Source organism: Lactuca virosa, chromosome 4 (assembly GCF_052849685.1).
Source record: "Lactuca virosa cultivar CGN04683 chromosome 4, Lactuca_virosa_CGN04683_v6, whole genome shotgun sequence".
NCBI classification, from domain to species: Eukaryota; Viridiplantae; Streptophyta; class Magnoliopsida; order Asterales; family Asteraceae; genus Lactuca; species Lactuca virosa.
Genome location: NC_136429.1, coordinates 189,015,862 through 189,087,950, shown reverse-complemented (window position 1 = coordinate 189,087,950; position 72,089 = coordinate 189,015,862). Strand labels below are relative to the sequence as shown.

At 38.7% G+C, this 72,089-nt stretch overlaps 1 protein-coding gene and 1 non-coding gene across 2 annotated transcripts; both read left to right on the top strand.

Moving 5' to 3' along the window:
* Positions 1–23,405: 23,405 nt before the first annotated feature.
* On the top strand, positions 23,406–23,600 carry LOC145110031 (U2 spliceosomal RNA). Its single transcript, XR_013709426.1, has one exon. It is a non-coding gene; the product is annotated as a U2 spliceosomal RNA (small nuclear RNA).
* A 1,465-nt stretch (positions 23,601–25,065) lies between these two features.
* On the top strand, positions 25,066–41,609 carry LOC145105446 (uncharacterized). Its single transcript, XM_079042547.1, has 3 exons — positions 25,066–26,595; positions 37,684–38,238; positions 41,184–41,609. Exons 1-3 carry the CDS (start codon positions 25,066–25,068, stop codon positions 41,607–41,609), a joined length of 2,511 nt encoding a protein of 836 aa, XP_078898673.1.
* Positions 41,610–72,089: the final 30,480 nt, after the last annotated feature.

The window sequence follows — 72,089 nt, the reverse complement described above, 5'->3', positions numbered from 1 at the left end:
TCTGAAACCTTTCAGGTGTTCAGAGCTCTCATAAAGTGAAGTTGAGAATCAATTGGGCAATAGGATGAGACACTCATAGTGAGAATCTCAGTGCAAACTTTATCGATCATCTAAGTAATTGTGAAAGAGTTTCATGATCTGTCTCCTCCCAAAACACTGCCACTAGGAAGTGTTAGTTGGATAGAGAAACAAATCGTTCATTGATTTTGTACTAGATGAGTCGCACTGTATTTGCTAACAAATCGTGGATTGTACCATGAATAGTGTTACAAGAAGTCCTTTGGTCTTGTGCCAACTAAGTGGGTTCCTGAAACACTCTATGATATGTGAAGTGGGATTCTATCCTCACTTCCACATATGTAAGTCTACGATTATGAGGCTTACGCTCGTCGTTGAAGCGCTCGACAATCTGGGACATTGAATAGAGATGTGTTATCTCGTTGGAGAACCTATCAATCATTTTGGATAATTATTTAACAATCCTTATGAGAACAAAATGTATGTTGCTCGAAGGGCAGTCTTCCGAGAGAGGAAGCTGATTTCCAAAAGGGCTAGTGGGAGCCACATTGATCTTGATAAGATTCGAGATCCAACCAACGAAGAGCCTAAAGTTGGACATAACATTCAATTTGGAATTGAAAGAGCTATTAAGGAAACTGACATATTTCCATTTTTCCTTATAGATCTGATAGAAGACGTCATGGACCTAGTTATATAAGAGTTTATATTGCTAAGGTATTTGAGTCACTGGTAGATTGCTAAGGTATTTGAGTCACTGGTAGATAGCAATCAGAGTGTACCAGCTATCGGAAGCTATGGTAGGCCCTAAAGGCAACAATATAGAAAGAGGAATTGGAAAGCGAGATTCAATCCATGTATGTTGTTATTTGGTAGACCTAGCACTTCACCTTAACCCTTAGGTGCAAGCGGATCTTCAAGTAGAGACAATCATGGATAGGAACAAACACATAATTAAACCAAGATAGGTTTTGAAAGATGTGTAAGCTTAACAAGTTCATTTATGGACCCAAATAAGCATCTCGCAAGATGGATCATTATATCAATGAGAAAGTTCAAAGTGTATGAATTTCGAGAAATAAAGATGAGCCATACATATGTCAAAGCTAGTGGGAGTAATTGGAATCTTTGTTTCAATGAGAAAAGTTCAAGGAGTTAGAATTTCGAGAAACATAGATAAGCCAAATATATGTCAGTGCTAGTGGGAGCACTGTAGTCACCCTTGTATTGTACATAGACAATGTACGATTTATAGGAAACTATATTCTAACTTAGCAGGTGTAAAAGCTTGGCTTGGTATGAGAACTGTTTCGCTATGATATACATGGGAGATACAAGACACGTGCATAATAAGGATCTATGGAGATAGATCAAAGTGATTCATTGGATTAAGCCAAAGTACATTGAATGTTGAGGAAACTCGACATGCAGAACTCAAAAAGGAGTTTAGGCTGGCATGACATTGAGCAATGCTAATGTCCTAGCTCTACTATTGAGCTAAAGCAAATGAGTCGTGTCCCACATGCTTCTGCTATGGGATCGATCATATATGCCATGATATGTACCAGATCTAATGACTCGTATGCCTTGAGCATGACAAGCTAGATTAGATCAATTTGGCAAGAATCAATGAATCAAGATCAAGAACATTCTTAAGTGTCCTTGGAGGATAGAAGAGATGATCTTGACAGTATGGAAGAGATCATTGTAAGAGTTACATTGATGCTAAGTTCCGCACTAATAAAGGCAATTCCGTTCGCAGTCGGAATTCATGCTTTTACTGAAAGGTGATATATTAGCTTGAAAGAGTACCAGGTAATACACCATAGTGGATTTAACATACTTAGAGTATATTGTAGTTGGTTAAATTGCAAAGTGGACAATGTGACTGAAAGAGATTCATTAGTGACATCTTTGTTGAAATTCAATCATTGATGGTCCTTATGAAGTTTCTTGTGACTTTGGGTGAACTTACCTCGAGTATGGATCCCAAGTCATACGAGCTCACATGAAACATACTCAGTAAGTACCAACACATTTGATAGTAAGTCAAATGTAAAGACATCATAGTCAATGATTCATATCGAAAGATAATCTTGTCGATCCATTCCATAAGCCGATGTTATTGACCAAGTCTGACAGTCAGACATAGTCGAGAGACATTAAATTTGCAAGTGAATTGGCTTAAAAAACTCTTAGTTTGGTTTGTTTTAAAACCCGAGAACTGTAAGCGGTATAAGTTTTAATTTGATTTGGCGATTATTAAGTGGTGATCTTAATATATGATGGATTTCGGTCATTTCAATTAGCCTATCACTGCGTTCTCACTTTTGCATGTTTGGAACCCACTTCCCGAGTATTAATTTACTCAAACGTCCACAGTCGGTCATACTCTTGGAAGTAAGTAGTGATTCAAGACTGTCATGAGTATTGGTGGATTGTCCATATTGATTAGACATAGCATAGTGATTACGCTAACACTCATGAGTGCTTAATAGAGATTTAAGTATTGGACCAACCCACGCTTAGAGATTACTTCATGGATTCAGTCACAAGTAATTCTAAGACGATAATATCTTCTATTCTCTAAACCTAGATACATGTGGGGTTTTGCTCTATGATTCTGTTATGCATTGGTCTACTCCAATGCTAACCGTAACTGGTAGTTATAAAGGGTATGTCCATGTGTGATATGATGAAATAGACAGAAACTATGTAGTCGAAGTTTATTCATTCCTTCTGCCGTACTAGGAGAAGCGATATCTATGGGCCCCTCGATGATTTGGTGCTGACATCTAAAGTGCTTGGCCGAGCCCTGACTAGAATTGATGTGTTCAATTTAGTAGTCAGATGCAGTCGTCACAAATCTATATCGGGAAGCATAATCTTGAATTCTTGAGATTGACCATAATCCATGTCTCGAATTCATACAGATATCATAGAACGAAGGGATAGTTGATCACTTATCTAAGGGCTGAAACTTGATTAGATCAAGAGTTCGGTAGTTGCATTGGATGGCTAACTCTCTGTTGATTATTGAGAAATATTGGTCCTCGTATAGTTGATGACTTGTCCAAGTGGGAGACTGTTGGAATAGTGTCCAAGGTCATTAACTATTGGTCATATTTCTAATAATAGCAGGGTCCTTTTGGGTTGCCCTCAAGACCCAAATTGAGTAGAATAAATAAAGGACAAATTGGTTTATTAATTATTATAGTTAATAATTAATTAGAAACTAATTGGAAATATATTTTGGAAATATATTTTGGGAATTAATTAACAGTTTAATTAATTAAAGGGTTGAATGTTCATTAATCGATAGTTAGTTAATCAGGAATGTTCCAGAACCTTATGGAATTAGGGTTGGATGAAAATCACTCCATCCCACATGGGAAAGGAGTGAAATTTCGTGGTTAGGCCTCCATCCCACATGGGAAGGAGTACTAAACCCTAGGAGGCATCCAAGGCTATAAATAGGGCCTTAGGGATTTCATTCCTCCTTGCACCTTGGCTTGAAGTTTCGCCATCCCTTCTTCCTCCCCCTCTTAGGGACGATTTCTAACCCCTTTGGGTTTGTGAAATTGACCCTTCTCCTAGTTATTTTTATTCCACTCTTTGGTGTCATTGGGTGTGATACCATTAGAGGGATTCTGGTTTGGATCCTTTCATCCAAGCAACTTCATGGAGGTTCAAGATCTCAAGCATGGAGATCAAGGGCTACATAAGAGGTATGTTTTCTTACTTATGTTTTAGTTTTCTAGGGTTGATGTAATTAGCATGAAGCCATAGATCCATAGGTTGCATGTACACTTAGGTATATCGTTGTTTCGATTTTTCCGCTACCTAGTTTTAGAGTGTATTTGATGCGTAGAAAACCCAACAGCAGCCCGGGTGGGCAAGGTGGCATATTAGCTGGACCTGCCAGCCGAACTCAGTCAGATCCACAGCACTTTCCACGTCTCCCAGCTGCGGAAGTGCATGGTGGACGATTCAGCAGTGGTACCTTTAGAGGACATCCAGGTTGATGACAGCCTGAATTATATCGAGCGGCCTGTGGCTATCCTAGACCGGAAGTCGAAGGAACTGAGGAACAAAAGGGTGGAGCTGGTGAAGGTGCAATGGCAGCATCGGAAGGGCTCGGAATGGACTTGGGAGCCCGCGGATGAGATGATGGAGCATTATCCGGAGCTGTTCCGGAAGGGAGCGGCAGACTTCGAGGACGAAGTCTAAAATAAGTGGGGGAGATTTGTAACACCGGGTTCATGGTATGATTTTATTTAAGTTTCTATCTTAATTTTGCCACAAACTCGGCGAGTCTGCGTCCCGACTCGCCGAGTAGCAGCAAGGTGGACACGGGATTTGAGCGGTGAACTCGGCGAGTCGATGCATGGACTCGGCGAGTCCACCTGTCTGGAAGAAACTCTATTTTCAGACATTGCACCCTATTTTACCCATTCTAAAACACCCATTTCGTCCCATTCTCTTCCAGAAGAACTGGAGAGCGAAACCCTAGCCCATTTTGATCCTTGAGAGTGATTTTGGCTTGGTGAAGGAAGTTTGAAGCTTAAGAGAAGAAGGAGGAAGTTGGGGGGTACAAGGAAGTGTGGTAGATCCAAAATCTACCCTGGATGAAGCTCCTAACCAGGTAAGAAAGCTCCTTCTTAATCTTTAGTATAATAGATTCCCTTTTTGTCCCTTATATGTGGATTTCAAGACCTTAAACCTCCCAAACTCCGTGTGTTTATGCCCTAGGAGCTTAGATTTATGGTTTGGAACCATTGCATGTCTCAGTTTTGGCCAGAATGGGTGAAGAGTCGAAGGGTACTCGGCGAGTGCCAAAGTGCACTCGGCGAGTTCCATGAAGATGGCCTTAGACTCGGCGAGTTGGATAAACAACTCGGTGAGTCCTATGAAGATTGCCTGGTACTCGGCGAGTCGTTCTTCAAACTCGGCGAGTCCCTTGAATATAGCCTTGAACTCGACGAGTTGTTCTTCCAACTCGACGAGTCATATGATCAGTCACTAGGATAAGAAGGGTTTAAGTGTAGGAGGTCCAACCCTCCGTAGTCGCACGTGGAATTAGCAATTTAACGTGTAGCTATAGTCCCAGAATCTCCAAATCTCCAAGGTTGATGTTCTGATGGAAGATTGGAGCAATTTGTGAGATCTGTTCGTCGGACTCGGCGAGTCACCCCCTTGGACTCGGCGAGTCCAGTCGCGGGTTTGTTAGTTGTCCCCGTCTAGCGAGTCAGGCTGACTCAGTGAGTGGGAACAGGGACCCGATGAGTCAGAGTCGGGCTAGACATAGAAGGACTCGGCGAGTCCAGTCAATCAGAAGGTTGACTTTGACCAAGGAGTTGACTTTGACCGGTCATTTGACCTTAGGGGTATTTATGAGTACCTAATCCATGTTTACGGATTTATAGCCGGAGGGATTACCGGTGCGGCAGCCAGGCGTAGTCTGAGCAGGTTTTCGGCAGCTACTCTTGAGGTGAGTTTCCTTCTAGTAGGGACGGGTCTAAGGCACCAAGGCCGGCCCGTATAGACGATATGTTAGTATCGGAGTGTGGGCGGAACCCGTATCTCATAGCTGAGTTTGATTGTGTTATATGCCAGTATGATAGAATTGCTTATACTTGTTGTCTGTGTGATACTTGTATGTTATGGTTTAGTAGTGGAGTGTGGGCGAGGCCTGTATCTCCATGGATAGCGGAGTGTGGGCGAGGCCCGTATCTCCATGGATAGCAGAGCGTGGGCGAGGCCCGTATCTCTCAGAAAGTAGAGTGTGGGCGAGGCCCGTATCTCCTAGCTAGTAGAGTGTGGGCGAGGCCCGTATCTCTATGGGTGTGGGCGAGGCCCGTATCCCTTAGCTGTTCATTATATGATTGCATGGTATGTGGCATTATGGGGGAACTCACTAAGCTTCGTGCTTACGTTTTATAGTTTTGTTTTCAGGTACCTCTTCAGCTAGGGGAAAGGAGCCGGCGCGGTAGCGGCATATCACACACTCTCATGTTTTCCGCACTATGGATTTTCTGGGATGTACTCTGAATATTTTACTATGATGTTACCGGTTCTCAGACATAAATTAATATTATGAATGTTTTGTAACGATGTTTTTATGAATTAACCTAATTTAAAAATGAAATTTTTAGCTGGTATTTTTGGGATGTTACAAACTAGCAGAAAGTGAAAAGGCATTTATCACTACGGTTTCAAGAAATGTTGATGGTATTGGTCATCTGGTGATGAGGATGAAGAAAATCTAAGAGAAACTTGTGTTTAATGGCTAGATAGACAAGTGATTGTGATGAAGGTTACTTGTCGTCCGGTTCGGAAGTAGATGACGAAGATGTTGAGCCAAATTACTACTTGTTTTGGTCAAAAATCAACTAAGTAGAATCTAACCAAATTGTATGAGAGGCTATGATGTTCGTGGTAAATCAAGTAAGAAATGATAATCAAAGTGACAAAAGTGAGTTACAAGGAAAGCCCTTGATCCTTGATAAGATCTCCAACATAAAACCTTGGGAGGTGATAACGATCACCTGCCTTAATGATTTTATTGATATAAAATGTTGAATACATAGATAAACATATGAATGAAAGTATAATTGTCGTATATGAGCTAAGTGTGTACGTAGTGTGCTAGTTACATGTGTTATTTATAGTCTAATGCTAATAACAAGAATTCTGATAATTTTGGGATCCTCCAGAATCAACATATGAATGTTATTTGACTTGGTATTCCGGGTCATTTGTCTGTTTGAGATAATTCTCCATTAAGAATGGGTCTTGTCTTTACTGTTTTTGCACATACGAGAAAAATAATGAAAATATATTCGTTATAAGTGTTAGAAATATTAGTGGTAATACTCAGGATCCCGAGATATGTTTAAGGATCCTGAGGCTTCAAAAGTATTTGAGTATCCTATATATGATTCAAGGATCCTACCCCTAACAATTGCCCCCAAATTATACAAGTGAAATATCGAGGTTAGTTTTTCCGTATTTAAAGGTATAATTTAAAAATAATAAATGAAAGAGATAAAAGATTTGAATTTTAAACCCTAATCGGATAGGGTTTATCTGCCCAAGGTTAATCATCATGCGGTCAAATCGTACCCTCTCTCTTCTGCCAATGGGTTAAATAGGGTAATCCTCTTTACACCTTTTACCTTTCCTAACACGTCTCCGGCTACCTTCGTAGGTAATTTCTTCCTCTTGTTTTTCATTTGTACCCTTCTCCTCCGATCATGGGAAAGAAGATGGTCCGTTCTCGCTCCAGCATTACTGCTCCTCCAAAGAATTGTTAGAAATAGTGTCCAAGGTCATTAACTATTAGTAATATTTCTAATAATAATAGGGTCCTTTTGGGTTTCCCTCAAGACCGAAATTGACTATAATAAATAAAGGAGAAATTGGTTTATTAATTATTATGTTTAATAATTAATTAGAAACTAAATGGAAAGATAAATTGGGAATTAATTAACAGTTTAATAGAAAGAATCTCAGTTCAAACTTTATCGATCATTTAAGGAATTGTGAAAGACTTTCACGATCTATCTTCACCCAGAACACAACCACTAGGAAGTGTTAGTTGGATAGAGATCCAAATAATTGATTGATTTTGTACTAGATGAGTCGCATTATGCATCCTAACAATTCATGGATTGTACCATGGATAGTGTTATGAGAAGTCCTTTGGTCTTGTACCAACTGATAAGGTTCAAGAAACACTCTATGATATGTGAACTGAGATTCACTCTTCTCTACCAGATATGGAAGTCTCTGATTATGAGGATTACGCCCATCGTGAACCTATTGACAATATAGAACTTAGAATAGAAATGTGTTACCTCGTTGGAGAACCCATCAAGCATTTTGGATAATTGTTCAACAATGCTTTTGAGAACAAAGTGTATGTTGCTCGAAGGGAAGTCTTCCAAGAGAGGGAGCTGATTTCCAAAAGGGCTAGTGGGAACCATATTGATCTTGATAAGATTCAAGAGTAAACCAACAAAGAGCAATTGAGGAAACTGACATACCCCCACCTCTTCCTTATAGATGTGATAGAGGATGTCATACTCATAGTTATATAAGCATTTATATTACTGAGGAAAACAAGTCACTCGTAGATAACAATCAATGTGTACCACCTATCGGAAGCTATAGTAGGCCTTAAAGGCTACAACATGGAAGGAGGAAATGGAGAGCGAGAGTCTATGTATGTGAAAACTTGATAGATCAATCACTTGACCTTAACCATTAAGTGTAAGTAGATCTTCAAGAAGAGACAAGCATGGATTGGAACAAACACATAATCATACTGAGATAGGTTGTGAAGGATGTGTAAGCTTGATAAGTTCATTTATGGACCGAAACAAGCATCTTGCAATTGGGATCACTGTTTCAATGGGAAAGTTCAAAGAGTTTGAATTTCGAGAAATAAATATAAGCCATACATATTTAAAATCTAATGGGAGTAAGTGGAATCTTTGTTTCAATGAGAAATTCAAGGATTTTGAATTTCGAGAAACATAGATAAACCATATATATATATATATATATATATATATATATATATATATATATATATATATATATATATATATATATATATGTCAGTGCTAGTGGGAGCATTGTAGTCACCCTTGTATTATACATAGATAATGTACAAATCATAGGAAAATATATTCTAACTTACCAAGTGTAAAAATTTGTCTTGGTATGGTAATTGCTTCGCTATGATATACATGGGAGATACAACGCACGTACATAATAAGGATCTATGGAGATAGATCAAAGCGATTCGTTGGATTAAGCCAAAGTACATGGAATGTTGAGGAAACTCGACATGCAGAACTTGGAAAGGTTCGTGCTTAACATGGCATGGAATTGAGTGATGCTAATTTCCTAGTTCTACTAGAGGTTATGAGTTGTGTCCCACATGCTTTGCTATGGTATTGATCATATATGCTATCACATGTACCAGATCTAATCACTCGTATGCTTTGAGTATGACAAGTTGGATTAGATCAATTTGGTGAGAATCAACAAATCAAGATAAATAACACTCTTATGTCCTATAAGGACAGAGGAAATGATCTTGACAGTATCGAAGAGATCATTGTAAAAGTTACATTGATGCTAAGTTCCACACTCATAAAGACGATTCCATTAGCAGTTAGAATTCGTCCTTTTACTAAATGGTGATGTATTAGCATGGAAGAGTACCAAGTAATACACCATAGTGGATTCAACAAACTTAGAGTATATTGCAGTTGGTTAAGTTGCAAAGAATACAATGTGACTGAAAGAGATTCATTAGTGATATCTTTGTTGAAATTCAGTCATTGATGATCCTTATGAAGTTTCTTGTGACTTTAGGGTGAACTACCTCGAGTATGGATGCCAAGTCATACAAGCTTACAAGAAACATACCCAATAAGTACCAACACATTTGATAGTGAGTCAAATGTAAAGACATCACATATCAAAAGAGAGACTTGTCGATCCATTCCATAACCCAATGTCACTGACCAAGTCTGACAGTTAGACAAAGTCAATAGGCATTAGATTTTCAAATGAATTGGCTTCAACCCTCTTAGTTTAGTTTTTTTTAATACTTGAGAAATTAAAGCAGTATAAGTTTTAATTTGATTTGGCGATTACTAAGTGGAGATCTTAATATATGATGGATTTCAGTCATTTCAATTAGCTTATCACTATGTTCTCCTTTTGCATGTTTGGAACCGACTTCCCGAGTATTAATTTACTTAAACGTGGTCATACTCTTGGAAGTAAGTAGTTATTCAAGACTGTCATGAGTATTAGTGATGTCTATAGTGATTAGACATAGCATAGAGATTGCGCTAACACTCATGAGTACTTAATAGAGATTTATGTATTGGACCAATCCGTACTTAGAGATTACTTCATGGATTCAGTCACGAGTAATTATAAGATGATAATATCTTCTATTCTTCAAACCTAGATATACGTGGGGTTTTGCACTATGATTATGTTATGCATTGGTCTACTCCAACGCTATCCGTAACTGGTAGTTATAAATGGTATGTCCATGTGTGACATGATGAAATAGACAAAAACTATGTAGTCGAAGTTTATTTGTTCCTTCTGACTTAACAGGAGAAGCGATATCTATGGGCCGCTCGATGATTTGGTGCTGACATCTAAAGTGCTTGGTCGAGCCCTGATTGGAATTGATGTGTTCAATTTAGTAGACAGATGAAGTCGTCACAAATCTATATCGGGAAACATAATCTTGAATTCTAAGATTGACCATTATCAATGTCTCGAGTTCATACAGATATCATAGAACGAAGAGATAGTCGATCACTTATCTAAGGGTTGGATCTTGATGAGATCAAGAGTTAGGTAGTTGCATTGGATGGCTAACTCTCTTTTGATTATTGGAGAAGTATTGGTCCTCGTATAGTTGACGACTTGTCCAAGTGGGAAACTGTTCGAAATAGTGTCCAAGGTCATTAACTATTAGTAATATTTCTAATAATAACAAGGTCCTTTTGGGTTGCCCTCAAGACTTAAATTGAGTAGAGTAAATAAAGGAGAAATTGGTTTATTAGTTATTATGTTTAGTAATTATTTAGAAACTAATTAGAAATATATTTTGGGAATTAATTCACAGTTTAACTAATTAAAGGGTTGAATATTCATTAATCGATAGTTGGTTAATCAGGAATGTTCCAGAACCCTTATGGGATTAGTGTTGGACGAATATCACTCCATCCCACGTGGTTAAAGGAGTGAATTTATTTCTAGGTACTCCATCCCACATGGGAAGGAGTACAAAACCTAGGAAGGGATCCAAGGCTATAAATAGGGCCTTAGGGATTTCTTTCTTCCTGGCACCTTGGCTTAAAGTTTCACCAACCCTTCTTCCTCCCCCTCTTAGGGATGATTTCTAACCCTCTTTGGTATTATGAACTTGAACCTTCTCCTAATTATTTTTATTCCACTCTTTTGCGTCATTGGGTGTGATACCATAGAGGGATTCTGGTTTAGGTCCTCTCATCCAAGCAACTTCATGGAGGATCAATATCTTAAGCATGAAGATCAAGGGCTACATAAGAGGTATGCTTTTCTTCCTTATGTTTTATCTTTTCTAGGGTTGATGTAATTAGCATGAAACCATAGATCCATAGGTTTCATGTACACTTAGGTATATCGTAGTTTCGATTTTCCGCTACCTAGTTCAGAGTGTATTTGATGCGTAGAAAAGCCAACAATGGTATCAGAGCCATTGGTTCATGATTACATTCACCCTAGATCCATATTTTCTTTGAATGCTTGTTTGAAATTAAATGAAAGAAGAAAAATTGGAAAATTATTAACTAAAAAAACCCTTGTCGCAGCTCACGGCGTGAGGGGTTTATGCTCACGACGTGAGCAGCCTGGATTAGGGTTTCCCTATTTTTTTATTTTCAAATTTGAAGATTTATTAAATATGGATAAATACCAAATTTAAAATGTTTTAAATCTGGAAAAATGATAAATATTATTTGAATATGATTATTTAAATTTGAATATTTAATTATTATTTAAATAGTGAATTTAAATATTTAATATTATTTATATACAGATTTGTAAATTTGAATACTAACCCCTCATGATTTATTAATTATTACATTGCATCCTCACAATTAATTAGAATTAATAACAGACAACTAAATTTAAAGAGTTTTAAATTCACCCCTTTTGTTTATGTATATTAGAATTCTATCTACTATATGTATAAGAAAGTTACAACATGTGTCCTCGCGTGTTTAAATATTGACATTATCAGTCTTACCATGACTAGGCTCACCCATTCTGATGTAGGGGTTTAAGGAGGTCTCTTTGATTCCTAATAAGGTCGGTTTTTAATATGTTTCGTGCTTACCACCCTCACCGCCTTATTGCATTTTGAGAATGGAGTTATCGAAAGGGTTTAATAGTGATAATGGTCAATATAAGAGTATTCTAAATACAATTATAAAAAAATTTCGTTTTATTAATAGAATGTGAAGTTCATATTATCCACGAAAATTTTACATTTCTTTATTTTCTGTTGGTAGAGCTCGTGTGGTTAACCGGCACATCAATCTAGAGTATAGTTGACATTGATATGGAACTCGAGAATCTCAAGCGCAACTTGAGTCGGGGGACCATGCGATTTTGAATGGTTAATTCACAATCTATTTTATGTGAATCTTATGTTATCCATAAAAGTTTTACATTATCTTTATAACTTGTTGATGGAGCTCGTGTGGTTAATCGGCACGCCAGTTTGAGAGTATAGGTAGAGAAGGATGTGGAACTCGCGAATCTCAAGCGTAACTTGAGTCGGGGACCACACGATTTTGTATGGTTGATTCAACATCTGTTCAGTGATCCGTAACGACCCCGTCATTAAATTTGAGATGAACATAATCTGAGATTAACATGTCATTGATGGTCAATGATTCTCAAAGATCTAGGAATTTTGTAGTGATCGAAATTGGCAAAGGGCTTTGCCTACCTAAATAACTTTATGGTGTGTTTACGGCATCCCTTTACACATCATGAAGCCAAATATGGATCCTAACCTTCTAATATAATTTTATTTAGGGTGATTATTCTCTAAGGATAAGTAAAACAAACTATAATGGGAATTGATATTGAATGATGTCTATAACCTTATCCACTAAAATCTAGTGCTATTAAACCTTTGAAACGATTAGCTATTAGGATGACCAAATTCGTAGTTCGGGAATATTTCTCATAAACGAAAAGAAAGATCATGCCTTTGATAAAGCTCTTCGTAAGGATACTCCAAACATTGCATTCTAATCTATTAGAAAGAGCAGTTATCAATGTACATTGTAAACTGACATATTGGAGTAAAATGGAATTTCCTTGAGTTAGGAGTTGACTAGGGTTAGCCGACTAGCTGACATGTACATATAATCAGTTCATTCTGATTTTGATATGAACAACTTGGAATGCCCATGATGGATTTGTGTAGCATGTTGAGGTTTCTTTTTGAAACTAACATCGCTATTATACAAACTCAAACTTCAAAACACTCCTTAAAATTTACTATCATGAATAGAAGTGTAAGAAGAATTAAGCCAATTGTCCATGGGTTAAAAGGCAATTAGTGTCGGTATACCTAATTTAGGACCAAATGCCAAGTACAAAGGAAGGCTTATTTTGAGACATGTTGTGATATGTCACACCCCGTCAAAGTCGAAACACGAAGGGTGACAGGCTAAGGTCTCATAAAACAAGGTAAATAGGATTACCAAGCATAATCATTGAGCATTATTTTATGTTTACATCATATTAGAAATAATATTACATTTTAGTTCCATACTACACAGTCTAGTACATAAAAAGAGCAATAAACATAAATCATTGTGGCGTCTTAAACTGGTTCATTGACCGTTTCCTGAAAAGCATGCAAAAACGAGGGTCAACTATAAAATAGTTGGTGACTTCACAGGTTTATAAAGGTACATCATTTCAGTAAGACAATATAGATTTGTTCAATAAAAGTTCCAACTCAAAGTGAGTGTTGAATACCAAAGCACTCCGTTCACAACCAAGCCTAACGACCATTCATGCCCCATTCCATCATGTTCATGGTTCCCATGATGTCAGTTCACGGAAATATGCACTCACGGTTCTGGGTGAATGAGGGTTATCTACCCCAAATAGCGCTATCCATAAGACCGTCGACTCGAAATACGAGTTAATAGGTTGTAGTTCGGTTCTCGGGGACTTAACACACAAAGTTCATAACAAGTTCATATCACAAAGTTCATATCAAGAGTTCATAGCATAAAGTTCATAGCACAAGTTCATAACAGAAAGTTCATAAAAGAGTATTGTTCCAAGTTCATCAAGTTCATAAAACAATATCGTTCCAAGTTCATTAAGTTCATAAAACAAGGCTCAGCAAGTTCACAAAATAGAGTTTCCTCGGGTTAGCAGGCTATTATCGATTAATTCTCACTTTTCCAAAGTTCACAAAATAGGCTCAGCAAGTTCACAAAATGCATGTTTCCAGGTTCCGAAGTCTCCATCTGAGATTCGGAGTTTCCTCGGGTTAGCAGGCTATTATCGGAGATTCATACAGGATTTCTCCATGATAGCAGTACCCCTGACCCGGCTGACAAAGAAGGTCGTTGTATTTCGCTGGGGGCCTGAGCAGCAGGCAGCGTTCGAGACTTTGAGGCAGAGGTTGTGCGAGGTGCTGATCTTCGCCATGCCAGAGGCGTTGAGGATTTTTTAGTATACTGCGATGCATCAATCTCAGGTTTGGGCGCAGTGTTGATGCAGAGAGGGAACGTCATCACCTATGCCTCGAGGCAGCTGAGGCCTCACGAGGCGAACTACCCGACACACGACCTGGAGTTGGGGACGGTTGTTTTCGCCCTCAAGATTTGGCGACACTACCTCTATGGGGTCCGTTGTACCATTTACACGGACCATAAGAGCTTGAGGTACCTCATGAATCTTCCAAATTTGAACATGAAACAACGACGGTGGTTGGACGTGGTGAAGGATTACGACTGTGAGACCCTCTACCACCCGGGGAAGGCCAATGTTGTGGCCGATGCACTTAGCCGCAAGGCATTCGCAGCCCTGATTATAGACATCTGTCTGAGGATGACAGTAGTGACTCCACTTCTGGAGCAGATTCGAGAGGCCCAGCAGGAGGCTGTGAAGGAGGAACACCAGAAGAGTGAGTGTATAGTGGGTTAGATTCCCTCCTTCAACTATGATAGCCGCAGGATGTTGACACTTCACCGCAGAGTGTGGGTTCCGTACACAGGCAGTGTGTTCCAGATCCTGATGGAAGAGGCGCACAAGTCCAGATTTTTCATCCTTCCCAGGGCGACGAAGATGTATAGAGATTTTCGCCATGATTACTGGTGGCCCTGCATGAAGCGGGATGTAGCCTGGTATTTTCAGAGGTGCTTGACCTGCCGTTGGATATCCATGTGTGGAAATGGGAGGATATTACTATGGATTTCATCACAAAGCTTCCCAGGACCGCACGGGGAGTGGATTCGATTTGGGTCATCGTGGATCGGTTGACCAAAGAGTGCCCATTTTATTCCGATCCAGGAGAGCATTTCGACCGAGAAGTTGGTCGACATCTACATCAGGGAGGTAGTAGCTCGGCACGGAGTTCCAGTTTCCGTGACTTCCGACCGAGATGTACGGTTCACTTCCAGATTCCCAAAGAGATTTCATGACGAGTTGGGTACTCGTCTGCATTTTAGCATGGCTTTTCACCTGCAGACGGATGGTCAGAGTGAGCGGACCATTCAGACTTTGGAGGATATGTTGCAGGTGTGTGTTAGACTTTGGAGGTAGTTGGGATACCTACCTTCCCTTGGCAAAGTTTTCCTACAATAATAGCTACCATGCGAGTATCGACCGACCTCCCTTCGAGATGCTCTACGGGAGGAAGTGCAGAACCCCGATATGCTGGGGTGAGGTTGGACAGAGGGTCATGAGGAGTACCGAAGTGGTACTCAAGACGACAGAGAGGATCCAGCAAGTCCGAAGTAGTCTCCAGACGGCCCAGAGTCGGCAGAAGAGCTACGCCGACAAACAACGATCAGACCTGGAGTTTCAGGTAGGAGATATGGTCCTCCTGAAGGTGTCACCTTGGAAATGTGTCATCCGGTTCAGGAAGCAGGGCAAGTTGGGCCCCAAATATATTCGTCCATTCAGGGTATTGGCCCGGTTCACCCGGGTTGCGTATAGACTGGATATGCCAGCCGAACTTAACCAGATCCACAGCACCTTTCATGTCTCCCAGCTGCGGAAGTGCTTGGTAGATGACTCAGCAGTGGTGCCTCTAGAGGATATTTAGGTGGATGACAGCCTGAAGTACATCGAGCGACCGATAGCAATTGTCGATAGGAAGACAAAAGATCTGAGGAACAAGAGGGTTGAGTTAGTGAAGGTGCAATGGCAGCACCGCAAGGGCTCGGAATGGACTTGGGAGCCGGTGGACGAGATGAGGGGCACTACCCCGAGCTATTTCCAGACACAGCAGACTTCGAGGACGAAGTCTAAAATAAGTAGGGGATATTTTTAACGCCCGGTTCCTGGTATGTATTTTAAATTAATTTATTCATTTTTGTATAGGAACTCGACGAGTTGGAGGCCCCAAACTCGTCGAGTAGGAATGGAATTTGGACGCGGGATTTAAAGTCTACTCGACGAGTTGAGAGCCTCAACTCGACGAGTAGGGTTACCAAAGTGAAACCTTATTTTTCAGGGTTAGCACCCTATTTAAACACCTTAACCTCTAAAGGCTGGCCTCATTTGCAGCCTCCATCATCCCAAACCCTAGCCACGAAACCCTAATATGTTTTTTAGAGTTTTGAGCCATTTTTTGTGCATTCTTGAGGTTTTGAAGAAGAAGAGACTTGAAGAAGGAGCAAGGAAGTGAAGGAGAAGAGTAGATCCAGAAGTTGAGCTCCATTGCTGGTTCATTGGAGGTATAAAGCTCCTATCTTGTCTATTCAATGTTTAGATCTAGTCTTAGAGTGATTTCTCCATGTCTTGGTCCAAGATTGCTCGCTTTTGAGACTTGGATGTCCCAAGTGATTACTCTTCCAGATCGGTGATCTAGAAGGACTTTCATGGCATAAAGGTGCAAACTTTATGGCCATGGAAGTCCCATGCAAGCTCTAGGATGCCATTTTGGCCTTTTAAGCTCCAAAAGGCCATGCATAGAGAGAAAGTCAGGGACTTTACATATTCATATGGTGTCTAGGGTCTAGATCTTAGTTTTTATGCTTTACTTTGAAGTATTATGGCTTTTGGATCAAGATCTAGGTCCTAAAGAATTAGGGTTTGAGCTATATATCTTAAGGAAGAATATTAACGGGTAAAGGTGGAAACTTTACCCTTAAAAGGACATTTTCACTATGTAGCGGAAGTATGGAGCTTAGATCTAGGGGATAAGAACTTAATCCCTTAAGATGGCTTAATAGACTGAAGAACTCGTCGAGTCAATAGAGGAACTCGACGAGTTGGGTCAAAGTGTCCCGATTCTGTAAAGGGAAAAACTCAACGAGTTCAAGGATGACTCGACGAGTTGACGCGAGAAGTCCCGATTCTATAAATGGAAGGCACTCGACGAGTTGTAAAAGAACTTGACGAGTTGGATCACGATTTCAGGATTATGATTCATGGAACTCTACGAGTTGATGGACCAACTCGACAACTTAAGTCAACTCAGGATGTTGACTTTGACCAGAAGGTTGACTTTGACCAGGGTGTTGACTGTGACTTTGACTTTGACCAAAGTTGACTCGTAAGGGGTTATGAGTATGAAAGGATGATTAAAGGAGATCTTTTATCTGTAGGAGTTTGATTGGAGTTTATTCCGGAGCCAAGGGCAGTTCAGCTACTTCACGACAGTTTAGGTGAGTTACCTTCCAGTAGAAGTGGGTAGAAGGTACCAAGGTTGGCCCACTAGTAGCTGATTATAGTAGAGATGATTGTCTTTGTGATAATTGTCTGGTATGCCACTATCTGTTATGCTTTATGTGCCAGTATGCTATGATATTATGTGATAGTGGTAGGAGGGGTAGGTTAGACCCCGTAGCCGGTTGAGATAAACCGGAGGGTAGGTCGGGCACCCCAGATATGCCTGACAGTATGTTATGTAATGTATTATGTGGTACTGGTAGGGGTGAAATAGTCCCCGTAGCCGGTTGAGATAAGTTGGAGGGTAGGTCGAGCACCCAGATATGCTTGACATGGGTAGGTCGGCCACCCCACATATGCCTGACAGGGTACGTCAAGCACCCAGATATGCTTGACATGGGTAGGTCGGGCACCCAAGATATGCCTGACAGGGTAGGCCAGGCACCCAAATATGCCTAACAGTATGTGTTTATGTGATATGATGGGGGAACTCACTAAGCATTGTGCTTACGGTTTTCAGTTTTGGTTTCAGGTCCTTCTTCTTCGAAGGGAAAGGAGTTGGCATGATAGCAGCGCATCATACACGATTTTTTGTACATGAGATCTATTGGAGATGTACTCTGACATTATTTTTATATAGCATGTTTTGAGATATATGATACATGGTTTTTGAGTATGATATGAGATGACATTATCGATGTTTTCAAATTACCGTTTTATAATTACTTAATTAAAAATGAAATTTTTGGTCATGAAATTTGGGATGTTACATGAAATATAGGAGAAACAGCAAGAACTGTTGTTGGTGTAATAGTTGAAGTTTGTGGTGGTGACAAAGGCGGTGGTGGTGGAATAGTTGAAGTATTCGGAGCAGATGTCGAAGTTTCCTCACCCATAGCAACATTTGATTCATTATTAAATATGTTCTCAGTGATGTTTGAAGACCTACCCTCCTCCACATTGGACTTGGAAATAGGACCTTTGGTTGGAGTGACATTAGTCCTCTCAGGAAGTGAAGTAGTGATTGGTTCACCAGAATTAATGTTTGTATCCACATTAGATGCGTTTACAATGACATCAGGATTGCTTGTTCCTCGATATTCGATTCAACAGTGGCATCCTTTATTGGTGAAACATGGAATGTCTGATCATCAGTTCTAATAATTTCATCTTCTGTCTCTTCGCTATCGTGATCTACTTCAAAAGTATTTGGTTTTGGTGAAGCTTTAGCAAAAGGCTCTTCGATTGTCTAAGCTCTTAACAACTTAAAATGATTCAACACCCCAGCAGCTTTGTGTTTCTTGGTTTGTTGTGCCTCCTCATTTGTAATTTCTTTTCTAACAACACGTGAAGACTTAGACTTCGACTTCAACTTCTTTAATTTCGTAATAACTGTCTTAGGAACCACCTTTTCTAACTCCTTCTTAGAACCATCTTCAATGTTCTTCTCATAAACATCTTTTATAGCCTTCTTAGAACCACCTTTAACAGACTTCTCAAAAACACTCTTTTCAAAAACAACTTTATCAACAACTGATGGGTTATGAGCATAGAAAACAATTCCTATGTATGCATGCAACCCTAATAAATTGGATCTATTTTTCTCTATTAGACATACAAGCATTGAACACAAAACTAGAAACCCTAGAAGGTAACTATGAATTTCAAAATTCACAAGAACTAGGGTTAGAAATCATACCTTTAAAATTGTTATTGTAAACAATCTTGAATCCTTGCTTGAAAGACCTTTGGTAGCAAGCGCCACAAGTGTCGCGCCTCTAACGGTTCGCAAACAAACCCTAGCAACCACGGAAAATTATAGAGAGAGAGGGAAGGAGCCAAAATTTCGTCCAAGGCTCTTAGAAGGAAGGCTTAGACGAAATTCAACCCTACTGAGGGTTTATATAGGTGTTAGGAAGGTATTGGATAAGGTAGGTATATCCAAGATAACACTAATCCATTAACTTCCTCCCTTAGGACACTCTAAATTTCACCCCCCCCCCCCCCTCATTAGGGAGGTTCTAGAATTTCCCAATACTCAACTATTGAGCATTGTCACCTTTAGTCCATGCACTTTTAATTAATTCCTTTAACCCCAAAATTAATTCCAAATTAATTTATGATTAAATATTAATTAAACAATATGATTTCTAATTAATATATTATTTCCATAATACATTAATAAATCATTTATTTTGATTTCTAATTAATTTATTAACCAAGTAATAAATTAATAAATCATTCTTTTCTCTCTAAAAGTTATCATATTCAATTGTCAGGTTTGAAGGCAACCCAAAAGGATCGTGCTACTATCAATTCAAGTTTATACCAATTATAGTTATTGGCTTAGATACCTAATCCAACAGTCTCCCACTTAGAAAAGTCTAATAACTATAACTACTAGTATAACTACCAATATGATCAGCAAATTGTAGCTACCAAAAGCCGTTGTCGAACTCTGACCTAGTCAGTAACGTGTCCTTAGATAAGTGATCAAATATTCCCCCGTTTTACTCATCTGATCTCTACTGATTTGGGGAGTGTTTTGATCGAAAATGAACCCTTAATAGGTTTAAACCTGTTTCCTGATCTACAAAACCGTGTTGCAGTAGTATGCATGCCGCGCCGTGGTGCTCGCGATTAGGTTGTGGTCTCCCTCTGACGGAGTTACGATGTCTTCCTCTTATAGCATTATACTTTTGCCACTACGTTGTGGTACACATACCACGTTGCGGTGCAAATTCCATTGCCCTCAACTTACGACAAAGCTTATGTTCTTTTTTCCCGTTTTAACCACCGCGTCATGGTAAGACCCTTACCACGCTGCGGTGCCTACATTATAGTGGACCCTTAGCTGATTACATTCCAGCTTTGAGGACAACTTTCTTCCAACTTCTAGTACTCATATCTTCTTCATTTCAAACCCATTTTTTATGATCATTATAACCACGCGAAGGTGGGGAGATTTCTACAACTCCATTAAGTCATTTTTTACCTAAAACGTATGGGTCTTAATCTATTAAGTCAAAAACATGGCCTAAAAAGAATAAGATTCTCATTTTACCCTTTTATGGCCATTAAGTCATTTTTTCTCTTGAACTCACTTACCTCATCTTATAAATATGACTTAGACTTATCTATACTTATTTCATGAAGTTACATTTTTAAAATTCATGAAATCGTCTAAATGACCAAATTTCCCTTTTGGTCAATTCTTCAGCAAATGTCAAATCTCTCTAAATTTTGGGTTCTTACAAGTTACCATTAGCCTTTTACTTAGCACTAAGTATGGGCATTGAGAGTTGGGTTATTTACGACATGAAAATAGGAAAGGAGGAGGCGTTTCAGATTGAGTAGGAGGGAAGATTGGAAAAGGGTAATAAGGAGGTCATGGAAAGGGATGTTCGCAAGGTCGATCTAAGCATGTTTTGGGCCTTGGAAAAAGGACCCCTAAAAGCATATAAATATTCAAACACTAATTCCACTAATTTATTTTATTTTAAGAACCAATGTAGTATTTTATAAATTGTTACGATAACATAAATAACTAGTAACAAAAAGAAACACCTTAACATTGGAAGCCTGAAATTGTCCAATAGAAAAAAGATTGATGCAAATATAAATTGTTTGGAGATAGGAGACTTGCAGTAAGTAGTAATTTTTTTTTTCTTGAGCTTATATAAGTACATGTTTAGAAAATAAATCACAAAGACATACCAAAAACCAAATACAAATACAAACCGAGATTTGAGAAATATAATCAATTATGGAATTTTAGATGTAAATGTAACCGTGTAAAACAAAAAAATCGTAAAATAATTTTCGATTTGCCTGATGGAAATTGAGAAGTTTGAACTTCGAGAGTGATGTAACCCTTCTGTAACAAAGAATTGAGACATGGGAACTTGAGCGGTGATTTAGATAACTTATAATTTAAATACATTTAAATAAATCTAGAGATAATCACGTTTTATCTGTAATACCAACTATAATATAGATTATAAATTTATTAAGTTGTGGCCTCGACATTGCACATTGAACCTCGAAGTTCTTTGTATAGTGAGATTACTAACATAACTAGTTATCTAATGTATCGAGGATTTACAAAGCCCAAATAAATTTCTACTACAGTTCGGAATTCTATTTTCGGACCGGTTAGTCAATTTGCAAAAAAACAAAAAATTGTTCAAACGATGAGGCGTTTCAACCAACTCCACCATATGGTTTTTATGTTTAAAATTGTATAAAATTTTATATAAAAAGTCCTTAAGTAGATAAGATAAGTTGGCTAAAATATGGGCCTTATTTTTCTCAGGGCATTATGAGGCCACACACCATACATTCCTTTAGTACGATGGAACAGAAAGTAATGTAATAAATTATAAATGGATCATTACCGATCCACAATAGAAGATGCAACGTACATCAAACATTATTTTTTTCATATTGGTTAATATGTGGACTCTCTATTTTATTGGAATTTAATTTTTCATTATTCAATTTTGTTTGGTACGTAGTAATAGAGGGCATAAGTGGATTGGATTTAATCATCAATGACAAAAGTACCATTACAGAATTAGAGAAACTACATATAATAAAATAATTTAAAAACTATCTAGATAAGAGTTATATTTTACATTATAATTATAAAAAAATAAAAAAAATAAAAAAAAAAAAAAAACTATTTTATAATTTGTAATTCTCACTGAATTATCATTAACATTTATATGTTTCATAATGTCTCAAAAAGTAATTAAGTAATTTCGATGCATATTTTAAAATGTGTATAACGTTCATAAATCATTTATACATGCAAACCCATATTTTTCTTCTATCAAATTCAATGATCCTCTACTTTGTAAATACAACAAAACATAAATATCCATATAAAATAAGGTTAGTATTCAAATTTGAGAAGGTTGTGTGTAAGTTATAGTTATACCTACCATATAAAATAAGGTGAGCATTCAAATTTGCGTTACTGTTCGTTCCATTCCAACTTTGTAATCAAACACGAAAATAGAATGATAACCAATCATTCCATTATAGATCACCATTCCATTAAGGTCTATTTGGTATAATGGAACGGGATAGACTAAGTAATGTAAAGAAATTGATCACCTCTCTTACGGTTGTACCAAACGTAAACTTACTTTTTCCTTTCCATTCCATTTACATGTTTAATTTTTTAAACTAAAATACCTACAAATTACCAACATAAATAAAACATGTATAATCCGTATGCAAACATTAATCTTCATGCAGATGTATTCATATAGATTAAACCTGCATGTGATCCCTGGAAAATATTTTAGTAGGAGTATGTAATTGATCAACAGTTTACATATGGAATTTCAAATTTCGGTCAAAAGGTTAACTTGTAGATTAACGTCATAATTTGTGTTAGCGGGTCCCTACCCATACTCTGCTTTTAAGATTAAATATTTCCACTTTCATTTTGTTTTCATGCTTAAAATTAGTAAAAATATCTAAACTAAGAGGTAAACGTCAAAAAATATGGGCCCATGTACGTGCCAATGTCTAAATTGGAGAAAATTTCTTGGTGGGCAAAACACTTAATTGCATCAGTCAAGTCGCCCAAATCATCGGTTATGCGGAACAAGGCCCAAACTAATAATAACAAATTAATACAAAACGAATTAATTTGATTATTTGAATTTTGAAGGCCATGGCCAGTCCCACAAATTAAGGTAATAGAAAGAAGCACTTCCAGCCGACCGTTAATAACAAGCTAAGGGACTGACGCTGGTTTATTACATGAATCAATTGAATCGGTTGTGCGGCGTAGGTAGAGAAAATATAATTATATAATGCAAAGTTAAGCGTCCGACATTGCCTCAAGGAAAGAAAGGGTGTTGAGTAGCTTTAAAAGGTAAGGCCCAAGAAAGGGAAAGGCAAACCTTTCTAGGCCTTTTGGCTAAGATCAAGTGTAGTATCTTTTCTTATCAGTTTAATATCTGATATGTGGGCCATCGGCCTACTCGATATAAATCTTATTTTTCATGGTGAAAAATACGTTACAAAAGCTTGCTATTGGGGTTCTTTGAGTGTCGCTTGGCGTTGCACTATTGCCTTGGCATGTAGCACCCCTTCAAATTTAAAGTTTAAACTTAATTTGGTTTTCCGATGCGTGTGCTTAGTTAGAAAGAAGCACTTACCATTGACTCTTGTAGTTCACCATTAAAAGGGATGGAGTTATTGTGTGTGTTTCTACATTTCAACTTGATTAATCCAGATACTAGGGTACTTTGTTTTGAATTTACTTCAAGATTTACTTGTGCAAGCCCATGTTGTTGTTCTACAAGAAAATGATTGGTGTGTTTCCAAAGTAAAACATGGTTCATACATATATGGAGAAGGGAATGGCTATGAAAAACAAGCTCCAAGATATTATATACATACTTGTTTGGCTAAGATCCAATTCTAATTCTAATATATTTGTTGGAATATCATGCCCTTAAGTTCCTTCACAAATAAAAGGTCACCATATGTTTAATAGGTGAGAAATATTTAGAGAAAGGCAGAAGTAATCGTGACTCAAAACTGTTGCATTCTATTCAGAAAACTAAAGGCTTTTATAGCCTACAAAACCTAATGGAACTAAACAAAAAATCAAGCCCACGTTTTCCTCTTTTCCAGCACCTAAACTAACGATCTAAACGCTGCCTGAAACTGCAAGATAGAGTTGGGATATCAGTGATTGCACTTGCAACAATGCATATCTTCAAATAATATTTGGGAAATTATATATACAAGTATAAATTCCCACAGGATAGGAAACGGGTCTGTCACCTTCAATGCCAAATTCTTCCATCAGGTTATCGTTTGGTATTCATTGACCACCCTTACAATATCTAAAGTTTAAACTTTGGTTGAAGTTAGAAGCACCTAAAGACCATTTACTCATGTAGTTTACCATTAAAAGGGCCTGAAATAATTTGTGTGTTTATCTACCTTCAACTTGATTAATCCAGATACAAAGGCGCTTGGATCAAACTTGTACAGAAAACTTACTGCCTCAGGACACAAAGTTCATCCCACATAGCCTGCACGAAAGAAAACTAAGAATATTTCGCTTTTAATCAAGCAACGTCGACAATTGACTCCAACCCATCGACATCAAAATCGATTCCTAACCGATGGTTGTCGACATCGAACCAAATACAGAATGACACACGACATCGATACTTAAGGCTTCGATCATTTACTCCAAATCAAAAAGTCTTATGCTAAAAGCGAAACCCGATCATCCCATTTCAACCCTTCGATCTCTTAAGCTTCGAAATTGTTAGGCGACACTTATATTTATTTATATTGTATCTGTTTGAGTGTTTGATAGGGCCCAATGTATTGCAGCCCTTGTTGGTATTCCTAGCCCATTTGTTGTACATGTATCCTTATATATTTTGTTTAATGAAATATTGGTGATTCATGGGAAAATACAGATTATAACATGGTATCAGGCTTTTTCTCTCAACCCTAGCCGATCATGCATCACAGCGTGTTTTCCTCATCATCTTCCTTGTGTTCCCTGCTTCTCATCTTCTTCTTCCTACCATGCCTCCTAAAGAAGACTCCACCTCCACCAATCTTATTCCAACAGATAAGATATATGGCATCACAAACATAAAATCGTATGTGCCTCTCATTCTTGATCTTGACAGGCTCAATTATGATTCATGGAAGGAGCTGTTTAAGACTGATTGCCTTGGTTATAATGTATTCAATCACCTTGAACCTCCTGAAGATCTTGTTAAAGACCCATCTTGGGATACGGTGGACAATGTGGTCAAACAGTGGTTGTATGCCACTCTCTCACAACCCGTGCTTCAATCCATTATCAAACCGGATTCCACTGCTGCAGACATTTGGAGTGCTCTTCGAGAATTATTTCATGGGAATAAGGAATCCCAAACCATTGAACTTGAAGATGAACTTCGAAATATGACTCTCGGTAACTCTACTATTCTCGAGTATTGTACCAAGATTAAAGCAGTTTCTGATCTCCTCTCTAATATTAGATCCCCTGTTCCTCCAAGAGCCCTAGTCTTCTATGCTCTCAATGGCTTGCCTTCTAAATATGCCCACATAATTCCTACAGTCAGGTACTCCAAACCCTTCCCTACGTTTTTGGAGATGCGTTCCATGCTTGCTCTTGAGGAACGCAACCTATTGAAAGAAGAAAAACGTGCTACTCAAGCATCTCATGGCGACACCCCCTCATCTCCTACTATCCTTGCTGTCGAGCACCAATCTCGTTCCCCCAACAACTCCAGCAACAATTCTCTTGGAAACAGTGGCTCTCGAGGTGGTGGTCGCCAAAGTTATGGGGGTGGACGCGGGAACCGCGGCGGCAGAGGTGGACGAGGTCGTTCCTTCACCTATGAAAACGGCGTTGGTAATTTTTTTGGTGGAAATCCTGTTCCTTGGACTATTTACTTCCAAGTGCAATGTGGACTTCTTCCCACTCCAAGTTCTTTGGCTTATTGGCCAACAGCCCAGCGGCCCAATTTGACCAGTCCATGTCCATCTACTCTTCAGCAATCTTGGGCTCAGCCTTTACAAGCCCAACAACAAGCTATGTTTTGCGCTAGTCAGCCTTTTCCCAGCAACTCTGCTTGGCCCAGTTACCCATATGGTTCATCGGATCAGGCCACTCTTTTACCACAAGTTTTTTCAACAATGAGTCTTCACGATCCGGGCAACGCAGATTGGTACATGGATATCGGGGCGACCGCACACCTTCATTCTGACTCAGGTATCCTCAAGTCTTTTAGTAATAATTGCAATAATTCTAATTTCTCAGTTTTAGTCGGTAATGGATCTCGCATTCCCGTTCCTCAAACCGGTCACACCACTCTTGGTTCTAATCCATTTCGAACCCTTAGTTTAAAATATGTTCCCATTACCCCTCAAATCATGAAAAACCTTATTTCTGTGAGAAATTTTACTCGTGATAATAAACTTTCTATTGAGTTTGACGAATTTGGTTTTTCTGTGAAGGACTTTTTGACCAAACAAATCCTTCTCCGCTGTGATAGCTCCGGTGACCTGTATCCGGTTACAAGTCCAACTCCTCAAGCTTATGTTAGTGTCGGGTCTTCCATATGGCATCAACGTCTCGGTCATCCAGGACAACACATTTTCAATCATTTATTATCTAAAAAATTCATTTCATGTAATAAAAAAAAGATTCCCCGTTACTTTGTCATGCTTGTCAACTTGGCAAGCATGTTTGTTTGCCCTTTGATTTGTCTAAAATTGATGCGTTATTTCCCTTTCAAGTTGTTCATTTTGATGTTTGGACTTCCCCTTTGGAAAGTCATAGTGGTATTAAATATTATGTCATTTTTCTAGATCAATTTTCTCATTTCTTGTGGGTGTATCTGTAACATCCCAATTTCCAAGCCCAATTTTTTTTTTAAAATTAAGTAGTTCTCAACATAGTTTACCAAAACATTTCCCATGCCATATCATTTGCAAACAAAACTATAACAATGTGTCTGAAATCATAATGTCAAAGTAAAATCAATCAGAGTACAATCCCAGAAAACTCCATGCGGAAATCATGTGTGTGTGTGATGCGCTGCTACACTGCCGGCTCCTTCCCCTTAGACGAAGAGGTACCTGAAACCAAAACTAAAACTGTAAGCACAAAGCTTAGTGACTTCCCCCATCATACCACATACCATACAGACATATCGCATTCATACTGCCAGGCAATTCTGGGGTGCCCGACCTACCCAGTACGGCCATTCTGGGGTGCCGACCTACCTGTGTCAAGCCATTCTGGGGTGCTGACCTACCCATGTCAAGCCATTCTGGGGTGCTGACCTACCCTTCGGTCCTATCAACCGAACCTCGGGGACTATTCCACCCCCTACTGCTACTATCACATATATCATAACGTAAACATACTGTCAGACGTTTCTGGGGTGTCCGACCTACCCTTCGGTCCTAACAACCGAACTTGGGGACTATACCCTCCCTACTACCACTATCACATATAATATCATGCCAGCATATAATCATATCATCACATACTTGTCAGACATATCCGGGGTGTCTGACCTACCCTCCGGTCCTAACAACCGGACTCTACTACTGTCACATATACATATCATGCTAGCATATAACATATCAGGTAGTAGCAAGCCTAGATGAATATCAGAAAGACAATCATCCAACATACAACTCCTACTGGTGGGCCGGCATTGTGGCCGTAGACCCACCGCTACTGAAAGGTAACTCACCTCGAACGAGTAGCTGCTGATAATCTGTGCGGGAAATATCTGTCTGCTGCTGCTCCGGAAATCCTCCGGCTATAATCCCCTCAAAACACTTAATCAAAGTCTGATATCTATTATTAGGGTAAAATAACCATTTTACCCCTGACCAAGTCCAAGTCAAAGTCAAAGTCAACTTCCAGTTGACCCGACTCGCCGAGTTGGGCCACCAACTCGTCTAGTCCCTATCTCTTCAATTGTCCTCATCCACGACTCTACTCGTCGAGTTTAGCAGCGACTCGACGAGTTCTCCTTCTAACACCACTCCGGATGAACCTTCATCCGACTCGCCGAGTTGTATGAACAACTCATCGAGTCCATCTTCATCCTATGAACACGTCCTGTCCTCGGCTTGCCGAGTTGTATGAACAACTCATCGAGTTCATCTTCAAGAGTTGGGAGATTGTCTTGGACTCGCCGAGTCGACTCATGCACTCGCCGAGTCCTATGAACTCCAGGACTAAGGCTTATCCCGATACGTTTGGGTCACTCTCCTGGACCCTCTAAAACCTTACTTTCACTCAACTGGGTCTCTTGGACCATAACAAAAAAAGGAAGTCAAGCCTCGGACTCGCCGAGTCCCAAGAATGACTCGCCGAGTCGATACAGTCCCAAGTCTATTTCTTCGATTTCTGGTGTACAACTCTTGTCCAAATGATAGATCTAGGCCCCTAAACTCGATCTAGCACGTAAATTTACGAACTTTACATGCATGCATGGGACTTTGAGCTAAAAAGGCTCTAAAAGAGGCTCTTAAGTTGCATGGGGGCTTCCATGGGTGCAAAAGCAGCCTTTTTCTGCCTTGTAACTCTTCCATGGGCCTAGATCCGAAGCCTCAACCCCCAACCATGCTTGCAATCATGGTTGGTTACCAAGAATGTCTTATAAAAGCCCTAAATCTCCCCAAAAAGGGATCAAACGAATAAGCAAGCAAGGTACAGACTTTTGATGGGTTTTGAGCATTCTAACACTTCCTAAGTGTATATGCAACCCTAATAACCTTGAATCTATGTTTTCTCTATATACATGCAAATTACTTTTCAAGGTTATTTCCTAACTAGCATGGCATGGGGATTACATAAAACATAAAACTAGTAGAAATACATACCTTGTTGTTGCTTGGATTCCTTCAAGACTTTGTGAGCCTAGCATCCCAAATGTTGTGCCTCAAATGCTTCACACAACACCACAAGACTTGGAATAACTTGAGAGAATACTTCTAGCACTCAAAATTGGTTATGCCCTCTCTAGTAACACTATGTCCACTAGGTCCACTTTTTGCTAGCTATAGGGTTCCTTTTATAGTGTTGTCACAATTAGGGTTTACACATGAATGCCCTTAATTGTCATGACTCTTTATTTCCCATGACCCATGGATTTGTAACTCCCATGGACCATCCATGGAGCTCCATTTGGTTACATCCATAACCCATAAACTATGGATCATTAATCCACCATAAAAGAATTGATGATTGTCATAATCAACCCTATATATTTAATTAGTCTCACTTTGATCACCAAATTAATCCTAGATTAATACTTGATCAATACTAATTAAATAATACTATTATTAATATATTAGAACTTATAATATATTAATAATCATAAGTGCCTTATTCTCTCATTTAGTCTATCCAAGTATTGCAATGCCATGCAACCCAAATGGACCATGCCGGGTCGGGTCAAGTACATACCAAATAAAGTTATGGACTTAGACACTATATCCAACAGTCTCCCACTTGGATAAGTCTAATAACTATATTTGCGAATATGACTTCAAAATCCGACTAGCAATCGTAGCTCTTTCAAAGTCTCTCAGAACTGAGATGATGATGATACGCCATTTAAGATAAGTGATCATATAATCCTCTGTTCTCATGATATCAGCCGGACAAACACATGGAACATGGTCTTACTTATTGTCCAGCATTTGTTTCTCGATCTCTGATTTGTTTCGACATAGAACTAAATTGAACACATCAATTAGGTTCTGACCGGGCCCGGTACATAGGTCAAAACCAAATCATCGAGGGGCCCAGATATCGCTTCTATTTCTAGAAGGAACAGATAAACTTCGACTGATATGCTTGTACTAACTACTTGTTGAATTACTCACAAAGGCACGTTTTATGACATCGAGTTACCAATGCGTTTTCGTGCAATCAATGAATAACCAACTCATAGTCAACAACTCATATCTCTAGGTTTGAAGATTTATATGATATTACCGTCTCACGATCACTCGAGATAAATTCCATGAAGTGATGCAAGTGAGCGTGGGTTGGATCCAATACTCAGCCCTTATGAGTACTCATGAATGTTGTAGCAACCATTGCATTGTCCAAAGCACTTTTAGACAAATCATACAAGCCAAATTCATGACAGTCTTAAATCAATACATACTTCCAAAGTTTGACTGACTGTGGATGGTTTGAATAATAACATAATTATTCTGGAAGTAAAAACATGCAAAATTGAAACATAGTAAACAATCAACATAAGATAGTAACACCTTACTCATAAATAAATAACAACTTTTATTTATCAACAAATGTCAATTACATTTTACAAGTTTCAGGAATCTAATTATTGAAACTAATATCATCCTTCAGCCCAATGCGCCTCGCATGCTGTAAATGCTTAACCCTGCTCAGTCCCTTCGTGAGGGGATCTGCCGGGTTCTCATCTGATGATACCCTCTTAGCCACGAGGAGTCCTTCTTCTATTCGATGTCTTATGAAATGGTATTTTCTGTCAATGTGCCTAGATCTCCCGTGATCTCTTGGTTCCTTAGCCAAAGCAACCGCACTTTCGCTGTCACAGAAAATTTCCATTGGCTCTTTTATAGCTGGTACAACTCCAAGGTCTCCGATGAAGTTCTTTAGCCATATCGCCTCCTTAGCTGCTTCACTTGCTGCTATGTACTCTGATTCACAAGTAGAATCAGCTACTGTCTCCTGCTTGGAACTTTTCCAAGTAATTGCCCCTCCATTTAGGATAAAGACCCAGCCTGACTGAGAGCGGAAATTATCCCTATCAGTCTGAAAGCTAGCATCGCTATATCCTTCCACTCTCAAGTCATCACTGCCCCCGAGGGTAAGGACCCAATCCTTAGTCCTCCGTAGATATTTGAGAATGTTCTTTACCGCTGTCCAGTGTGCCTTGCCAGGGTTCCCTTGATATCTACTGACCATGCTCAAAGCAAAGGCCACATCAGGGCGAGTACAAGTCATAGCATACATGATCGAGCCCACAGCGGAAGCATATGGTATATGACTCATTTCAGCTATCTCAGCCTCTGTACTCGGACTCTGAGTTTTACTCAGCTTGGCATTACTCTGGATTGGTAATTCTCCTTTCTTGGAATCTTGCATACTGAACCTCTTCAGCACCTTATCTAAGTAAGTACTTTGACTAAGTCCAATTAGTCTCTTACTCCTATCTCTCAATATCCTTATCCCTAGGATATAGGCAGCTTCCCCAAGGTCCTTCATAGCGAAACACTTCCCAAGCCAGGACTTAACCTCCTGCAAGGTTGGGACGTCATTTCCTATGAGAAGTATGTCATCCACATACAACACCAAGAAGCTAACTATGCTCCCACTATCCCTGACATACACACAAGACTCATCCTCACTCCTAGAAAAGCCAAACTCTTTGACTTTCTCATCAAAGCAAAGATTCCATCTGCGAGATGCTTGTTTCAATCCATAAATGGATTTATCAAGCTTACACACTCTATTAGGGTATCTTGTATCGACAAAACCCTCTGGTTGAGCCATGTAAACATCCTCAGCCAACTTTCCATTAAGGAAAGCGGTTTTGACATCCATTTGCCATATTTCATAATCATGAAATGCAGCTATGGATAACAATACTCTAATAGACTTAATCTTAGCTACTGGTGAGAAGGTCTCATCATAGTCAACTCCCGGAGTTTGAGTAAAGCCCTTCGCAACCAGTCGTGCTTTATAAGTGTGTACCTTCCCATCCATGTCGGTCTTCTTCTTGAAGATCCATTTGCACCCAACTGTCTTACGACCTGGTACATTGTCAACCAAGTTCCAAACTTGATTGTCATACATGGACTGAATCTCGCTGTCCATAGCCTCCTTCCATTTAGCAGACTCAGGGCCTGCCATGGCTTCCCTGTAATTATTAGGTTCATCCAAATCTATTAGTGTACTGTCACTAATAAATGTATCACCTTCAGTGGTGATGTGATAACCATAATAAAAATCAGGTGTGTTCCTCACCCTAGTGGAACGTCTTGGAGGTACAGACTCATCTATCGGAACTCAATGCTAAGATACTCTCCTCCTCGATCGGATCAGAGCATCTTGATGTTCCTGCCCAATTGATTCTCCACTTCCTGCTTAAACTCTTTGAACTTTTCAAAGGTTTCTGACTTATGCTTGATTAAGTAAATATATCCATATCTACTGTAATCATCAGTAAAAGTCACATAATATCGATTAGCATCCCTTGTAGCAACTCTGAAGGGCCCACACACATCCGTGTGTACAAGGTCCAACAAACCTTCACCCCTATCACAAGTACCTGTGAAGGGTGACTTTGTCATTTTTCCAAGTAAACAAGACTCGCAACTATCATCTGACTTAAGGTCAAATGATTCCAAGACTCCAGCCTTTTGGAGTTGGCCTATGCGCTTCTTGTTAACATGTCCAAGACGACAATGCCACAAGGATGCTTTATCCAAGCTATCTGAAGAATCAATATACAACACATTATTTCCTAGATTGTCTACAACATTCATGGCTTCATATACACCATCACAAGGTAATGCTTTAAAGTAAAATACATCATTGTAATAAACATTAATAGCACCATTTTTATTATCAAATGAAAATGTAAAACCTTGTTTGTACAAGCCATGAAAGGAAATAATATTTCTCGCCATTTCGGGCGAGTAACAACACTTATTCAAATCTAACATTAACCCATTATTAAGCAATAAAGAATAAACTCCTATCTTGGTAACAGGTGATGCTTTCCTGTTGCCCATGACTAAGTTTATCTTCCCGTGCTCCACTTGCTCACTTCTTCTTAGTGCCTGCAAATCAGTGCAAATGTGAATACCACACCCTGTATCAAGCACCCAAGAATTAGCATTAGATGAGTTGTTAGACAATATTGTGTAAATACCTGCATGGGTGGGTTTAACCTTCCCATCCTTTAGATCTTGCAGATGTTTGGGGCAGCTTCGCTTGAAGTGTCCCTTATCCTGGCAATAGAAGCACTGTGCTTCCTTTGGGTTTGAAGAAGGAGTAATGGGACCTTTCTTTGTCCCACTTGAAGAGGAACCATCAAGAGTCTTACCCTTGGTACCCTTCGAAGGGTTTTTCCTCTTCTTACCCTTTCCCTGCCCAATAGCCAGAACAGGGGCTGTTGAAGGAGTAGAAGTAGCAACCGCTTTACCCTTAAGGACATTTTCAGTTGTCCTTAAGAATCCTTGAAGTTTGCTAAGTGTGACTTCCTCCTTGTTCATATGATAAGTCATACGAAACTGATCATAACTTGGAGGTAAGGAATGGAGAATGATGTCAATCGCCATTTCCTCAGGAAAGTCAACATTTAGCTTCAGCAACCGGTCAACGAACCTTTGCATCTTCTGCAAGTGACCGGTGATGGGTTCACCATCCTTCATCCTTGCGGTTATCATGGAGGAGATGATTTCATACCTCTCCTGACGCGCGCTCTGATGGTACCTTTCCATCAGATCCAGGTGCATCTCATAGGGGTAGAAATCTTCATAGGATTTTTGAAGTTCAGGAGTCATGGTGGCCATCATGATGCATGCTACTTTAGTAGCATCCTTTTCATGTGCAACAAACTCCGCAAACTCTTCAGGAGTAGCAGTGGCTTCATTCACAACCTTAAGCTCCCTATCGAGGACATATTCTTTGTCCTCGTAGCGGGTAATCATTCTGATGTTTCTGATCCACTCATTGAAATTGGATCCATCAAAGATGACCTTACCACACAAGTTCATAAGGGAAAAGGAGCCTGTTGGGTTTGAGCCAGAAGCATTGTTGGAAGACATCTGAAAGGAAAGAAAGACAAGTTTCATTAGATTAGGAATCCTTAATAATTCACCCAAATGAAATATTAAGGCTAGGATCCAACAAACTATTTATAGTTGGAAGAGGGATGCCGTAATCCATACTATAAAATATTTGAAGGTAGGTAAATGACGATTTACCAATTTCCACCATAAGAACGAAATATTTTATTATTAGGTTTTATTGGTTTTGAAACTCCTAGATCTTTTGAGATACATTGAACTTTTCAATGGCATATTTGAATCTCGATTGTGCCCTCTCAAGTTTGTGACTGGGATGCCGAGGATCACAAACAAGGTGTGAATAACCATACAAATTGACTTGGTACCCTCAACAATATTACCTAATCGATGTGCCGGTTAACCACACACGCTCCACCGATCTATAATAAAGTCAAGTTACCCTTTGCCACTCTTACTAGTCCATGTTAGTGTGCCGGTTAACCACACACGCTCCACTAACGACTTGGTAAGGTACAAAGTGTAATTTTATGGGCTAGCACCAATTTCACATTTTCCTAAAGTAACTAAGATTGGGAATTTATAATGTATAGTTACTTTATAATTCATTATACTTTTAACAAGTATTTAAAGTCGTATCCTACCCGTTCGGCTAACGACCCTCCACCGATCAAGGAAGCGGTGGGTGAGAGTGGACACCCATTAAGTCACCATTTTATAGGCAACAACCTTATACCCCCCTTATAGACCGGCTTCGTGAATGAGGCCTACTAACGGTAAGAATGACATATTCTTATACATATCTATATAATAAAATTATAATAATAGTATAAGTGTTGATTTTTAAACCTTTTTAAAAATCTAAGGTTTAATTTGGAATTAAAGTATTAAAGTATAAGATTTTTCAAATTCCAAAACTTGAGGGCAAGATTTGAAACTATTCCAAGTCTCTTCAATTTGTAACTTATGAGTTTTAATGGTTCATAAAAATGAAGACTCTTCATTTTATGAAACCTCTTTAGTTCTTTAATCATAATTAAAAGAAGTGACTTTTGGTTATCCATAACTTGAGGACAAGTTATGGACACCATCATAGCCATTAAGATCATGAATTAAACACACATGGTGGTTACACATAATTCCTATGATCTTCTAAAAACTCATAAGAACACAAATTCATATTAAGCAATTTCAAGAAATCATATAACTATATACAATACTTGAAAATTGATAAAAGCCATGTAAAATGGGTTAACATAATCATTATCATTTTGAAAAACAGATTTTACAAGTCCAAAACAGATTGGGATAATGATCTTAATCCATTTCCAGCAACAAAACTCGAAAAAACTGCCCAACACGCTCCTACTCGCCGAGTGCATTATTCTACTCGCCGAGTAGGATGAATTTGTTCATGGACTCGGCGAGTCCTCCCCATGGACTCGGCGAGTCTAGTCGTCAGAATGCAGAATTTTCGATTTTTAAGCAGTTTTGCACCAAGTATACAGAAAACAGTCCTAGGCTCTGATACCACTGATGGGTTTTGAGCATTCTAACACTTCCTAAGTGTATATGCAACCCTAATAACCTTGAATCTATGTTTTCTCTATATACATGCAAATTACTTTTCAAGGTTATTTCCTAACTAGCATGGCATGGGGATTACATAAAACATAAAACTAGTAGAAATACATACCTTGTTGTTGCTTGGATTCCTTCAAGACTTTGTGAGCCTAGCATCCCAAATGTTGTGCCTCAAATGCTTCACACAACACCACAAGACTTGGAATAACTTGAGAGAATACTTCTAGCACTCAAAATTGGTTATGCCCTCTCTAGTAACACTATGTCCACTAGGTCCACTTTTTGCTAGCTATAGGGTTCCTTTTATAGTGTTGTCACAATTAGGGTTTACACATGAATGCCCTTAATTGTCATGACTCTTTATTTCCCATGACCCATGGATTTGTAACTCCCATGGACCATCCATGGAGCTCCATTTGGTTACATCCATAACCCATAAACTATGGATCATTAATCCACCATAAAAGAATTGATGATTGTCATAATCAACCCTATATATTTAATTAGTCTCACTTTGATCACCAAATTAATCCTAGATTAATACTTGATCAATACTAATTAAATAATACTATTATTAATATATTAGAACTTATAATATATTAATAATCATAAGTGCCTTATTCTCTCATTTAGTCTATCCAAGTATTGCAATGCCATGCAACCCAAATGGACCATGCCGGGTCGGGTCAAGTACATACCAAATAAAGTTATGGACTTAGACACTATATCCAACAACTTTATACCTTTCAAACACTGCAAATGATGCACCAAACTCGAATCCTTCAGTCTCCTCTTGATCCTTCTATGCTCTTCCTTCTTCCTTGTGATCAAAACCCACAAAATCACTCAAAAGCCTTAGATCTTGCACCAAAACACATAGGGTTTGCTATGGAGGGTTTCTGGGAGCATAAAGGGGTGATGGAGGCTGTATAAGGTTGTTTAAATAGGGTGCAAACCCTCAGATTAGGGTTTTGTCCAGACAGAGCCTACTCGTCGAGTCCAGGACCCGACTCGACGAGTCCCATACTTAAATCTCGCGTCTCATCCCGCTTCTACTCGGCGAATTGGGCCTTCAACTCGCCGAGTCCCAGGCCAAAAATGCAAAATTACTTAAATGAAATACATACCAGGAACCAGGTGCTACAGTATCCTTTACGTAACAAATCTGAAGTGTTTTCCAAGTTTGTCATATTTCGTACTTATATTAAAAATCAATTTCATACCGACATACAAACGTTTCAATGTGACAATGGGAAAGAATTTGACAACTCTCACTTCCATTCCATTTGCGCCACTCATGGCATACACATGCGGTTTTCATGCCCTTACACCTCCCAACAAAACGGAAAATCTGAATGCATGCTCCGCACCATTAATAACATTATTCATACTCTTCTTTTCCAAGCTCACCTACCTCCTACATATTGCGTTGAAGCTCTTCATATGGCCACTCACTTTCTTAATATCCTTCCCTCCACCACACTTCAAAACGACTCCCCATATCACAAACTATTCCACAAATTTCCCAAATATAACCATCTTCGTGTGTTCGGGTGTCTTTGTTTCCCGCACACCAACAATACCAACAAACTCCAACCTCGCTCAGTTTCGTGCATCTTTCTAGGATACCCCACCAATCACAAAGGCTATCGTTGCCTCAACCTTCAAACAAATCAAATCATCATTTCCCGTCATGTTACTTTTGATGAATCCATTTTTCCTTTCGCTTCCATGACACCAACTCGGTCTCCAAATTATGACTTTCTTCATATTAACGAATCTCGTAATATGTTTAATCACACTTCTCATCGAGCCCAACCTCTCAACTCTCAACCAACCACCGAACCATCTATTCTCAGAACACAAACGGCCGTCCAACAGTCCACACCCTTATCTGCTGCTTCATACGACCCTTCTTCCCCACCTTTTGGACAAGACCCAACATCCTCTTCTGTTGATGTCTCTAGTACAGCTCGAATCTCTCCCTCTCAGTCTCGAGCTCCGGTCAATCCTGCTCCTACAAGCACCCATCCTATGACCACTCGTAGATGTCACGGTATTGTTAAACCCATTAATAAACTCAATCTTCATGTTGACTCCTCTTCCTCGCCTATTCCGCATAGTTATTCTGATGCCTTTCGTGATCCTAATTGGTTAGATGCTATAAAACATGAATTTAATGCTCTTATTTCTTACAAGACTTGGGTACTTGTGCCCAAGCCCCTTAATGCTAATGTGATTAATTGTATTTGGTTGTTTAAGCAAAAGCATAATGCAGATGGCTCTTTAGCTCAATACAAGGCACGTCTTGTGGCGAATGGTCGTAGTCAATGGCCTGGTATTGACTGTGATGAGACTTTTAGACCGGTTGTTAAACCAGCCACCATACGCACTGTTCTTAGCTTGGCCATCTCTCATCATTGCCCAATCCATCAGTTGGATGTCAAGAATACCTTTCTTCATGGGCACCTGCATGGGATCGTCTACATGCATCAGCCCCCAGGATTTCGTGATCCGTCCGCTCCTAATCATGTCTGTTTATTGAAGAAGTCTTTATATGGTCTCAAACAGGCACCCCGAGCATGGTACCACCGCTTTTCCCAGTTCATCACCAGTCGCGGTTTTACTAATAGTAAATCTGATACTTCTCTCTTCATTTACAGACAGGGTGATCAGATTGCGTACTTACTTCTATATGTGGATGATATTGTCTTAACTGCCTCCTCCACTGGTCTTCTTCACCAACTTATTGCTTCTCTCCGTTCCGAGTTTTCCATGACTGACTTAGGCGCTCTGAACTATTTTCTTGGTATTGCTGTCTGTAACGCCCGTAGATCCGGGCTAGTCAATTTAGAGACGATAAGCATCAAAAATGACTTTTTGATGGAAGATTATTTAGAAGGATTAATCTTAACCAAGTTTTAGTATATGTCTCAACGTTTCTGGATATATAAAGAATGTCGAAATCCGAGTTATAACGAAGAAGTTATGACCTGTCGAAGTTTCGCGACAAAACCGGCACGGTGCCGAATGCCGTAAAAAGTGAGTTTTTGATAAACTACTTTTTAGCCTTGGTGATCTAAATGAAATTCGTAGTACTTGTTAAACCGAGAAGTTCGATAAAAAGAACGCCCAAATCTGACTTCGTATGAGGAAGTTATGATTTTTTGAAGTTTCAGCTTAGCAGTAGACAGCTAAAAACTCGAATTTTAGATCGAGTGATTTTTAGCCGACAGAACCTAAACGATAATCGAATGTCTCGTAAATAGTAGCACAACGGTAAAAAGTCTGACAAAAACGGACGTCGGATGAAGACGTTATGAATTTTTAACGGATTTCCTGTCCCAGTCTGTTAAAAATAATAATATAAAAATTAAAGTCAAAATTAGCCGACGAAATCTAAACGAAAGTTGTAAAGCATAATTTTACCTACGCGTGCATATAAAGAACGTCAAAAACGGAGCTCTTATGCGAAAGTTATGGATTTTAGAAGTTTTGGCGCGAAAAACGAGAAAAATCCCCAAAACCGGGAAATTTCGCTGAGTCACCTCGGACATGTCATCCCTCGCATGCGAGGCCTCCACGTGGCACCTCCTGATAGGACCGAGCTTCGCGTGTCGTCTTCTGATTGGACCAAGTTCGCGGTCCACTCGCATTCGGACAGTCTCGCATGAGACACCCCGCGGATGCTCCTCGGACACCCCTTCGCATACGTGTAGCCTCCTGATTGGACCGAGGCTGCTGACCAATCCGAAGCTCGCAGCTGACCAATCCGAGCCTCGCCCTGCTGCCACCTGGTCCGAGCCTCGCAGACGCGTGCCTTTCCTTCCTCGGTTCGGATCCAAGCCTCGCTACTATATATAGTAGTGGCTGCGAGACTTCCCGGGTAGAATCCGAAATTTGCCACTTTTCACCCATTTTTCATCCTTTGTATCATTTTGACTTCCCCCGAAGCCCCGGTATCATTTCTAAAGCCCGAAATACGTTCCGAAGTGCCCGAAGACACGGAAAATTTATCTTTTCGGTTTCGAAGCCCGACCTTCGCAGAGCCCGGTTTCTCAATAAAACTCTCGGTTTTATTAGAAACGATCGTTTTAGGAAACGAATTGCTGCCCGATTTTCATTAAATCAGGTGAGTGTGTAGTCACTTTCATCTTACACATAAATATGAAGTATTTTATATAAAATACGTGATATATGTATATATGTTGTTTGTTTATTTGAGATGGATGTTGAATGAATGTTTGATACATGTTTAAAATGATTTAAAATGTATATATATTTTATCTTCAAATATGTTGGGTAAAACATGGGTAGATAAAGTATGAGGGATAAAAGTACAATATAGATGTACGTTGGTAGCTATGAATTTAGTACAGTATAGATGTACGTTGGTAGCTACGGATTTAGTATGTTGGCAGCTATGAGACATAGTGCCTATTAGATAAACCCTGGTGACGATGTGACTTCGTGCCTATTAGATAAACCCTGGCGACTATGAGACGTAGTGCCTATTAGATAAACCCTAGCGACTATGAGACATAGTGCCTATTAGATAAACCCTGGCGACTATGAGACGTAGTGCCTATTAGATAAACCCTGGCGACTATGAGACGTAGTGCCTATTAGATAAACCTTGGCGACTATGAGACGTAGTGCCTTAGATAAACCCTGGCGACTATGAGACGTAGTGCCTATTAGATAAACCCTGGCGACTATGAGACGTAGTGCCTGTTGTATAAACCTTGGCGACGATGTGACTTCGTGCCTATTTGACATAAATTGTTGAGGGAAAGCAATGTTGTCGCCCCGATGTTTGTTTTATTTGACATAAATTGCTGAAGGAAAGCAATGTTGTCACCCCGGTGTTTGTTTTATTTGACATAAATTGTTGAGGGAAAGCAAGGTTGTCACCCAGGTGTTTGTTTTATTTGACATAAATTGCTGAAGGAAAGCAATGTTGTGACCCTGATGTTTGTTTTATTTGACATAAATTGCTGAGGGAAAGCAATGTTGTCACCCTGATGTTTGTCTTATTTGACATAAATTGCTGAAGAAAGCAATGTTGTCACCCTATTGGTTGTCTTATTTGACATAAATTGCTGAGGAAAGCAATGTTGTCACCTTATTGGTTGTTTTATGTTAGGATGTCTTGTTTGACATAAATTGCTGAGGAAAGCAATGCTGTCACCCCTAATGAAAATCCTTAGGCTAGGTCCCTTATAATAGTTGTTTTAGGGATGTAAGGTGAGGATAACGGGAATGGGTAATTAGGGTTGTTTTTGGTTGATGAAATTAATAAATTATTTGTTGATTGATAAACTTAAAGAGTTTATTATTTATTGTGGGTTGAAAGCCCTATATGCTCACCAGGCTTCCAAGCCTGACCCACTCAGCTTTTTATATTACAGGTAGTGGACCCCGAGCATAGTCGGATGATGACAATGAGTGATTTTTGGATTATAGGCCAGTAGTTGTAAATAACTGTGTAAGGCTTATAATGTCTTGTTTATGCTTTTGATCTGTATTGGAACATGACATCCCGAGGTTTTGTTATGAAATAAAAATATATATTTCTTAAAGAAAGGTTTTGATAAACTTTTATCATGTTTTGTTTTGGGGACCAATTCCGCAACATCTTTTAAAAAGATTTCTCTGATTTTATTTTAAAAAGCATAAACGAAATCGGTCTTTTCTGGCCGTGAAATTGGGGATGTCACACTGTCACTCGTGACAGCCATGGCATGTTTTTATCTAAGCAGAAGTATGCCACAAAGATTCTTGACCGTGCTGGCATGCTGAATTGCAAACCAGCTCGGACCCCGATGGACATTTCCGCCAAATTTGATGGTACCGGGCCCCCTGTTTCCGATCCAACTTTATATCGCAGTTTGGCTGGTGCGCTTCAGTATTTGACTTTTACTAGACCAGATATTACATATGGTGTTCAGCAAGTTTGTCTTTATATGCATGATCCTCGGGAGCCCCATTTCACGGCTCTCAAGCGTATTTTACGTTATCTTCACGGCACACTGAATCATGCGCTTCAATTATACGTTTCTCCTTCTCGGGGTCTTATTTCCTACTCTGATGCAGACTGGGCTGGCTGTCCCTCTACTAGACGTTCCACTTCTGGATATTGTGTGTTTCTTGGTCAGAATCTTCTCTTTTGGTCGTCTAAACGATAGGGTACGATTTCTCGCTCTAGTGTTGAGACAGAGTATCGGGGTGTTGCGAATGTCGTTGCTGAGACAAGTTGGCTTCGCAACCTACTATGTGAGCTTCTTTATCCACCTTTCACTGCTACTTTGGTTTACTGTGATAATGTTAGTGCGGTTTATTTGTCTACGAACCCGGTTTAGCACCACCGTACTAAACATATTGAGATCGACATTCATTTTGTGCGTGATCAGGTTGCTATGGGTCAGATACGTGTCCTTCATGTCCCAACATCTTCCCAGTATGCTGACATATTTACCAAAGGATTACCTTCCGCATTGTTCCTTGACTTCAGATCTAGTCTAAACATTCGGTCCCGGACTCCCGTTCAGACTACGGGGGGATGTTATACGACACTTATATTTAGTTATATTGTATCTGTTTGAGTGTTTGATAGGGCCCAATGTATTGCAGCCCTTGTTTGTATTCCTAGCCCATTTTTTGTACATGTATCCTTATATATTTTGTTTAATGAAATATTGGTGATTCATGGGAAAATACAGATTATAACAAAAATCAAAATCAAAACCGATTCTCATATAACCCAAAATCAGTCCTTCGAAATCAAACTGCGTATGGACCCTCGATTCTCGATGCTCGATACCCACTTAATCACGTCAATATACGTCGACATACCAAGTCTAGACTCCTATTTCGAAAAAGCAAAATCAACCCTTCGTTTTACAAATCGATCTCGATGCCATGGAAAGAGCATCTACCACAACAACATCGACATCAGCCCTTCGAAATCAAACTTACATCCATCGACAACGAAGAACTTACGGGTCCTCGACAACAAATCCACAGCCTCATTTTCATATCAATGCTTGACTCCAATTCTTCGCTTTCAGATTACAACTCCACATCAATACAGTAAACAATAACAATTGATCTCGATTTCCGATTTTGACTCTAAGATTCAAACTCAATACTCCATCCACTCGAAATCACAAATCAAACTTTGATCTACCCAAGTTTCAACTAACATAATTGATTAAAGTTATTTTCAATCAAAATCTGACTTTTTTCATTCTGATGTTCAGAGTCTAATCTCCTTCGCATTTCTAACTGTTCTTGAGCTAACGTTGACGTTTCTTACTTTGAACAATGAAACCAATTATCGATAATCAGCACAATTAATCTTCTTAAATTGATTTTCAGATTAATCCAAGTCAAAATCAAACAGAAACATGTGATTTACTCAAGTCGATTCAAGAACAAAAACAGATTTAATCAAATTTGAGCGCGAGATGAAAGGAGAAAAGATTTAAAACAAAACTCCATGAAAATCGACTTCGAATAGTTAAACAATTTGTGTTTCTGAATCAATAATCCATGTAAGAAAATATGAAGGAGAAAACAGTCAAACTTTGAGCAGACGATGAGAATAACATATCATCCAGATCATCAAAAAAGATTCATATGACGAAGAAAATAAGAACCAGTCGATGAACAGTAACGAACTCAAATGATATGGGCTAATGTAATTAGAATAAGGTTGAATCAAAGAAAATGAAAGTCGGTCAATAAATGAAATATGAAATGATTTTGGGCTTAGAATTAGAAAATTTTATTTGATTCGGCTCGATCTAAACAAAAATAACTGGATCAACAATGTAGTAGAAACAGATTTGATCCAATGAGACAAAGCGATCAATAATGAAAAACGCAAAGTACGAATCGAAACCATGAACATTTTGGAATCCATTTGAGAATTTTAGATACCTTTTTGACAATCTGAGTTCCATTTGCAATGATCGAATCAAACTTTGATGATTTTGATTCTTTTGATGGAACGAGAAAATCTCCAATTTGAACATTGTACCACCCACGATGTGTGTTGTACAACTCTTTCTTTGTGTTCTTCAACGATTTAACATCACCTTCATATGAACCATCAACACTTTTGGGTTTTGACTTCAAATTCAATGCAACACTTGGAGATTGTTGCTTTGGAACCCAAATTTGCTTCATGGATTTCGTCTTCACAACAACATTTTTTGTGAATAAACCCACTTGTTCCTACGTTTGATCTTCTTCTTCTTTTTCTTCATCTTTTTGCATCTTGAAGATTTTATTTCAAGAACAACTTCATTCTTGACAACTTCAACTTTGCAAGTTTGAATCAAATCTTTTAGAGTTTGATACTTATGAATTTCTTGGATTGATGGCTTTCGATAAGGAATCATTCCTTCAAACGAATCACAAGAACACAAAATATCATCGGTTTGAACTCCAATCGAGCAAAAAACTTTTTCATCTTCATGAGAATCAACTTGAATCTTCTTGTCATGAACTTCAAGAACATCACATTGAACTCCATAGTCTTGAACTTCAACATACTTAAGAGCATGAAGATAACTTGGGTTTTCAATTAGAGAAATGTATTTCTTATTAAAAAAATCTCTTTCTACTCCTTCACTTTTATTTCCACTACGTGTTAATATGGACAAGGTGATTTTGATTAAACATTCAATCTGCCCAAGTCATTGAAACATTAATCTTCCATGATCATCTTTCAAGCCTCCATAAGAAACCAAAGTATTCCATGTAATCAATCCACCTTTCAACAATAATCCATAGAATTGTTTTTTGTTGACTTTGTATTTGACATCTTCAATGATCACAACCCAACAAACATAATCTAAATACACCATGATCACAAAAACTTGAAAATTTTCTAGAGAGAGAGAGTCACACAAACAAGTATTCTAGAGAGAGAAAATCTAATTATGGATCAAATCAAGGAAAATTTTGATTTCTAGAACACAAAACACTCTCTAAACACGAAGATCAAAAAGCCATGAAGAATCACCAAATCAAAAATGTTATCATGGATCAATTCTTGATCAAATCAAGAACACCCGCTCTGATACCAAATGTAGTGGTGTTGATTATGATGACATGTGCGGAATATGAAATGATTTAGTGAATCATACAAGAATCGTGAACACGAAGAACACAAGAGTAAATAAATTTGGGTTTAGCTCTCATTAGTTCATAGAAAGAGTACAAATGGGTTTGCAATAATTCTCTCTCTAAACTAATCTCTCATCAGTGTTCCTTCTTACTTAGATAAAATTAGTGCCACTCACTTCCTTATAAAGGAAAGACAACTCATTACACATATACAAAGGAGTAAGCACACAAGACATCCAAGGGTGACTTTGCACCCTAACAAAGATGGTTCCCCCTCAACCTGAGCTTTGGTGGAACTGGAGTCTTTTGATGGTTGATGAAGTTGATAGACATCAGGAGAAGCTGTTTTAGTGAGCTTTTCTGATTCTATGGTTTAGGGTTGAGTTTCAAAAGAGGAATTACAAATCTACTTTAATAGCATGGATTGGAGTAGAAGCATTAGCAAGTGATGGCTGGTTCATTTTATCAAAAGGTACTACCATTTGAGGACCAAAGTGGTTTGGATCCAGAACCCTTACATAACTTTCATCAAATGTGACATCACTTCTTTCCTCTATCACCCTGGTTCGCTTGTTCAGAACTCTATAGGCTACAGCATGAAGGCAATATCCAAGAAAGATACCTTCATCAGCCTTGGGTGTGAATTTTCCTAGTTGATCCTTATTGTTCTTGATGTAGCAATGACAGCCAAATATGTGAAAGAATTTGATGTTGGGCTTCCTCTTGTTCATTGCTTCATAGGGAGTGACTTCAAGCCTGTTATTGATTAGGGTTCTGTTTTGAGTGAAATAGACGGCTATAGTGGCTTCGGCCTAGAAGTATTGCGGTAGGTTTGCGAAGATCAACATGGATCGAGCAGCTTCAAATAGTGACTGGTTCTTCCTTTCAACTACATCATTCTGTTGTGGAGTGTAGGGTGCAGAAAATTTGTGCTTGATGACTTTGGATACAAAAAGCTATCTAAGGCGTTGTTCTTGAATTCGCCACCATTTTCACTTTTCAGCCTTCTAAGTGGCTTGCCTACCTTAACTTCTATGTAGCGAATGAAGTAAATTATCTCATTGGTTGTTTTAGATTTGTTTTCCAGAAAGTACACCCAAGTGAATTTGGTATGGTCATCAACAATCACAAGGATATATTTCTTACCACTTAAGCTAGGAACCGTAGTGGGACCACTTAGATCGATGTGCATAGGCTGAAGAGGTTCAGATACACTATGTTTTGTTATACTTTTGTGCGGAGATTTGGAGATTTTGGCTTGTTCACAGCCAGCACAAAGTATATCATTGTCAGGTTTTAACAATGGTAGTCCTCTCACAAAATCCTTTCCAATTAGTTTGTTGATGTAACCAAAGTTGAGGTGAGAGAGTCTTCTATGCCACAACCAACTGATGTCAGAAGCAGCTTTAGAAAGAAGACAAATATTAGGGGTTCCCTCAATTAGTTCAATATCAAGAGGATACATGTTACCATTTCGTAGGGAATCAACAAGGATGCGCTTGTTGGTATCCATAATCAAACTCTTGGTTTTGGTGAGCAGAACCTCGTGATCATTTTCACACAGTTGTGCAACACTAATAAGGTTATGTTTAAGACCATCTACATACGCTACATGTTTAACGGTAAAATTCTTGTTCGATATGTTTCCATGTCCTATAACTTCTCCCTTCATGTTGTTTCTGAAAGTAACATACTGACCTGGCGTTGTGATCTTGAAATCTCTAAGATATCCTTTGTGTCCGGTCATGTGCCTGGAGCATCCACTGTCAATGTACCATGTATCTTCGTGTGGTACCCCGGCACAAAAAGCCTGCATTTAGAGAAAAATTTTAGTTACCCATGTTTGTTTGGGTCCTTGAGTGTTAGCTTTCTTTGGACTTGTTGGAGTTGGGACATTCTTTTCTTGTTTATCATTAACCTTTTCTTGTTTTTCATAGACCTTGTTTTCGGATTTCTTAGAGGTCTTCTTTTGAGGTTTGTTCTGAGAGAAAGATGGTGGATTGGTGAACTGAGTAGGAATTCCTAGAGAAGGAAATCCATAGTTCACAGGCATTCCGAATTGATCAAACATGGGAAACTGGGTATTTCCCCTGAACTGATTGATCATTGGAAACCTAGAGTTTCCCCCACACATGTGATTCCCTCCTATGGATGGAGTAAAACCACAATATGGACCAAGAATATAATTCATAGGGTAATTATTATTCTGATACATGAATGGGTTGGTTTGAACAGGTCTTGGTCTCATCATTTCAGACCAATCTGGAAGATTGTTGGGTCTAAAACTATTCTGATAGTTGATTTAAGTTTGGTTTGGAAATCCAGAATTTGAGAAGCCAGGATTTTAAGGAGAGGTTCTTTGAGTCTTTGAAGTTTTTGGAGGAATGGTATGTCTGGTCTTCCCTTGGCTTGGCTTAGCCTTTGGTACTCTATTGGTCTTCCAATCCTTGTCATTTCTTGTAGTCTTAACCACTTTGGGTTTTGAAGGATGGACTACAGTTGGACCTTGTTCTTTAGAAACATCAATTTTCTCTTTTTTCCTTATCCTTAGAGACATTAGCCGGCTTTACACTTGTCTCTTGTTGTTTAGGGATGGGTGAAGTGATTTTTATTGGAACGAAGGGTCTCTTGAGTATTTCAACAATAGTTTCTCATTGCTCACAGTCTTCAAGGTTTCATCCTTGCTGACATGAATTGGAGACTTCCCATTCTGTTGTTTCTTAGAATATTTACATCCTAAGTCCTTTGTTCTAGAGACTGAAGCATTAAGAGATGGAAATGTTTCTAGACTGAGAAATTCAATGGGTTCAGTCTTGGAATATCCTACTGGCTCATATGATTTGGCCTGTTTATCACTAGATTTTGAGTCAGGGACATTTGATTTTTAAAAAGTGGCATCTTCTGAATTGAAACTTTCCATGGTGGGACATTCAAGAGAGAATTCTATTGGAGAGTCAGACTTAGTGTCCAAGTCTGGAAGATCATGGGATGATGTGACTTCTAATGGGATGCTTGAGAATGAAGTGGTAATTACATCAGGAATGCAAGTTACCACCACTTCGTGATCCTCATTGTCTCCAGTGAAGAGACTTGGATCACATGCTAACAACTCTGGTTATGTATTGAGACCCATGACTTTCTTGTTCATTTCATCATAACAAAGACCATATTTGATCCATGATGGTTTTTTTCCCTTGAGAATGGCATGTGATTTATGTTCAAGAAGGGTTTTGGATACCTTATAACTATTGATTTTTATATTCATTTGGGGGTACATCTCACGATTGTCTTTTGCAATAATGTCACGTTGATTACAATTTCATATTATTCAACTGACGTAATATGTGCCTCAGTTTTGATTGCAAGGCCATTCTCTAACTTAGCCATTTTACATCTCAATTCTTCAAGTATGAACTGAGTGGTTGTCAATTCATCTTTGTAGTAACTGACACGATATTCAATATTGGTGACATATTCTTTGATTATTTCAAAAATATGGGTAATGTCATCTAGAAAAGGATCAATAGTTAAATGATTATCACGAAGCATGAAGTGTACCTTCTCAACAACTTGTTGATGGAGAGGAGAAGGCTCTTTATCATCATCATCCATGAAGCAGAAGTAATTTTTTAGGCTTCTGTTCTTCTGCCTGATCCACTTCATCATCTGTTTCCCAGACTTCCACATTTGGAGTTTCCATGACCATGAAAGCTTTGTCTTTTGACTGCTTCTTGATCTGCTCCGCCTTTTGAAGGTGGTATGCTTCACCTTTGACCTTCTTGGTCTTCATTTTGCAATCCTTGGCGAAATGATTTTCACCTTGACAACTGTGGCACCTGATTACTTCATTATCATCATAGGACTTCGACTTGTTATCTTGAACCCTTGCGTTCGTCCTCTGAGAGTTGTAACTTTCAGATTTGAATTCTGAGAGTTGAAGCTTTGTTGATTGTTTCTTCCTCCTTGGAAGTTTCTAGAGTTCTCATGATAGTGTTGGGGTTGCTGATAACTTTGTGCTCTTAAGTTCCCAGTTGGCTTGTTCACTAACTTCTTGAAGTTTGGATTGAACTTGGTCAGGAGTGCCAAGCATTCTTCATGCTTATTTTCCTCATTGATTTGAGGAGATTCCATTGTGGTTCCAATGGAAGCTTGATGATTTTCCATGTACCCATTCGCTATCTGAAGAGGTTGTTGAGTTGGCGTGTAAGGATTCTGTTTGTACTGTTGAGCCATACTCGAACTTTTATAAGGATATGCTCCATATCCTTGGTTGGAAAACTGATCAGCAAAGTAGTTTGGGATTGGATTATGATGAGCAATCAAGTTTTGGGAATGATTTTCCATGGATGTTGAATTTCCCATGACAAGTCCTTGATTCTCAAAGGGAGTTCCCTGAGCTAGCTTATTGACTTTTGGCTCATGTTGTTGCAGTTCAGCATATAGATCAAACAAAGGGATGGTGTCTAAGTTGGTTGTAGTTTGCAGTATGATCATGTGCACTATATCCCATTTACGAGTTAGTCTGTTCAAGAATTTCAGATTGAAATCCTTTTTCGATATTTCACCTTTGAGCTTCTTCACCCTATTGACAACAATGTTGTACCTAGAATATGCATCAAAGAGAGTTTCATGAGGTAACATCTTGAAGTTGTCCATATCTATCAATGTGTCTTTCTTCCTGTTTGAAACAATCTTGTCAGCTCCCTCGAATTGTTTCTTCAGTGCATTCCAGACGTTGAAGGGTGAACATTTATCTTCATCAGGAAGTTGCTCATAGATGTCATGAGGAATTTCAGCTAAGAGCTCTTGCATTGCCTTAGCCTCAAACTTCTTGATCTTCCATTCACGAAGTTGAGCAGCAGTAGAAACAGATCCATAGATAACTTTAGAGGTTTCAAGAGAGACATCAACTTCAGGAACTTTGGTATCTTTCATAAATTATGGAGTATGTTTCCCGGTGGAGATGAAGGTCCAGATGTTAGAGTCGTGACCTTCCAGGTAGTACTTGATGCGATCTGCCCATGAAGTGTATGTTGGATAAGATGTCTAAGTCCATAACTTATTTGGTATATACTTGACCCGACCCGGCATGGTCCATTTGGGTTGCACTTCACCCAAACTAGTTATGGATAATTTTATGAGAGTTGTATACTTACGATTTATTAATATATTATAAGTTATAATATATTAATATAAAGTCATGTTACTTAATTAGTTTTAATCTTGAATTAATTATGAATTAATTTAGTGATTAAAAGGAAGACTAATTAAATCATGGGCTATTATATTTATATGGTGTGGGCTAACACTCATTTGGGAATGGGCTAAGCTTATATGGAAGTCCATGGATGATCCATGGAGCTTTTACCCATGGATCCTTGGAAGAGGAAAAGACATGGGTTATTAGGGTTTCACCCTAACCATGTACACTATATAAACAAGCTTATGTTGCATGAAAAACACCCTTATGTGTGTGTAAGTGTGGTGGCCAAAATCAAGAGTTAATATACTCTCTCATACATTTTCCAAGTTTGTGGTGATTTGTGATTTCCATTTGAGGCATTCACATTATTGGTGCTTGGCTCTCAAACTCCAAGGAATCAACAATCAACAAAAGGTATGTAATTCATCTAGTTCTTTTATGGTTAAAAGTACCCCATGCCATGCTAGATAGGTTATAAACCTTGGAAAATAATATTTTGCATGTATCTTAGACAAACATAGATCCAAGGTTTAATAGGGTTGCATGTACACTTAGGAAGTGTTAGAATGCTCAAAACCCAACAGTGGTATCAGAGCCTAGGCTTGTTTGTTTGATACTTGATGCAAAATAGTGATAAAAGGTCGATTTTTTTGCTGTCTGACTGATGAACTCACCGAGGCCATGGGGGGACTCGCCGAGTTCATGTGTAAACTCATCCTACTCGCCGAGTAGGTTCATGCACTCGGCGAGTAGGAGCCTCAGAATGCAGATTTTCGACTTTTGCTGCTGGAAATGGACTAGAAACATTACCCTAAACTGTTTTGGTGTTTTAAAACTTGTTTTAGTTGGTGTAATGGTTGTTCTAATCCATTTACAATAGCTTATATCAAAATTTCATGCTTTGTATGTGTTCATATAATTCTTGAAACTTTGATGATCATGTTCATGTTCTTATGAATTTAGAAGATGATAGGAATTATTTGCTGAATTGTTTAGGATTAATTCTTGATCATTTATGTGTTTTAATGGAGTCCATAATTTGTCCTCAAGTTATGGATATCCAAAGGTCACTTCTTTTAAACACACACTTAAAACACATAAGTTACATGGAAATGAAGAGTCTTCATTTTTATGAACCTTTAATTCATAAGTTATGAAATGAAAGGTTTTGAATAGTTTCAAAACTTGTCCTCAAGTTTTGGAATTTGTAAAGTTACACACACTTTAATATACTTTAATTCCAAACCCTTAGAGTTTTAAAAGTTAAAATTCAACCCTTATACTATTTATAACATTAATGGTTAATTATTATATATATGTATAAGATCAAAGTCGTCTTACCGCTAGTACGCCTCATTCACGAAGCCAGACTATAAGGTGGGTATAAGGTTGTTGCCTATAAAATGGCAACTTAATGGGTGTCCACTCTCACCCACCGCTTGCTTGACTGGTGGAGGGTCGTTAGCCGAACGGGTAGGACAAGGACTTATAAATTCTCATTAAAAGTATGATGAATATTATAAAGTAACTAAACCTTATATAAATTCCCAATCTTAGTTACTTTAGGAAAATGTGAATATGGTGCTAACCCATGAAATTCACACTTTGTACCTTACCAAGTCGTTGGTGCAGCGTGTGTGGTTAACCGGCACATTGATTAGGTGATAATATTAAGGGTACCAAGTGAATTTGCATGGTTATTCACACCTTGTTTTGTGATCCTCGGCATCCCAGTCACAAAACTTGAAGGGCACAATCGAGATTGAAACATGCCATTGAAAAGTTCAATGAATCTCAAAAGAATCTAGGAATTTCAAAAAACCAATTAAACCTAATAATTCATTTCGTTTTCATGGTGGAAATTGGTGAATCGTCATTCACCTACCTTCAAATATATTATAGCTTAGATTACGGCATCCCTCTTCTAAGTTATAATATATTGTGTTGGATCCTAGCCTTAATATTACATTTGGGTGTATTATTAAGGATTCGATATATCTAATCTGAACTTGTTTTCTTCTTTTCAGATGTCTTCCAACAACAAAGCTTCGGGCTCTAACCCTACTGGCTCCTTTTCCCTCATGAACCTTTGTGGGAGGGTCATCTTTGATGGTTCCAACTTCATGGATTGGATCCGGAACATCAGGATGGTTACTCGTTACGAGGACAAGGAATATGTCCTCGATAAGGAGCTAAAGGAGCTTGATGAGTCCACTGCTACTCCTGAGGAGGTTGCTGAGTATCAGGCACATGAAAGAGATGCCACCAAGGTGGCATGCATCATGATGGCCACCATGACAGCTGAACTCCAAAAGTCCTATGAGGACTATTACCCTTTTGAGATGCATCAGGATCTGATGGAAAGGTACCATCAGAGTGCTCGTCAAGAGCGGTATGAAATAATCTCCTCCATGATCACTACCCGTATGAAGGATAGCGAACCAATCACGAGCCACATGCAAAAAATGCAAAGGTATGTGGACCGTCTAATGAAACTGAATGTGAACTTCCCTGAGGAGTTGGCAATTGATATCATTTTGCACTCCTTGCCATCGTGTTATGATCAATTTCGTATGACATACCACATGAACAAGGAGGAAGTCACACTCAGTAAGCTTCAAGGACTTCTGAAGACTGCCGAAAGTGGTCTTAAAAGTAAGTCGGTTGCTACTCCTACTCCTACTACTACCCCTGTTTTGGCTATCGGGCAAGGCAAAGGGAAGAAGAGGAAGCACCCTTCGAAGGGTACCAAGGGAAAGTCCCTTGAAGGCTCCTCATCTGGAACCAAAGGTGGTTCTATCACTCCTTCTGCCATCCCTAAGGATGCTGAATGCTTCTACTGTCAAAATAAGGGGCACTGGAAGCGAAACTGCCCAAAGTACTTGCAGGATGTCAAGGATGGGAAAGTGAAACCATCCCATGCAGGTATTTACACTATATTGTCTAATAACTCACCATATTCTAATTCTTGGGTTCTTGATACAGGTTGTGGTATTCACATCTGCTGTGACTTGCAGGGCCTAAGAAGAAGTGAGGATGTGGAGCACGGAAAGATAAACTTAATCATGGGGAACAAGAAGGTTGCACCTGTTACCAAGATTGGAGTTTATACTTTGTTGCTAGATAGTGGGTTAAAGTTAGATTTGAATAAATGTGTGTACTCGTCTGAAATGGCGAGGAATATTATTTCCTTTCATGCTTTGTACAAACAAGGTTTTACCTTTTCTTTTGATAATGAAGTTGGTAGTATTAATGCTTTCTTTAATAATGTTCTTTATTTTAAAGCATTACCTTGTGATGGTGTGTATGAAGCTGTATCGGTTGTAGATAATTTAGGAAATAATGTATTATGTATTGATTCTTCTACTAGCTTGGATAAAGCATCTTTGTGGCATTGTCGTCTTGGACATGTAAGCAAGAAACGCATAGGCCAGCTCCAAAAGGATGGAGTCTTGGAGTCATTCGACCTCAAGTCGGATGATAGTTGTGAGTCTTGTCTACTTGGAAAAATGACAAAATCACCCTTCACTGGTACTTGTGCAAGGGGTGAGGGTTTGTTGGACCTTATACATACTGATGTATGTGGACCATTCAAAACCGCCACAAGGGATGCTAATCGCTATTATGTGACTTTTATTGATGATTTTAGTAGATATGGTTATGTCTACTTAATCAAACATAAGTCAGAAACTTTTGAAAGGTTTAAAGAGTTTAAACAGGAAGTAGAAAATCAATTGGGCAGGAACATTAAGATGCTTCGATCCGATCGAGGTGGTGAGTATCTTAGTACTGAGTTCCTCGACTATCTTAAGGAGTGTGGGATTGTCTCACAATTGACACCTCCCAGGACACCACAGCTGAATGGTGTAGCTGAGAGGCGCAATCGAACTTTGTTGGACATGGTTCGCTCTATGATGAGTCGAGCTTCGCTACCAATCTCTTTTTGGGGGTATGCCTTAGAGACTGCCGCCCACATCCTTAATCTAGTCCCTACAAAGAAGGTTGCCAAAACACCTCATGAAATGTAGACTGGGAAAGTTCCCAATTTGGACCATATCAAGATTTGGGGTTACGAGGCTTTCGTGAGGCGCGAAACTCATGACAAGCTCGAACCTCGAAGTGAAAGGTGTATTTTCATCGGCTACCCACAAAAATCCTTTGGTTACCTCTTCTACAGACCCAGTGAGAATGTGGTCTTTGTGGCTAGGAGAGGGGTCTTTCGAGAGAGAGAATTTATAAACCAAGGAGACAGTGGGAGACAAATTGACCTTGAAGAAATTCAAGACTCAATTGGTCAAGGAACCACAGACACTAGCAATCAACTTGAGGAGGAAATTCCTGTTGATCCAGCTGACGAGTCTATACTTCCGAGGCGTTCCACAAGGGTTAGGAACACACCTGAGTCTTATTATGGATTTCATATTACTACGGAAGGTGATACATTTATCAGTGACAGTACACTGGTAAATCTGGATGAACCTAACAGTGTTAAGGAAGCCATGGCAGGCCCAGAGTCTGCTAAATGGAAGGAGGCTATAGACAGCGAGATACAGTCCATGTATGACAATCAAGTTTGGAACTTAGTTGACAACGTACCAGGCCATAAGACAGTCGGGTGCAAATGGATCTTCAAGAAGAAGACCGACATGGATGGGAAGGTGCACACTTATAAGGCTCGACTGGTTGCGAAGGGGTTTACTCAGACTCAGGGTATTGATTATGATGAAACCTTTTCACCAGTAGCAAAGATTAAGTCTATTAGGGTTATGCTAGCCATTGCTGCATTTCATGATTATGAAATATGGCAAATGGATGTCAAAACCTCTTTCCTTAACGGAAAGTTAGCTGAGGATGTTTACATGAATCAGCCAGAAGGTTTTGTCAGTGCAGAGTACCCCAACAGAGTGTGCAAGCTTGAGAAATCCATTTATGGATTGAAACAAGCATCTCGAAGTTGGAATCTTTGTTTTGATGAGAAGGTCAAAGAGTTTGGTTTCTCAAGAAGTGAAGATGAGTCCTGCGTGTATGTCAGAGCTAGTGGGAGTATAGTTAGCTTTTTGGTACTGTATGTGGATGACATACTACTCATAGGAAATGACATCCCAACCTCGCAGGAGGTTAAGTCCTGGCTTGGGAAGTGCTTTGCTATGAAGGACCTTGGAGAAGCTACCTATATCCTAGGGATAAGGATATTAAGAGAAAGGAGTAAAAGACTAATTGGACTTAGTCAGAGTATCTACTTGGATAAGGTGTTGAAAAGGTTCAACATGCAGAATTCCAAGAAAGGAGAATTACCGATCCAAAGCAATGCCAAACTGAGCAAGGCTCAGAGCCCGAGTACAGAAGATGAGATAGCTGAGATGAGTCGATTACCTTATGCTTCCGCTGTTGGTTCGATCATGTATGCTATGACTTGCACCCGTCCTGATGTGGCCTTCGCTTTGAGCATGGTCAGCATATATCAGGGGAACCCTGGCAAGGCTCATTGGACTGCGGTAAAGAATATTCTCAAGTACCTGCAGAGGACTAAGGATTGGATCCTTACCCTTGGTGGGAGTGATGACTTGAGAGTAGTAGGGTATAGTGATGCTAGCTTTCAGACTTATAGGGATAACTTCCGCTCTCAGTCGGGCTGGATCTTTACCTTAAATGGAGGGGCAATCACTTGGAAGAGTTCCAAACAGGAGACTGTAGCTGATTCGACTTGTGAATCATAGTACATAGCAGCGAGTGAAGCGGCAAAGGAGGCGATATGGCTGAGGAACTTCATCGGAGACCTTGGAGTTGTACCAGCTATTAAGGAGCCTATGGATATTTTCTGTGACAGCAATAGTGCGGTTGCCTTAGCCAAGGAAGCAAGAGATCATGGCAGATCCCGACACATTGACAGAAAATATCACTTCATAAGACACAAGATAGAAGAGGGACTCCTCGTGGCAAAGAGGGTATCATCATATGAGAACCCTGCGGATCCCCTTACGAAGGGACTGACGAGGGTGAAGCATTTGCAGCATGCGAGGCGCATCGGGCTGAGGGACGATATTAGTTTTACAGATTAGATAGCCTTTTCTGAAACTTGTAAAATGTAAGCGACGTTTGATGATGAATAAAATTTGTGATTTATTTATGAGTAAAGTGTTGCTATCATTGTCAATTATTTACTATTGTTTCAGTTTTGCATGTTTTGACTTCCAGAATCATTAATTTATTCAAACTCTCCACAGTCGGTCATATGTCGGAAGTAGGTATGAATCAAGACTGTCATGAATTAGGATTGTAGATGACTAAAGGTGTTTAGCCATAGCAATGGTTGCTACAACATTCATGAGTACTCATAAGTTATGAGTATTGGAATAAACCCACGCTCACTTGTATCACTTCATGGAATTTATCTCAAGTGATCGTGAGACGGTAATATCATATAAGTCTTCAAACCTAGAGATATGAGTTGTTACCTATGAGTTGGTTGTGCATTGATTGCACGTAAACGCATCAGTAACTTGATGTTATAAAACATGCCTTTGTGTGCAATTCAATAAGTAGTAGAACAAGCATATGAGTCGAAGTTTATCTGTTCCTTCTAGAAATAGAAGCGATATCTGGGCCCCTCGATGATTTTGTGTTGACCCATGTACCGGGCCCGGTCAGAACTAAATTGATGTGTTCAGTTAAGTTCTTTGTCAAACAAATCAGAAATCGAGAAACAACTGCTAGACAATAAGTAAGACATTGTTCCATGTATTTGTCCGGCTGATATCATGAGAGCAGAGGATTATATGATCACTTATCTAAAATGACGCTTCATAGTTCACAAGAGTTTTCGAGAGCTACGATTGCCGGTTGGTTCCTGAAGTAATATAGGCAAATACAGTTATTAGACTTATCCAAGTGGGAGTCTGTTGGATAAGATGTCTAAGTCCATAACTTATTTGGTATATACTTGACCCGACCCGGCATGGTCCATTTGGGTTGCACTTCACCCAAACTAGTTATGGATAATTTTATGAGAGTTGTATACTTACGATTTATTAATATATTATAAGTTATAATATATTAATATAAAGTCATGTTACTTAATTAGTTTTAATCTTGAATTAATTATGAATTAATTTAGTGATTAAAAGGAAGACTAATTAAATCATGGGCTATTATATTTATATGGTGTGGGCTAACACTCATTTGGGAATGGGCTAAGCTTATATGGAAGTCCATGGATGATCCATGGAGCTTTTACCCATGGATCCTTAGAAGAGAAAAAGACATGGGTTATTAGGGTTTCACCCTAACCATGTACACTATATAAACAAGCTTATGTTGCATGAAAAACACCCTTATGTGTGTGTAAGTGTGGTGGCCAAAATCAAGAGGTAATATACTCTCTCATACATTTTCCAAGTTTGTGGTGATTTGTGATTTCCATTTGAGGCATTCATATTATTGGTGCTTGGCTCTCAAACTCCAAGGAATCAACAATCAACAAAAGGTATGTAATTCATCTAGTTCTTTTATGGTTAAAAGTATCCCATGCCATGCTAGATAGGTTATAAACCTTGGAAAATAATATTTTGCATGTATCTTAGACAAACATAGATCCAAGGTTTAATAGGGTTGCATGTACACTTAGGAAGTGTTAGAATACTCAAAACCCAACAGTGTATTCACTAGGCAGAAGGATAGGTGCATGATTTCCTACTCCAAGACCGTTTGCAACTAACATTGAATAGAGAACATTTTGGTTATGATTCACACTTGCCATTGAGAAAAGGTGATACTAGTTTGAAACTTTAAAAAAAATTGAAAAAAGTTTTCTAAGTCTCAAAGTCTATCACTCGAGCTCTGATACCAACTGAAGAAATGAGAGAACTTCAGTAAACCTAGACTAAAAAAGTCCAAGTGTTGAAAATACTGAAACAGAGTTTCAGAATCGTCAAGTGAGAAGTAATGCAAAAAATAAAGAGTTGTGAATCACCAATTTAATGATAAAAACGTTTTTGTATTTTCAATATCAATTATTCAAAAGTGTCTCATATTCATAAAGATTCAGTTACAAGTGTTTGAATAATAAACACACTAAAATATCAAATGTCTCTTTGAAAACTAGTCTAAACAGTAATTGTGCAGAATGAGCAGAAAATGAAGCAGAATGAGCAAGGAAGAGCAAATTTATAATGGATCCCAAGGGGCCTATTTATAGGCTTTGAAAAAGCCCATGACATGGCTTGACCAATCAGGTGTTGACACGTCATCAAGACTTAATCATCAGTTGACACCTTTGCCCTACTTAACAGAGAATGGATGGAATATTCCAATTCTGTTAGTATTCCGTTAGGGTTCCATCCAAGTTATGAGTCTTTTTATTTCTTGAGCCTTCTTGATCAACATTGAAAATGTGATGAGCAACATGAGCATCATGTTGCTCAATTGTCTTCTAAGATGTCATCAACTTCCAGAAGTATCTTTGATCAAGTTAAGTTGTTTCTTGAATATTGAAATGTGTCTTGAACTTGAAGATGTACAACTACGTGTTCATGATGGACCATGAACGAATTGTATGTATCTTTGAGAACTTGGACATGCCATGATGTGCATGATGTTCCAAGTACAATCTTGTTGAGCCATCAATGTAATCATGTTGATCCATTGACTTGAGTTGAGCCACCAAATATTCATGTTAATCCATCAACCTCTTGTTGACCCATAGAGTTGTGGATAAGCCAACAATGTTTCTAATGAGTCATCAATATTCTAGATGATCCACTAATATCTTGATGCTCCACATATGATATAGATGTGCCATCTGAGATCATGATGATCCAACTTGCATTCAGCAGTGCTCCATGTAAACTGCAAGTGCTCCATCCTTTCAGCAAGTGCTCCATGTAAGCTTCAAGTGCTCCATGTCAACAAGTGCTCCATGTCAACTCCAATTGCTCCAACATCTGATTCTTCAAACACTTGTTGAATCTTCAGAATCTTTCCAACCTGAGACATTCTGATGATGTTTGTTAGAAAAATGTAAATCAATACTCAACTTATTTCAAGTGAAAATCACATAAAAATATTTCCAACACCTCGAACCTCTTTATCGATTGTTTTCTATGTTGTATTTTCAGTTGAGGATGGTGATGGATATGCGAGGAGGTTCAGGTTTAGGATCGGGCTATAGTTTGGGTTCAGGTTTAGGTGTTGAGCTGATTGATGAGAGGCTGTGTGAGCTTATCGCAGTCGAGGTTACTCGCGGCATCCTTGATGTTACCCGATGATTTTCAGTACCGTAAAGGAGGGGATTATGGAGATCATGAACGATCGGCTCAGGTCATTTTAGGCCCAAATTGTCGCATGACAGATTAGGGCTCGATTTCCCTCGTTCCGGGAGTTCAAGGTGAGCGGAGCACCAGAGTTCTTTGGGGATAAGGACCCCATCGCTAGTCGCCGCTGGATCGTTGACATGGAGAATGCTCAACACACGGGCTTTTTCCCCAAGGCGGCAAAGGTGGTATTCGCGACCTGATTGCTAAGCGACCGAGCGCGGGACTGGTGGGAGGAGGTTACCCGACCGGTTGGTACGGAGGCTGTTACAGTGATGACTTGAGAGGAGTTTGTGTAGAGGTTTGATCGAGAGTTTTCACCGGCCATTGAGGTGCAGCAGCTGGTGAGGGAATTCCAGGACCTTCACCAGACTATAGAGACTGTGGCGGAGATCACCACCAAGTTTAGGGAGAGGTCATTTCTAGTTCCACAGTATGTTGTGGATGAGGAGATGAGGAAGACGAGATATCATGTTATGTTGAGGGATGATATCAGGGAGTTCGTGAGCTTTTCAAGGTGCAAGACCCTGAATGATATGATTGAGAAGGGTCGTGAGCAGGAGATTGAGTTGGAACTCGTGATGAAGCGGAATCCGGAGCAGGTTCAGACAGTAGTGGGTCAGGCCAAGAAGCTCAAGACCTCCGATGTTCACACCAGAGGCCAGCCGGGCCGGGGCCGATGTGCCAAGTACGGCAAGTCGCATAGTGGAGCATGTTGATCTGTGGGCTCCGGATGTTTCGGTTGTGGTCAGGCAAGTCACATTAGCAAGGACTTCCACAAGAGGGATCTGATTTGTTTTCACTACAACCAGACCAGCCATAAAAAGGCCGATTGTCCAAGATTTTCTGGGGGAGCAGTGGTAACGCATGCACCAGCCACCTTGAGGATTACCAATGGTCGTCAGGGCAAGGCGGAGACTCCTGCGGTGAAGAGCAAGACATTTCAGTTGACCACCGATGAGGCCCGTGCAGCGTCGGATGTACTTACTGGTATATGACTTAACTCTATCCTTTATTGCTTTATTATTATGCTCATGTTTATTATGATTTTGTATAGGGACCTTTTTGGTCAATAGGTTGTCTGCTCATGTCTTGTTTGATTCGAGGGCTACCCTATCCTTTATATCTCTTGCACTCAGCAAGAAGTTTCGAGACGCACCGGGGACTTTGGACTACCCTCTGGAGGTGGAGATCTCGGATGATCGTACTGTGAGTGTTGCGAGGGTATTCCGAGGATGTGTTCTGAACATGTTCAGTGAAGGTTTCCTATTGATTTGGTACCGATTCCTGTGACAACCCGAAAAATTTTTACTTTTAAAAGCTCAGTCAATCAACTCAACTGAGTGTCAAACTCAGTAGTACTGAGTTCTAGCCCGGTTAAAGGTCATTCTAAGGAGTTTTGAGCCTAATACACTTAAGGAATAAGTGTTAGAAAGTACCTGCTAGAACCACAGTGTAGCAAATCAAACCTTAACCTCATCTAAATGAGTTCACGGCCACAAGACCATGAGTTTACGGCCGTAAACTCATGTGGTCGTAAACTCAAGTGTATATAGATGATACTTGGCCATTTTTCTCATTCTTTCCTTCCTTGGCCGATTTTTCTTCAAATCCTCTCAAGTATCATCCAACTTTCTTCCTAGATCTTCATTTATGTAAGTGTTCTTTCTCTAGTTTGTTGATAATCCTTCTTAACTAGCTTCATCCTCATGATTCATCCATGGAAATCATGTTTTCTTAGATCTTCAAAAAACACCAAGAACACACACTAGTGTTCTTGGCCAAAACCAACCATTTCAAGCTTCTAGATCGTAAGTACTCTTCCCTACACTTCTTATCTAGTTAGTATCCATGCTTAGAGACTTGAAAACATCAAGAACACAAGGACAAAAGGAGTTTACGGCCAAGCCATCTCCCAAGGCCGTAAACCCCTTTAAGGTTTCCATTTAGGCCATAAACCCTCCTAGATGCAAAGCTAGTGACCCAGGACCCTTCATGGATGAGATTAGGACCTTAAACTACTCTCAAGTGCACAATGACCATGAGTTTACGGCCGTAAACACCTTTGGGCCGTAAACTCATCAAAAGCCTCAATGAAGGTGGTCTTCCTCATCCTAGTGTAGAGCTAAAGTCCCTAAAGCATCCCAAGCCTTCAAACTTACACTTATACATGAGTGACCATGAGTTTACGGCCGTAAACTCCCTTGGGCCGTAAAACCATGGCCGTAAACTCATGTGAGGGTCATTCTACCTTCCTTTGTTGAATCACATGTGATTCCAACACTTGGTCAAAGTGTTTCCTAGTCCCGGAAGGTGTTTCCTTTCATATAGTTGTTTATGAACACTATATTCATGTCAATATGTGTCCTTATATGTCATTTAGGACTTATTGTGTCTCGGGACTTCATTCGTGGAACTTCTCATCCTTACACACATACCCGTTTGAATCACCCACATCAGGTGAGTTCATACCCCGTAATGAATCTTTTAAATGTTTTAAATGTTTTAAGGGGGGAATACAAGTTTAACACAATGATAATTGTGTAAATGTTTGTTATAAACATCTTTCAAAATGTTACTTATGTCATTTATAAGTTGTCAAAACATTTCAAAAACTCTTTTAAAGTTATGTTACTTTATAGTTATACAAAACTCCGTTTTCAAAGTACAAACATAACTTAGTAGATAAACGAGTCTTTTCAGTAACAGTCCAAGTAGAACATTAGTAAACTATAATAGGTATAGTTTAGGAGAATGCTATTCATTACTTCTAGTACAATGAAGCACACAAAGAGTCAGTCCATACAGAACACACAGTGAAGAGAAACAAACAATACCATACAGAACATTCAGTGAAGAGAAACAAACAATACCATACAGAGAGAACACACAATTATGAGAAACAAACAGAACGTACAATATACAGTACAAAAAAAACAAGTTAGGTTGCTATAGCATGAGAACACACACTACAGGATCTAATTATACCAATGAATCACTAACTCATTGTTCTAAACAAAAGGTGATAGTTATATTGGGTATACATGATCATATAACAAATGTGAATTACACGGCTAGCAAGAATTTGCAGAGGTCGCGTTTGGTTCCCTTAATCTCTTGACAAGGAGAACATTTAGTAGGGGTTCTAGCCTTCACATTATGATCGTATTAAAACAAACATGTTTTTAGGTCATTAGTACATCCGCATGTCATTATAAACGACAACTATGTACTTACATTTCCCATTACTTTCATAAAGTGACAGTACCACTTGAAAGTCAAACTCAAACTATTTTCGAGTTAAGATAGTTATAAACTAGGGAAAACATACATTTTTACAAACGACAAACGGAACAGTCGAGTCTAGCACATATCGGTAGATGCCTTGGTAGAAGACTACATTTAACAGAAGATGCCTTGGTAGAAGGCTACGTTTAAAAGAAAGGGACCATAATGCTAGTCTTATGATTCCTTAATGTATACATCACAGGATATATATATACCAATAGGGTCCGACAGGTAATAGGATGTGTGCTCTCCGCTTCATTTCCTGTTCCTTGTTTGGTTGTGGGCTTGGAACGAATTCACCCAATCTATTTTCTATCCGATTCTATATATATGTATGCTAAGTATACATTAAGTCATCATAAGGGTACCAGGTATGGGTCAGGTTATAGGATACAGAGTCAAAGCACAGTTTTTCTAGTACAAAACATACTTTCCAAGATCAGTACTTTTGGTATACAAAACTAGAAACTTCCCAGTAAAGGGTTTAATCCATTTTATTAAACCAGTGCAATTTAAAGGACCTTAGGTGAGTAACTCTATAATACCTTAGTTTATACACCATGTTTATATATAAAACTAATACCCAATAGGTAGTTGGATGTGTGCTTTCCGCCTTACTTCCTGTTCCTTGTTTGGTTGTGGGCTTAGGGCAGATTCACTCAATTAACTTTCTATCCGATATTAGATTATATATATCAGTATAAACTAAGCTATTATAAAAGTAGTCACTGTGGTCACCATTTTATTATAAGAAATATAGGTTTTCTTAAAGAACTTTTCATTAGATATAAAGGAACCATTACAATTAACTCCATGAGTAACAAGTGTTTACACTAGGGTTATATACGACGTTGATCTAACAACCAATGGGATGTGTGCTATCCGCCTTAATTTATGTTCCTCGTTTGGTTGTGAGCTTAGGGCAGATGCGCACAATCGATTGTTTGTTTACTCTGAGTCTTATATAACTCGTATCCGCTTAGTACCCATAGAAAGGGTTGTAGTGTCATTTTACTTAAACTTCCATCAAAGTAGGAAATATAGGATTTTCTAGAGGAACAAGCGAACTTTTCAAAACAGAACTTACAACTTACACCATTTTACATCTATATTTTCAACAACACTTTACAACTTACTCACATCACTAAAATCTTATGAACTCACCAGCTTAATTGCTGATCAACTCTTTCAAATAACTTGTATTCTCAGGAGACTATTAGACAGGTGCTCGCACTGGGAATTCAGAAGATGGAGCATTATAGCTTCAAGTCTTGTTTTGTTATTTGTTTATGAATTCTATGTTTTGTGAACACACACATTGTAAACACTTCCTTTTGAAATGAAATGGTTGTTCATTACTTGCTTACCATATACATATCTCGTGATACTAAACATGACGTCCTCCACCCCTGAACGATTCCGCCGTTCCGGTTTTGGGGTGTGACAGATTGGTATCAGAGCATTGTTTATAGTGAACTAAGTATATCAACCGATAAAAGATATACAACTATAAATACAATGGGGCTTAAGTGCTCTGGATAATGATATATTTTTAGAGTATAACTACAAGTTATAAAAAAATATACCTACTTGCTTATACATGTTCATAATAGAACTAGTGTCACGAGGAGAATAGAACTAAAGTATTTAAAGGTTGGGCACTGTCGTCAACCCGAACAGTTATGTAATCATAGCTAGGATCAATATTGCCTGATCAACTATATTCATTCGAGATGTGACCGACATGTGTTTGGGAATGATGTGGTGTTGCAACAGTGTTAAAACTTACCTGAACACCAGTCAAGACAACGCCAGAACAAGTACATTTAGAGTTAGAATACTATAGGAGTATTCTATGATACGATAGCGCGATAACGAGTTTAGAACATACCAAGTACATTATGTTGAAATACTATAGGAGTATTTTAGTCCATATAAATAACTTATGTTATAACTTAAAAGACCCTTATGGATAGGTCTATAATCTTGCAATGTATATTCCTAAAGTTTTATGTATAATTAAGATCTTATAGACTTAGAATCTGTGGTCTACGCTTCGCTATCCATTCCTCTTAAGGGTGTAGTTTGGAGTAGGAACACTTATTCGAAGGTCTATTTAATCTTCAACTATATACAAACTTGTATACATTGTACAATTATAGGAGGACTCCGTAAGGATCACCCCATAAAGTTATTTTAAAGCTCATAGATTCTTTAGTCACTTTCATTCTCGCACGACAAGCCCAGATAGATGTAACCACTTCCTCATAGTAGACAACAGAAGAGTCCAGGAGGAACAAGAACAAGTCCATGAGAAGTTTTCAAAGAGGGATCCACCGAAGTAACCAAAACGTCTTACACGTCACACTATTAAATAAATAATCTTGTCTAATGAGCGAGTGGAAACACTGCTCACATTATATGTTAAGATTACTTTCTTACATGCAGCTGGTAACAGTTATTCAGTAAACAGATGTTCATTCGAGGATAGTTATTTCAAATTCATAGAGTTTATTAGGTATAGACTCTTTTATGAATTGTTTCTAGAACCCTGTGGAAGTCAGGACCCGATACATCCAGAACTAGGATAACCTTGTCTTTTCAGCTTTCGGCTTGTGTCCATTGCTTTAGACTTATTCCATCTCATCTTTGTATTCTTTTAGCAAAGATGCCTCCTCGCAGATCTAACAGACGCACTACTCTGATAACTCCAATACCACCTCCTTCACAAATCGATATGGCAGCTATAAACGCTGCAGTGACTGCGGCTGTGGCAACAGCCATGGCTCAATATCACTCCATCAGTACCAGCGGAGGTGAAACGCCTACTGATTCTACTCAAGGTGAGGTCCTCGTGCGCTCGAGAGAGTTCTCCTACAAGGACTTCACCAAATGCCAGCCATTATCCTTTAATAGGACTGGCGGAGTCATCGCTCTGATGCGATGGTTAGAGAAAACAGAGTCGATCTTCGAAATCTGTTTGTGCCCATTATATGGGCATATTTAGTTAGAAAATTCATGCATTATCTTAATACTTTATGTTGTTTTTGTCTCATTTAATGAACAAAAGGTGCTTAATTAGTTTAGAATTTCATTTTTCAGCAACAATGACATGCTCGGGTGGAAAAGGAAGTGGAACTAGCGATTGGAAGCTTGGATCTTGGATTTTGAAGAAAGAAGGATGTTGCTGGACAGCTTGACCCCTCTTCAGTATGTTGGCCATATCTCATGAACCGTAACTCCGATTGATGAGATTCAAAATGTTCTGAAAACTACACACAATTTCGGACGACTTTCGTGTTTCGAGAAAATGCTGATTCCAAACGGACTCGACGAGTAGGCCATCAACTTGACGAGTCACGTCGAACTTTCGCGATTCTGGACGCGCTGACTTGCCGTGCACGGGTTTTAAGTGACGGACTCGCCGAGTCGGTCACTGGACTCGACGAGTCACCTCTGTTTTGTGAAAATCTATATAAAGGGACTTTCAGATCGATACCCTGGCATGGAGAGAAACCCTTGGGGGTAAAGCTGCGATTAGAAGACCTGCTAAGGTGCTGGAAGCCAGAGAATCAACCCTAGATCCAATTTTGAGAAGAATCGAGGCAAATTCAAGTCCATTCTTACTTATTCTTTAAGTTGAACTATGTTTGAGTTGTTTGATTTCGTTTTTGATCTTAGTTTTACTGTAATCATGAGCTAAAACTATTATCTTCTGTTTAGGATAGATGACTTTATGATTATGGTATGATTTTATGGTTAGGATTAATTTTATTTGGTAATATTGTTTTGTTAAGCTTGTTAAAGAACCTTATATGTTAACAATAACTATTTTCTGTTAATAAATTAGTAATTAAGTTGTATGAACATCTCTTAATTGCTAATCTCATATGATTTATGTGACCACATAGTTATATGTCTAGGAATAACGAATGTGAAACTAGAATTAACTAGAAGATAGGTAAATTAATGTGTGAGCTTGTGTGATACACCATCAACAAGAGGTTAATTGAATCACCAATTTGATTAGCTAATTACAAGTCTTACTTAACCCAAATCAATAAACTAGGAAACTCATTGGTTTAATCAACTGATCACTGCTTGAATTAATTTGTTTTCTAAGGATTAGTAATAGCGAACGTGAACCTAATCACACTTATCGGTAGCCAAAGCCAATTAATCCATTGCACTTGTCATAAAATCAACCATAGGAATAAATGATTCGAACCTAAACAGAAGTCTCCTTAATTATTGAATTTAGTTGATTTTTATTTGCTTAGCTCTTAGTTTCTTAGTTTAAGTTTTAGTTAATTGTTTAAGTTTCTAGTCTTGCAAAACTAGAGAAAACCCCCTTTCTATTACTTGTTTTATTTAGATAATATTAGCATTTATTTTAATTGTTTACCGTTCCCTGTGTTCGATACCCTACTTACCTGAACTAAACTGCTAATCGATAGGTACACTGTTTTTCGTATGTTTGTCTTTGTGTTTAAGTTAGTAGGATTAAAACTAGTTGGTTTTACACACATCAAGTTTTTGGCGCCGTTGCCGGGGAACGGTTCTAAATAGTTAATTTTATTTGCTAATTGTTGTCATATATTTTTATTTTTTTTATATAGTTTCATTTTTATTTATTATGTATTTTCCAAATCTCGATGCTGTTGATGCTTTTCTTGAGGAAGTAGTACAGGAAATTGAGCAAGAAGATGAGGAGTGTGGATCGGATGAAGATTTGAAGAAATTTGATAGATGGTTAGATAACATCTTGTCTAACGATCAAGAACAGTTTGAGTCACAAGAGCTAAAGTTACAAGATGAAGAATTTAATCCAGAAAGAGATTTGGAGGAGCTGGAAAGGTTGCTAGCAGAGAGGTCAGACGAAGAACAAGAACAAGCTGAATTGCAGGAACCAAGTCGTGGATTGACCATTACCACGACATGGCCCCAAGTATTTCCAGTTTGTGTTTCGAAGAATGGGGTGACGATTCCAACTTTGGAGAAAGTTCTAAAGCGCGATCCATTTCTGATTCGTACCCGACCGGTTCCAACCCTTGTCAAGATTCTTGGGTTTTATAAATTAAAGTTCGTCTGGCCAATTTTAGAAGCAAAGCACAATATTTCACAAATTGGTTCACCAAAGAAAATATTCAATGCAACGGATGGATTGGCATTGATTTTATTGGAAGTTTATTAAGTTGAGAGTCCAGCTAAAGACTCGCACAAAAAGAAGCGCTTGCGGGAAGCAACCCGTCATTAGAGTTTGCTTTTCTTTTTCATTCTAAACTTCTAGTATTTACGGATAATTTAGGATTTTTATTTTGATGTTTTTTTTATTACTTGGTATTTGTTTTTGATCTTTTCAGTTTGAGTGTAAGGATACATGCGAGAGTCTAGAGTCAAGGATAACCTAGGGAAAGAATCGAGTCTAGGCGAGAGAGAAAACGAAGTTTTGAGTCTAGTTACGAGTCCGGTGATGAAAGAGGTTATTAAGAGCTCATTTACTAAAGAAAAAATGGGGAAAGTATCAATTTAATATTCCCCACACACATCAGAATCGGACCTGGAGCAGAAACATTTTTTTTCCATACAGCGATGGACTCGACGAGTGCACTTACCTACTCGACGAGTCCCAGTATAAAAACTCGACTTCTGCCTGTATTACGCTACAACTCGGCGAGCCACACTACAAACTCAACGAGTTGATCCTTATTTTGTCTCTCAAGCTGATGATTTGATAATATTTGATACGACAATTGGCTACATTTTTTAAGAACATTTTTCGAGCGTCTCCGAGAGTTTTTTTCGTCTACATTTGGAGCTATACCACATGATACTTGACACCCAAGGCATGGATGAGCTGTTCTCATGTCTAAAGTTAATTGAAGATGGAGCTAAATTGAAGATGATCAGCCTCGCCACTGCTATCCCAGGGGAGTTTGTTCCAATTCCCTCTTTACTTTAGTATTTTTCTTTATCATGCATAGCATGCAATGGGGACATTGCATGAATTAAGTGTGGGGTAGGGGGTTGGTCATATTAGTTGAATTAGAATCCTAGGGGTTGGTCATATTAGTTGAATTAGAATCCTATTTTAGGTATAATTTAAAAAAAAATTCGTAAAAATTGCTAGGGATAAATTAGGAAACTTTGGTAAAAAGCAATTAGGAATCATGCTAGTATTGTGTTTGATGATTCTTTGAAGACCCAAATGTTTAGTTGAGCCTATACACGTTATAATGCATTTGTGGCCTCCTTTATTCTAGTGAAATCATGGGACAAAAACACAACCTCGCTTAGTTTGAGGGATGCAATATGTTTAGCATCGTGTACCAGAAATGTATCCAGGAAAATTTTTATCTTTAATCAATAAAGATTGAAGTTGAGTGCCCTTGCTTAAGCATGTAGGTTTTGAGTGGAAAAAAAAAGTGAGATACATGTAAAAAAAGAGAGAATTACAAGAAAAGTTGTAAGAATTTTAGAGCAGCTAAAGTGAAGATTAAAAGATCAAAGTTCTGAAGAAATTCAAAAAGTTGAAAATACCAAAAATCAAACATCAAGGTGGTGAATTCAAAGAAATCAAAAGTCGAATTATCAAAGAAGTGAAGAATTCCAAAGAGCTCCATAGTGGTATCGAAAAATTGTAATTTTCTAGATTATGTATGCTTGGGTTGCTTGACCAAAAATACTTTGAGGTTAAGAAGTTTTCTGCGGATGGATTCGGAGGGATGCATAAAATGAGCGTTGTTCAAAAGAAGTGGGCGAGTGTTTATGAGGATTGTGAGTATTTAGAATTAGGGGGGTCCTTAGGAAAAAATTTAGACACAAATGCATGCGTTGCGGTCTTGGCATAATGGTTGGGTTTGATTGGAATTATTTTAAGCAATGCTAGTATGTTAAAATTCAGTTTTGCTTGGGGGCAAGCAAAAGTCAAGTGTGGGGTATTTTGATATGGGCATATTTAGTTATAAAATTCATGCATTATCTTAATACTTTATGTTGTTTTTGTCTCATTTAATGAACAAAAGGTGCTTAATTAGTTTAGAATTTCATTTTTCAGCAACAATGACATGCTCGGGTGGAAAAGGAAGCGGAACTAGCGATTGGAAGCTTGGATCTTGGATTTTGAAGAAAGAAGGATGTTGCTGGACAGCTTGACCCCTCGTCAGTGTTTTGGCCATATCTCATGAACCGTAACTCCGATTGACGAGATACAAAACGTTCTAAAAACTACACACAATTTCGGACGACTTTCGTGTTTCGAGAAAATGCTGATTCCAAACGGACTCGACGAGTAGGCCATCAACTCGACGAGTCACGTCGAACTTTCGCGATTCTGGACGCGCTGACTTGCCGTGCACGGGTTTTAAGTGACGGACTCGCCGAGTCGGTCACTGGACTCGACGAGTCACCTCTGTTTTGTGAAAATCTATATAAAGGGACTTTCAGATCGATACCCTGGCATGGAGAGAAACCCTTGGGGGTAAAGCTGCGATTAGAAGACCTGCTAAGGTGCTGGAAGCCAGAGAATCAACCCTAGATCCAATTTTGAGAAGAATCGAGGCAAATTCAAGTCCATTCTTACTTATTCTTTAAGTTGAACTATGTTTGAGTTGTTTGATTTCATTTTTGATCTTAGTTTTACTGTAATCATGAGCTAAAACTATTATCTTCTGTTTAGGATAGATGACTTTATGATTATGGTATGATTTTATGGTTAGGATTAATTTTATTTGGTAATATTGTTTTGTTAAGCTTGTTAAAGAACCTTATATGTTAACAATAACTATTTTCTGTTAATAAATTAGTAATTAAGTTGTATGAACATCTCTTAATTGCTAATCTCATATGATTTATGTGACCACATAGTTATATGTCTAGGAATAACGAATGTGAAACTAGAATTAACTAGAAGATAGGTAAATTAATGTGTGAGCTTGTGTGATACACCAAAAACAAGAGGTTAATTGAATCACCAATTTGATTAGCTAATTACAAGTCTTACTTAACCCGAATCAATAAACTAGGAAACTCATTGGATTAATCAACTGATCACTGCTTGAATTAATTTGTTTTCTAAGGATTAGTAATAGCGAATATGAACCTAATCACACTTATCGGTAGCCAATGCCAATTAAGCCATTGCACTTGTCATAAAATCAACCATAGGAATAAATGATTCGAACCTAAACAGAAGTCTCCTTAATTATTGAATTTAGTTGATTTTTATTTGCTTAGCTCTTAGTTTCTTAGTTTAAGTTTTAGTTAATTGTTTAAGTTTCTAGTCTTGCAAAACTAGAGAAAACCCCCTTTCTATTACTTGTTTTATTTAGATAATATTAGCATTTATTTTAATTGTTTACCGTTCCCTGTGTTCGATACCCTACTTACCTGAACTAAACTGCTAATCGATAGGTACACTGCTTTTCGTGTGTTTGTCTTTGTGTTTAAGTTAGTAGGATTAAAACTAGTTGGTTTTACACACATCAAGTTTTTGGCGCCGTTGCCGGGGAACGGTTCTAAATAGTTAATTTTATTTGCTAATTGTTGTCATATATTTTTATTTTTTTTATATAGTTTCATTTTTATTTATTATGTATTTTCCAAATCTCGATGCTGTTGATGCTTTTCTTGAGGAAGTAGTACAGGAAATTGAGCAAGAAGATGAGGAGTGTGGATCGGATGAAGATTTGAAGAAATTTGATAGATGGTTAGATAACATCTTGTCTAACGATCAAGAACAGTTTGAGTCACAAGAGCTAAAGTTACAAGATGAAGAATTTAATCCAGAAAGAGATTTGGAGGAGCTGGAAAGGTTGCTAGCAGAGAGGTCAGACGAAGAATAAGAACAAGCTGAATTGCAGGAACCAAGTCGTGGATTGACCATTACCACGACATGGCCCCAAGTATTTCCAGTTTGTGTTTCGAAGAATGGGGTGACGATTCCAACTTTGGAGAAAGTTCTAAAGCGCGATCCATTTCTGATTAGTACCCGACCGGTTCCAACCCTTGTCAAGATTCTCGGGTTTTATAAATTAAAGTTCGTCTGGCCAATTTTAGAAGCAAAGCACAATATTTCACAAATTGGTTCACCAAAGAAAATATTCAATGCAACGGATGGATTGGCATTGATTTTATTGGAAGTTTATTAAGTTGAGAGTCCAGCTAAAGACTCGCACAAAAAGAAGCGCTTGCGGGAGGCAACCCGTCATTAGAGTTTGCTTTTCCTTTTCATTCTAAACTTTTAGTATTTACGGATAATTTAGGATTTTTATTTTGATGTTTTTTTTTATTACTTGGTATTTGTTTTTGATCTTTTCAGTTTGAGTGTAAGGATACATGCGAGAGTCTAGAGTCAAGGATAACCTAGGGAAAGAATCGAGTCTAGGCGAGAGAGAAAACAAAGTTTTGAGTCTAGTTACGAGTCCGGTGATGAAAGAGGTTATTAAGAGCTCATTTACTAAAGAAAAAATGGGGAAAGTATCAATTTAATATTCCCCACACACATCAGAATCGGACCTGGAGCAGAAACATTTTTTTTCCATACAGCGATGGACTCGGCGAGTGCACTTACCTACTCGACGAGTCCCAGTATAAAAACTCGACTTCTGCCTGTATTACGCTACAACTCGGCAAGCCACACTACAAACTCAACGAGTTGATCCTTATTTTGTCTCTCAAGCTGATGATTTGATAATATTTGATACGACAATTGGCTACATTTTTAAGAACAT

What these genes read in the sequence shown, in the direction of transcription:
- LOC145105446 (XM_079042547.1), top strand. Translation starts at nt 25,066, where the DNA reads ATGCCTCCTAAAGAAGACTCCACCTCCACCAATCTTATTCCAACAGAT. An exon ending in GTCCAACTCCTCAAGCTTAT is followed by an intron (nt 26,596 to 37,683) that starts GTTAGTGTCGGG and finishes TGGTTGTTTAAG; the next exon opens with CAAAAGCATAATGCAGATGG. An exon ending in ACTATTTTCTTGGTATTGCT is followed by an intron (nt 38,239 to 41,183) that starts GTCTGTAACGCC and finishes TTATCTAAGCAG; the next exon opens with AAGTATGCCACAAAGATTCT.